The sequence below is a fragment of the Benincasa hispida genome, chromosome 11, assembly GCF_027475165.1.
Source record: "Benincasa hispida cultivar pf3 chromosome 11, pf3_genome.v1.1, whole genome shotgun sequence".
NCBI lineage: Eukaryota > Viridiplantae > Streptophyta > Magnoliopsida > Cucurbitales > Cucurbitaceae > Benincasa > Benincasa hispida.
The window spans coordinates 5,247,358-5,311,138 of NC_143488.1; the positions used below are offsets into that span (position 1 = coordinate 5,247,358).

The 63,781-nt window shown below is 31.6% G+C and overlaps 2 protein-coding genes across 5 annotated transcripts; one reads left to right on the forward strand and one right to left on the reverse strand.

Moving 5' to 3' along the window:
* Positions 1-40,583: 40,583 nt before the first annotated feature.
* RGF6 (root meristem growth factor) lies at positions 40,584-42,004 on the forward strand. Its single transcript, XM_039050069.2, has 2 exons — positions 40,584-40,872; positions 41,482-42,004. Exons 1-2 carry the CDS (start codon positions 40,651-40,653, stop codon positions 41,632-41,634), a joined length of 375 nt encoding a protein of 124 aa, XP_038905997.1. The 5' UTR covers positions 40,584-40,650; the 3' UTR covers positions 41,635-42,004.
* An 8,705-nt stretch (positions 42,005-50,709) lies between these two features.
* LOC120090048 (YbaK/aminoacyl-tRNA synthetase-associated domain-containing protein) lies at positions 50,710-57,075 on the reverse strand. 4 transcript variants are annotated; one of them, XR_005485379.2, is made up of 6 exons: positions 56,743-57,075; positions 55,501-55,578; positions 55,331-55,415; positions 54,440-54,528; positions 51,239-51,452; positions 50,710-51,006 (listed from the first exon to the last, which is right to left on the reverse strand). XR_005485379.2 is itself a non-coding variant. In XM_090306485.1 (6 exons), exons 1-6 carry the CDS (start codon positions 57,067-57,069, stop codon positions 51,439-51,441), a joined length of 648 nt encoding a protein of 215 aa, XP_090162611.1. In that variant the 5' UTR covers positions 57,070-57,075; the 3' UTR covers positions 51,075-51,438. The 4 variants fall into 4 exon arrangements, 3 of the variants coding, with proteins under 3 accessions (XP_090162611.1, XP_038903466.1, XP_090162610.1); XM_090306485.1 differs by lacking the exon at positions 50,710-51,006 and adding an exon at positions 53,380-53,434 and having other exon boundaries at positions 51,075-51,452; XM_090306484.1 differs by lacking the exons at positions 50,710-51,006; positions 51,239-51,452 and adding exons at positions 53,097-53,241; positions 53,380-53,434.
* Positions 57,076-63,781: the final 6,706 nt, after the last annotated feature.

The following is a 63,781-nucleotide window of genomic DNA, read 5'->3' on the forward strand; positions in this document are numbered from 1 at the left end:
TAACTGTCGGCACTTCACTAAAGACCGATAGCTGCACTCTTCGCACTACAGATATATTTCTGTGCCCATTGGATATAACCAATCAACAGTACGATGACCTTTCACAAATTGCTCGTAAGTACAGCTGGACCAAATTACTATTTTGCCTCTGTAGTTACATCTAACTCCTTAAGTACCATTGATTTCTCTAATGAACAATAGATCATAGTCCCACTATGACTAAACCTCTCTCAAGCCAAGAGAAGGTGTGACGTCACATTGTTCAAGACCCAGAATCAGTCCTTAAGGGAGCAATTTATCTACATACCCTTGTGTTAGGGAAGGAGTGAATTTCATCTTGTGTAGCTAAGTTCCCAGCTCCTCAATCAGACAAATCCCCAAAATGGTAGGCTTGTTGAGTCGATGATCTGGCCACTCTCACCCGTACAAATCAAAGGACCGCTTTCATAGACACGAGTTCACAATACACTCAGGGATTTAGGTTATCTATTATGAACGATGTTATATAACATTTGGTCAAATCAAATTACTCTCTATTATGAACGATGTTATATAATGAGACTAAACTATCGTTAATAGCTCAAAGACTCGTACAAATCAAATGCGAATGTTATATATTATGGTCATCCTAGTGAAATGAAAGTATCTATTATGAACGATGTTATATAATGAGACTAAACATTTCGTGGTCCGATCTTATACAAACTCCTTTGTATAAAATATCCCCATTCGCATGTCTAATATATGAATGATCAGGATCAGATCATTTGTAGCACTTTATAACATTTGTAACACCTACAAAGCGTGTTATACTCGTAATGTCACCAGGATAAGATATCCAGCCTTATCCATGTACTACAGACCATTTAGGTTATCACTTAAACATGATCCACCTATATGTCTCCACATACATGTTTAAGTTACAACGATAACCTTGGATGTTAGTCTATTGATTTGTGGTTAATGCAACTAAAATATATTATTAATCACATAAATATTTGCTCATACAAGGTTTACAAACTATAGGACCCTACGAGATTTAGGGCATCAATCCCAACAATATATATATTACTTTTTATAGTAAGAAAATAGCAATATATATTAGTTGAAATCTCATTTTTCATAAATTTTAGCTCCAAACTTTCAATGATCAGCAAAGGTTGAGGTGCATTGATTCGACTACAAAATCTATATCTCCACATGTCGTTTTCGATGAGGCATCATCATGGTAGTCCTCATAGTATTGTCGGATTCCGGGATGCTAGACTTCCATATGCGAGCACAAGCACCTGAGCAACAAGTGCCTGATATTGTGAATAACTCTGGTAATCTCCTTTATTCCATCCAATCTAGTGGAAAGTGTCGTTGGTCGTAATAGATCGACTTTCATGCTAGTTCTTGCTCTGGCCATTTTCATTTTCAAGTAGTATTCGATCGATTACGTAATAATCAATATTCGATTGATTGGTTTAAGGTTATCGATAAAAAAGATTTATCTAAGTCACTTCATTTCTTTTTATCCTATTTTTTGTCCAAGTTTCTTCTCTTTTTGTCTAACTCACTTCCTTTTTTCTTAGTGAGTTTCAGATAGGGTAGTGGCATATTAAGTAACTTCATCACATTACTTAAATGAGAATTCCAGCCTATGTCATTCTCTTATAGTATGTCTTTGTGTATTCTTTTGTTGATATATTCCACGTTTCGGACAAAGACCTCTCATGGTAGGAGTTAGTATAAACTTGATTACACTCATAAATAGAAAGGAGCAATTTCATTGTATATAATCGCATATCATGTTCCCTTTCCTAGGTAAATTACATAAAATCTCATATTTCAGTCAGCAGTGGTATTCTCACTTCAATTCTGTCTTTTCTTTGGATGCTAATCACTTATACTAGGGTAGTGGCACACTAAGTAACTCCACAACATTACTAATGAAAATCCCAACATATGTCATTCGTGATGGAACGAACACATGCACAGTGGAAGAAAAATAGATCTAAAGTACTCTATGAAGGAAATTGGACATGAGGATTATCATGAGCAACGGAATGATCGTTCCAAATTTCAATCATATATGAACAATACAATTACAATAAAAAAACATAAACAACAGGCCATGCATAAAATGAAAATACAACATGCTTTCTATACGATCAAGGGATGAAATTCACATACCTGTAAAGACTCATCTTCAACACCCATTATCACGAATGCTCGAACAACCAACAAGACTGTCACACGAACGTTCGAACACTTCGACTGCTACACTACACGATCACAATGAACTCGAACACAATGATCACCCAGATAACGAACACAGCGAATGCAACGAACAGCCACCACAGCTCCTCGACTAGTGTCGAGTTGAGTATGACACCACCATAAAGGTTATCTTGGTATTCCTGGTGTGAGACTCTAGAGTGTAGGTTCTGTGTGGACTTGGTTAGAGGATGAGACTAGAGAAGAACAATCGTGTAAATGATTGAGCAAGTGGGAAATAACAGTTTCTATCGTATAGATGGTCAAGAACACGAAGTCAGAACATCGGCTTACCAATCGCCTACCATGTCTCCTCTGTTTTTGGATTTCATTTTCCCTTGCTTCGACATCGTGTTTTGCGATGCAATCGTTTAGCTAAAGCTACAAAATCATTTAGATCAGTCAGCTGAGTGTCTATCGTGTAGAAACACTCCATGATTGTCTAGTCTTTCCAAGCCGTCGTTAGTAAATCTCATTTATTTGACAACCTTTTCGTGAGTAATTTCCAAGAATAGAATTCTCAAAACAACAACTTTTGCATATCTTATTAAATTTAGGAAAACATTTTTCCTTTTATATCATGGTTACCAAGAAACCACTAATAACCTCCCACTCAATTGGTTATTAGAGAAAAAGAGATAATTATCTAATAATTAATATTATTATAAACATAAATGATAACCAACTCACCATACTATATTTATAACCTATAGTTTTAATATTTCATCTCATGAAACATATAAACCATAACTCTTTTTCAGTTCCATGGCACTTAATATAAATCTCATTTACATTAATCCTCTAATTGATGTATCTCATACACCATACTGATCGTATCATATATAATCGAATTACCTCTTGTCAATTTGAACATTTCAAATCAACACCAAGAACTGATTCTCAACTTGAATCCATTAAGCTACCAAGGGGACCTTATGAACTTGTAGCTCGAAGCTCCAACGGTACGTGAATAACTGACTGAACTCTTTAGTTACGGGATCCATAATCCGTTAACTGCCATGCACTCTATTAAAGACCGACAGTTGCACTTTCCTTACTACAGATATATTATGTGTATATCTTAACCAATCAATAGTGTGACAACCCTTCACAGATCACTCGTAAATATAGCTCGGCCAATAATCATTATACCCTTGTAGTTACATCTAACTCCTTAAGTACCACTGATTCCTCTAATGAACATAAGTCATAATCCTACTATGACTGAGTCCTCTCTTCTAAAGAGAAGTTGTGGCTACTATATTCAAGCCCCGGAATCAGCCCTTAAGGGATCAATCTATCTATTTACCCCTGTTTCGGGAAATGAGTGAATTCCATCTTGTGTAACTGAGTTCCTAGCCCCCAAATATGATAAGTCTCCAAAAAGGTAGACATGTTGAGTTGGCAATCTGGCCACTCTCACACATACTAATCAAAGAACCGCATTCAAAGGGAGGAATTTCCAAAACACTCAAGATTAAGGTCATGTCACCTATGGTCGTTTAGGTGAGATGTAAGTCTCTAGTATCAACGGCGTTATATATACAGAGACGAATCATCTCGTGGTCCAGTCTTATACAAATTCTTTGTATAGGACACCCTCGCTTGCATGTCTCCACATGAATGGTCAGGATTTACCATCTATATTAGTTTACAACACTTACAAACCTCAACAAAGCGGGCCATATTCGTAGTATCACCAAAATCAGGTATCCCACCTTAATCCTTATACTACAGACCTATTTAGGTTATCACTTAAGGCATAATTCACTTGTATATCTCATATACATGCTTAAGTTTACATACCATAACCATGAAGCTTTGTTTATTAGATATGAGTAAATGCTAGAATGAAATAACTCTTATTTTATTCAAAAAAAATGTATATAAATTACAAACAACGAGACTCCAGGAGAATTAGGATACTAATCTCAACACTCTAATTAGGTTAATTTAAAAAAAAATAAGCATGCAATTCAAAACAAATCAAAAGGATTTAAGAAGTATAGCCTTTGTAGTCTCCAAAGATTCTCTAAATCTGCTTCAATCTCATCACGAATAGTTCGTATACCACCATGAGAGTCTTCCCGACTATTCTTCGCTTAGAACGAGATGGTGAAATCCGGTTAGTGATTAATTAGGAGAGGAAAAGGTTAAGACTTTGAGAGAAAATTGCAATGAGATTATCACATAATCTCATCCAATTCCACTATGGCCAAGAGTTTTTGAAATTCAATAAACACTCCCTTTTAAAGACCATTACATTCAAAACATGCAACTTTGAATTTGATGAGAAATCGACACTAAAAAATCCACTAACTCAAAGTGGGATTTATTGGGACAAGTGTCTTCAAATGAAGACAACAGTTAGCAATTCTCCCACTCACAAATGTTGGATCTTTCCATTAACTTGGTCAAAGTTTGACTCTCAAAGTCCAAAGTCAAAAAATTTGACTTTTTGACTTTCAAAAATAAAAAATCAACAATTTGACTTCCATTGCATTTTTTACCTAGTCAACAATTTAACTTTTATTGCAATTTTGAACAATTCAATTTAATTTCAAAATTAATTATAATAATAAATTTTAAAATTAAATTAATATTAAATAATTAAATGAACAATTTAATTAATTTAATTTAATATTAAATCCAACACTAATCCCAATTTATATGAATCCCTATTCATAATCTTGATATTTAAATCTTATTTAAATATCGTATTTTCGATCTCTTTATGTTTAATTCACAATTAAACATTAGGTTAAATATATCGTATATATATATCGCTTTGCTCCAAAAATCGAATTTGAACACTTTATATTCGTTCATCACACTTTTCTAAGGTTTAGTCTGATATGAGCTAGTAGGGAGACCTCATAGACCTACAGATCATGGGCTCAAACGATCCACGATTAACCAGCTAAACTCTTTAACCTAATTAACCACCATTTGTTAACTACTGGATCACTCCACTAAAACTCACTCACTGTAGATATATTATGTCCACTCGATATAACCATGATTAGTAAGTTAACCCTTCACAGGTTGTTCATAATAATGGTTGGGTCAAAAGTTGTTTTACCCTTAAGATTACATCTTGCTTCTTAAGTCTCATTGATCCTCTAATGAACAATTGGTTTGTGATTTAATCACTAAATCAAGTCCCTTTTGGGCCAAGAGAGGGTGGGGGGCCCTTATTCAAGACCCGGAGTCAGCACTTAAGGGAACAACCTCTCTACTATCCCTAAAAGCGGGTAGGAGTGAATTTCGTCTTGAATCTTATGTCCCCAGCTATCTACCTGAACTTACCCATGAAATGGAAGACTTATTGAGGCGGTGCTATTGAGCTAACCCCCTCCCCCCATGGAAATCTAAGGATAATCCTGAATAAACAGGAGTTCATAATTAGCTCAGGATAAAGGTCAAATTACCTAGGTCATTGCTTTGAAATAGTTAGTCTTAAACAGTAAACATTATAAAGTAAGAGTGACTTAATTCTTATCCGATTTTATGCAAAATCATTGTATAGGACGCCCCCTCCCCATGTCAATACATGAACAAATTAGGATCACTTCGTTTGTAGCACTTTACAACAAATCATAACATCTACAGAGTGGGTCGCATCCAATAGTGTTACCATAATAAGGCATCCAACCTTATTCGTATACTATAGATCATTTTGACTATTTACTCGAACCTGATCCACTCTTATGTCTCCACATAAAATTAAGTACTCATGTAATAGTCATGGATCTTTTAGTTTAATGGATTTATTTCTATAAACGAAATAAGTAATTCATATATTCAATAAAAACTTTATCAATCTACAGAATAATTTTATTGTTTACAAACCAAAAGTTTTAGGACATAAAACCCAACAATTCTCTTGCAGTATGTCTTTGTGTATTCTTTGTTGATACATTCCACCTTTTGGACAAAGACCTCTAATGGTAGGAATTAGTATAAACCTTATTGCATTCATAAACAGAAAGGAGTAGTTTCAATGTATATAATCGCATATCACGTTCCTATTCCTAGGTAAATTAAATAAAATCTCATATTTCAGTCAACAACGGTATTCTCCCTTTCTTTTCTGTACAAGGGATCCCCCTCCTTTCGAAGATCAAGAAGTCAGTTTGTTGGAATGCCCTAGATACCCTCGTGGCTACACCTACCATATACTACCTCTTTAGACTATATATAATATGGCTCGATACAATTTTTCTTTCCATAATATCTACTACACTTACGCACCTTCAACTTTTTACATATAAGATTATCTCTTATATTAAGACAGAGATAAGAGATAATCTTATTTGCTTTCTCATAGTTGTTTTCTTTTATTTTTATCTCAAATGAGAAGATAGAGGATCAAATGATGGATAAGTTTGATTCTCCATCCTCCTGGATTATTGACACTAGAGCAACTCGTCATGTCACTAACAATCTTAAATTTTTGTCTCGTGTATGCTCTATTATTTCAAGTCCTGTAAGCTTGCCAAATGGAAAGGACTTGCTACAATGGAGGGATGTGTTTCTATAGATTGCGGTTTTATTAGGGGTGAGCATAAAAGAACTGAAAATTAATCCGATCAATCGAAATCGACCGAATGAAGGTCGGTCGGTTTTTGGTTTTCATATAAAAAATTTTGGAAAGCCAATCGACCGATATATATAAATATTTTTAAAATTTTTCTAAAAAAAAAAGCATAAAAGTATGCCCACTACCACCACCCAAACTCAAACCTATTGCCTTAATATTGAATTATTATTTTATTTTTTATGTTTCCTAAATTCCAAGCTACTAAATGATTGATTTAATTTTTTTCATAAAAAAAGATTCATTTAAACTTAAAAATTTTGCAAATTATGTTAACCTAAAAATAACACTCATCAATTTCTCTTTCATTTTCTTTCACTTTGGCTTTGCTTGTAAAAAAAAAAAAAGGACAAAATCGACAAACCTGACTGACCGACGGTTGGATTTCATGCATTTTTTGCATTTTTTACAAAATCGACAAACCTGACAAACCTGACTAAAATCCCTGATTGTCATTATGTAACTGAAGCATGTATGTGGAGACATACAAGTGGATCATGTCTTAAGTGATAACCAAAATGGTTTGTAGTATATTGATATAGGAGGAAAACCTTATCCTGGTAACGCTACGGATGCGACCAGCTTTGTAGAATACTTACAAGTGTTGTGATTTACTACAGATGGTCTAATCCTGATCATTCATGGGCGGACATGGAAGTAGGGGCGTCCTATACAAAGAGTTTGTATAAGACATGACCATGAAGTGTTAACATCTCGTTATATAACGGCCTTCATGATAGAGATTTCACTTCATTAGGATGCCATAGGTAACATGACCTCAATCTTGAGTGGGACTTCTACCTTTGAGGGCGGTCATTTGATTTGCATGGGTGCGAGTGACCATGTTGCTGACTCAAACCTACCACTTTGGGGATTCGTCTGATTTGGGAGTTGGGAACTCAGCTATATAAGATGGAATTCACTCATTCCCTGAAGTCGGGGTAAGTAGATAGATTACTCCCTTAAGGGCTGATCCCAAGGCTTGAACGATGTGGTGCCACACATCTTCTCATGGCCTGAGAGGTGTCCACACATAGTAGAACTATGTTGTATTATTCATTAGAGGTATCAGTGATACTTAAGGAGTTAGATGTAACTACAGGGGCAAAACATTAAATCAGCCCAGCTGTTTTTATGAGCATTTGTGAAGGATTATCGTACTATTGATTGGTTATATCCATTGGACATAAAAATATATCTATGGTAAGAAGAGTTCAACTGTCAGTCTTTAGTGGAAAGCCTGGCAGTTAACGGATATTGAATCTCGTGGCTAAAGAATTTAGTCAATTATTCACGTACCGTTAGAGCTTCGAGCCATAGGTCCATAGGGTCCCCTTGGTAGCTTAATGGATTCAAGATGAGAATCAGCTTTTGAGTCAGCTTGAAATGTTCAAATTGACAAAAGGGAGTTTGATTATATATGATATGATTGAATTGGTTAATTATATTTGATATGATTGACTTCAATATATGAGATACATTAATTGGAGGACGGATATAAATATGATTTATATCTAGTGGAGGAGAAAACACTATGGTTTATATGTGATATTAAACTATAGGTTAATGAATATAATATGATTATATTTATTATATTTAATTTGACAATTATGGGATAATTGAGCCGGAATTTTCTCCGTAACCGTGTGTTAGTGGGAGGTTTCATTCAATTTTTGTAACTGAAGAATAAAATGAAGATTGTTTTCATTTTGCAAAAGAGATCGGTTATTCGTTCAAGAAAAGTGTATACTTCCTATCGCTTAACAAATTGAGAGACTACACGATAGCTCATCCTTGCTACACAATCGTATACACGCACGCCTCTTTCTAAACAATCACCTAAGTTTTTCTAAACGATCGTTTAGTGTCGAGTGTTTACTAAACAATCATCTATAGAATCGCAACCTATTTACTACATGATTGTGTACCTTCTTCGAAACGATCAAGTATTGTCTATGTGATAGACTCTGCCTTTCTTTCACTTGCTTGGTCATTGTATACAATCTTCTATCCTCCTCCCCTCTACCAAATTCCAATAGATCCCACTCTTTGGATTCTCACACCGAGAATACTCAGGGTTCTATAAGTGGTGGTGTCATCCCCATTTTTCTTGTTTGTGTGGAGGCCGTTCGTGAGTAGACGATCGGTGGTTTTGGTGAACGATTGCGTGGACAGTCCAAAGAGAGCGACAAGAGCAGTCCCTTTGGAGAGAACGAGATTTCGGTGAAGAAAGGTTCTTCAACTAGTATGTATTTTTTGTTCTCTTGTTTTTTAGTTTGAAAGCATGCTGATAATTTGTTGTTTATTGCATAACTTTTCTGTTAGATAGTAAATGTGGAAAATCTGTCACAATGTATTTGGAACGACCCGCTTTCGCTCAGAGGTACTCTTGTATAAGAGTTCATTCAGTTTTGTCTAGTTTACACATTTTCTATATGCTATACAGGACCAACATTCTCGGGATTTGATTGATGTTGGTGAACGGAAGGATGGACTCTATTATTTTTGAGGAATTCCAGCACTGCACTTAGTGAAAGTTCCAAAATTATCAGAATTTGAGCTATTTGTTCGCAGTCAGGTTTTATAGATTCGTTGTCACCTACGATTTTCTAACTAAACAAATGAAATATGTTCACCGAGCCTATAAAAGAGCAGTACAAGAAATAAGTATAGGGTTGAATCCACAGGGACAATGAATTAGGTAGGACGATAAAAGAATTCCATGCAACAGGGGGTTTGGTTTGGTTTATAATAAATTGAATTAAAAGTAAACATGTGAACGAAATCAGAGCATGCAATTGAGTTGAAATGAATAGATAAAATGATCTTAGGAATAGTTCGTTTTGTTCAATTTCAATCATTGGATGTTAAGAAACAATGTCAATCCCATGAACTTCACAACCTATTAGTAAAAACTAATAGCCCATTTAGTCAATTGTGAGATCAAATTAACCCTAAATTAGTTTTAAACTTTTCGTTCTCAGTGAAATCCAAGTAAAATCTAATTCGCATTAGGACTAGGGTTCATGCGTTGTGACATCCTTCAAGTTGGAAAGCCTGGACTCATAGCATGATTCATTGAGTGAGATTAAATTAGGACAAACAAATGTGAGTTTAGAAAATGTCTTAGCCAAGACAAGAATTCCTAATTCATGCAATCTAATCTACAATTATGCAAAGCTGCCATGTAGAAATTGTATATAATAACCCAATAAAATGATATGTCCTATCAAATTCTATTAAAAATAAACTCAAATCAAACTCAAGAGTTCATAGGATTCCGTACAATTAATTAAACATCCATCCTCAAGAAATTGAACAAAACTACTAAACCCAAGAAGAAAGGGTTACTTAGGCTTGTATTTTCTTTAAATCAGCAACAATAATTGAGAAATTGAAAGTAATAATGAAAGAAATTGAAAGATGGAAGAAAGAATAATAACTCCTAAAAAATCGTCCTTAATGTGGCTTCCATTCGTTCTGCCCCCCCCCCCCCTGCTGGAATGTAAAAGATGTTTTTTATAACCAGGTCATAGCATCGCAATGCTGACAAGAGTGTTGTGACGTTCATTTGCGTGCACGTAGAGTGAAGATTTCTGTCGAAGTCCGTAGCGTTACAATGCTGCCCTGTTCAGTAGCTACTGTCTTCTAGCGTTGAGGTCCTTCATGCCACAGCGTTGCGATGCTCTGAACATGGGCAATGCGCGAATTCCAGCGTTGAGGCAGCGTTAAGGGAAGGTTGCAATGCTGCCATTAAGGGCAGTTTGGTAATTTGTTGTCTTCTTTCAACATGATGCATCCAACTCCCATTTTTTCTTTTTTGTTTTTTTGGCTCGGTTTTCATCCAAATGACATATTTGCTCCTTGAGATCGATTTACCTGCAAACTAGACAATTTAAGCATAAGAATTATTCAATATGGCAGAATTAAGGACATAATATTAGCTCTTTTTTAGAGCAAATATTATGACGTAGGAAACTGGGACACCCAAATTAGTAAAGCTAATTCCTACCATTCATTCTAGTTTTATAAAAAAGAAATTGAGTAATCCATGAGTCATGTGTCCTTGGGCTAAGAAAACCTGTGGTAATTTTCCTATTAGCGACATTAAAGCTAGTCGTATATTTGAACTTATTCATTATGATTTATGGGGACCATATAACCAAACATCATCTTCATCTGGTGCTTATTATTTTTTAACATTAGTTGATGATTTATCAAGATTTATTTGGGTGTATTTGTTACAAGTTAAAAATGAAATTTATAAAACTTTTCTTTCATTCTTTGCCATGGTCGGGCATCAATTTAAGACCAATATTAAATTAGTGAGAAGTGACAATATGGTAGAATTTAAATGATTGCTTAATTATTTTGATACAAATGACATTATTTTTCAAACCTCATGTGTTGGAACTCCACAAACCAAATGGAAGAATGGAGCATAAGCATCAACATATACTAAATGTAGCTCGTGCTTTAATGTTTTAAAGGAAAGCTCCCTACTACTTTTTGGGGTGAATGCATATTGGGTGTAGTTTATTTGCTAATTCGTAATCCATCAGGTCTTTTGCAAAATAAAATATCATTTGAGGTCTTATTTGGTATAGCTTCTGATTTTGAGATATTGTGAATATTGGGGTGTTTGTGTTTTCCCATAATTAACAAATAAAAGGAGATAAGTTTGCTCTATGTAGTTGGAAGTGTTTGTTTATGGGTTACCCACATGATAAGAAAGGGTGGAAGGTATATGATCTTGAGACTGGAGAAATATTTGTGTCTCACGATGTAAAGTTCCATGAAAATGAGTTTCCATATGCTGATGTTAATGTGAATATTGGTAATAATTTTCCTTCTATTGAAAATATGGTGGTTGATAATCATTTCTTGAATGATGTAGAAAGTGACTTTAAGGAAGAATTATCCAATAGTGTTGTTGGAAAAAAAGTTGTATGGCATACTAATGTCACTAATGATACAAAGGAGGTTGAAGATGTAAGGGATACAACACCAATTGTACCCACTATGCCAACATCCACGAGTACAGTAACTAGTCCCATGACCACTACTGTTGTTTTACCTACAGAGATGCACAAGGAAAAAAATTCGATAAATGAAGTGGTTGGTTTAGGTTGAGGTTTGAGAACAAAGTGCCCATCAGTTCTCCTTCGTGATTTTTTTTTTTTTTTTTGTAGAATCTATACGAACAAAGAGTCCATCCCCAGTTCATCAGCCTCCATGAGCTCCTCAGGTACTTCTCACTTTATAGAAAATTTTGTGAACTATGGTAAATTTTCTACAAGACATCGTACATTTCTCGCAGTAGTAATTGTAGGGCATGAACCCGTAATTTTAATGAGGCTATGAAAGATGGTGGTTAGAGAGAAGCCATGCAAAAGGATATAAGGGCTTTTGAAGTTAATTAGACTTAGGTTGCATCCAGAAAAGAAAGCACTTGGATGAAAATGGGTTTATAAAATTAAATATCATGCCAATGGAAAAGTTGAACGACTTAAGGCTAATTTTTTTCAACCACCAGGTTGAGGGTATTGACTATAACAAAACCTTTGCCCCGGTGGCAAAAATGGTAACTGTACAAGCATTTTTGGCAGTTTTCACTGTAAAGAATTTAGGACTACAACAGATGGATGTTCATAATGCTTTTCTCCATGGAGATCTCGATGAGGAAGTGTATATGAAACTACTGTTGGAGTTTGTGCCCTAAAGTCTCGTGTCTAGTAGTTTGTATACAACTTTGTACGAACACTTGTGATGTATAATATAAATGATATTTACTTTACTACTTGACTTTGCAAATTTAGATGTTTTTTCATTTTACCACAAACCAATAAACTTAATATCCTTGGTTATCTGTATGTAATTTAAGCATGTATATGCTGACATACAAGTGGATCATGACTTGAGTGATAACCAAAATGGTTTGTAGTATATGGATATAGGAGGGAAACCTTATCCTGATAACGCTACAGATGCGGCTCGCTTTGTGGAATGGTCACAAGTGTTGTGACTTGTCACAGATGGTCTATCTTGATCATTCGTGTAGGGGACATGCGAGCGGGGGTGTCCTATATAAAGAGTTTATATAAGACTTGACCATGAAATGTTAACGTCTCGTTATATAACACCGTTCATAACTGAGACTTCACTTCACTAGGATGACCATAGGTAACATGACCTCAATCCTGAGTGAATTGGGAACTTCTGCCATTGAGGGCGGTACTTTGATTTTCATGGGTGTGAGTGGCCAGAACGCCGACTCAAACCTATCATTTTGGGGATCTGTCTGATTTGGGAGATGAGAACTCAGCTACACAAGATGGAATTCACTCCTTCCCCGAGGCAGAGGTAAGTAGATAGATAGCTCCCTTAAGGGCTGATTCTAGGGCTTGAACGATATGGCGCCACGCACCTTCTCATGGCCCGAGAGGTGTTCACACATAGTAGACTATGTTGTATTTTTCATTAGAGGGATCAGTTGTACTTAAGGAGGAAGATGTAATTACAGGGGAAAACGGTAAATTGGCCTGCTGTAATTATGAGCATCTGTGAATGGTCATCGTACTGATGATTGGTTATATCCAATGGACATAGAAATATATCTATGGTAAGAAGAGTTCAATTATCGGTCTTTAGTGAAATGCTTGGCAGTTAACGGATGGTGGATATTGTGACTAAAGAGTTTAGTCAGCTATTCATATATCGTTGGTGCTTCGAGCCATAGGTCCAGAAGGTCCCCTTGGTAGTTTGGATACAAGTTGAGAGTCAGTTTTTAGGTCAATTTGAAATGTTCAAATTGACAAGAGGAAGTTCGATTATATATGATATAATTGAACGAGTTAATTAAATATGATATAATTAACTTTATTTATGGGATATATTAATTTAGAGAAAATTGGATATAAATATGATTTATATCTAATAGAGGAAAAATATTATATTAATATATGATATTAATTTATAAGTTATGAATGTGATAAGATCATATTCATTGGATGGTTATAAAGGAAATGGGAAGGCATCTCTTCGTTCTAAATAACGGATGAGTGCATTATAAATAGTAGACGGTGCGTTGATCTCAGTGTGCACAGATTTTGTTAAAATGATAGTGTCATCGTTTAAAAAATCAGTGCCTATACGATAGCGATTGCACGATCGCTTACATATACGACATTGCTAAGCAATCGCATACCGATTACATTGTCGCGTGCTATTATCTAAATGGTTGTTTACCTTTTTCCTAAGCGATCGTTTAGCTCTCGATATTTACTAAACGACTGTATAGACGATCACTTAGTTTTTCCTACGCGATCGTTTGGACGATCGCTCACCCTTTTCCTACACGATTGTTTAGACGATTGCTTACGTTTACTACACGATCGTATACTTTACTTAAACGATCAAACATATTGTCTATTAGGGGTGTTCAAAAAATCCGGTAACCCGACCAATCCGGACTACCTAACCCAAACCGCAAGGGTTGGGTTGGGTTAGATTTTATTTTAGGTGGCGTTGGGTTAAAAATGTTAAAAAATATTAAATTCGGGTTGCGTCTCGGGTTACCCCATTTCAGGGTCGAGTCAACCCGACCTGACCCGAATATATATATATATATATATATATATATATATAAGTTAAAAAAAAGTCAAATTAAAAAAAAAAAACAGATCCGGTGACCCAGCCTGAAAATTTTGGGTTGGGTTGACCCTAAAAAAAAAAACTAATAAGGTTCATTATTAGCCAACCCGAATTTTTGGGTTGCTCCATAAAAATATTCCAACCTGGCCTAACCCGGACTATGTATACCCCTATTGTCTATGTGATAGACGACCGCATCTCCCACTTACTTGATCGTTGTGTACGATCTATTTTCCTCCTTCCCTCTACCAAATCCGAACAAAGCCCACATTTTGGATCCTCACTCTAAGAATACTGAGGGCTCTGAATGGTGTTTTCTTCTCCATTTCCTTCTGTCTTAGTGGTGATTGTTTGAGTTAGACAGTTGGACTTCAGACTCGTTGTAAAGAAGAAATCTTCATCTGGTATGATTTCTTGATCCCTTTAGCATTATGAAAGTATGTTTGAATGTATATGCGATAATTATGTCACAATGAATTGGAAAGACCCGCTTCCGCTCGTAGGTACTCTTGAATAAGAGTTCCTTCAATTACCACCTGATTTTGTTGGACATAGGCCAGGTATAGTGTGTTACATCAAGAAATCTCTATATGGTTTACGTCAAGCTCTAAGATGTTGGTTTGCTAAATTGGCTACTTCACTAAAGAAATAGGGATTTACTTAGTCTTATTCAAACTACTCGCTCGCACCAAGGTCAAGTTCAACTTAATGCTCTAATGTAAAATGATTGGTAATAACTCTTCCGTTGTTGCTTCATTTAAGACATATTTGGGTGAATGTTTTCATATGTAGGATTTGGGCATTTTGAACTATTTTTTTGGCATCGGAGTTGCTCGGAATCCAAAGGGTATTTTTCTTTGTCAATGAAAGTATGCTCTTGTTTTTTCAGAAATAGGGCTCTTGGTGTTGCGATTGTGGAGATAAAACTCTACGGAAGTACACATGATGGAATGGAATTACACACACACACCATTTTGAACTATTTTTTTTGGCATCGAAGTTACTCGGAATCCAAAGGGTATTTTTCTTTGTCAATGAAAGTATGCTCTTGTTTTTTCAGAAATGGGGCTCTTGGTGTTGGGATTGTGGAGACAAAACTCTATGGAAGTACACATGATGGAATGGAGACACACACACATACACGCACGCACCCAGTACCATGTCACGGTCATGCTTGTCCAGGGCATGTTGCCCATGGCCGCATGACCCCTCCACCTCTTTTTACTATGCTGTCATCCTATGTATTTCCTTTTGCTAGGTAGTTAGGTTTATATGTACTTTTCTTTATGAGTGATCGCCCGCCCATTATCATATACAAGGGTAGTGGATGTGTTTTTGTTCAGAATGCACTATATGGGCATAAGACTAACCATCACTAATCCATACCCGGAGTAGTATGTTATAAAGCTATTGTTGTTACTTGTTGCTTTCTAATCTACTAGAATTTTTCTCTTCTCTATTCTTACAATCAAACTGTTTGCGAAAACCTTTTCTCCAAACCCGTTTTCTAAAACCGTTTTCTCTAAAATGGGGGTGGAGGTTAGGTGGAGGTTATCGAAGGCCTGAAACCGTGGGTAAAAACAAAACTGTATGAGTAGAGAATACAGGATCTCCCAGTCGCATAAGCAGCGGTCGAACGGTTATTTGACTTGATTGATGAATATTAAGAGATTAGACAACACTCGAGATCCCCTAATAGGGGGAGAAATAGCAACGGTTCGAGTATATTGAGAAACAGTGGGAGAAATAAAGACAACAATGGGAATAGTAGACCTCTTCAACAGACGACTGGAAATACGTGGTGGGGGAAGAATCTGAATAACTTTTATCGGCCCTTGTCCTGTTATATATGCAAGGATTTGCACAAGGCGAGCGAATATTCGGAACGAGCCGCCTTTAATGCTTTCCAAGCCTCAATAGCTTCGGACTGGAAAGGCAAAGTTGTTCAGGTTGAAGATTAGAATGTGCAAGTAGAAGAAGATAGAACCCCACGGGTTGGGGCCTTGAGATATTTAGCTACCCTCCAAAAGAATGTAGGAGAAGAAAAGGGATCCCACGGAGGTGGACTGATGTATGTTGAAGGTTGGGTCAACCATAGATCGACCAAAAGTACCATGGTCGATTCGGAGGCCACCCATAATTTTATATCTGAAACAGAAGCCAGACGACTGAATCTCCATTGTGAAGAAGGTGCAGGAAAAATGAAAGCAGTGAACTCTGAGGCCTTGCTAATTACAGGAATGGCAAAAAGAACAATCGTAAAGTTGGGGGAATGGAGTGGCCTCGTCGATTTCATGATCGTTAAGATGGATGAATTTGATGTGGTGTTGGGAATGGAGTTCTTGCTTGAGCACAAGGTAATACCAATACCGCTCACCAAGCGTTTAGTGATCACCGGGTCTACACCCACCATTGTGCATGCTGAGATCAGACGGCCGAAGGGGATAAGAATGATCTCGACCTTCTAGTTGGAGAAGGACTTTACCCACGAGTCAGTCAAAACCGCGGAAGAGAAGGTCCCCCAAGACATTCTACATGTCTTTGAGCAGTGTCGTGTTGTTGAATCGGACAGTTTACACAAGTACCCGAATCCAAAGAGGAGGAGAAGAAGAAGAAAGAAGCCTAGACACCGAAAGTTCCTACTAGGAGACTAGGTTCGAGTAAATTTGTGCCTGGGACAGTTTTGAAGTCGAGGGCAAAGAGAACATTACCTCGTGAGCAACTTTAAGGGACTAGTTGAAGTCATCGAAAGGGTTGCTCTTATCAGGTGCAATTACCATCGTGGATGGAGATTCATCCATTCATCCACGTAAGTAGACTGAAAACCTATCATCCCAACCATGCCGAGGAGAGATGCAGGGTGGTGACTCGTCCGCAGGCCACAACGAAGAGAATGGTAGGAGAAGAAGCCAACGAGAGATTTGTAGGAAAGAGCGACAGAATGGAAGGACCAGGACCAAGCTGGGAAGAGTTCCTGGAGAAGTGAACAAGCCTCCAAGACAGAGAAGTTCATTGGGAGCACATGAAAGGCCTCATAGGTAGCTGCTCAACAGTATGTTGAGTTCGAGCAGGGTTGATTGACGAGGACGTCAACCAATTGAGTGGGGGAGAATGTCACGGTCATGCTTGTCCAGGGCATGTTACCCATGGCCGCAAGACCACCTCCACCTCTTTTTACTATGTTTTCATCCTATGTATTTTCTTTCGCTAGTTAGTTAGGTTTATATGTACTTTTCTTAGTGAGTGACTGCTCGCCCATTTCCATATGCAAGGGTAGCGAATGTGTTTTTTTTTCAGAGTGCACTATATGGGGATAAGACTAACCATCAGTTCCCTATACCCGAAGTAGTATGTTATAAAATTGTTGTTTTGCTTGTTGCTTTCTAGTCTACTACAATCTTTCTCTTCTCTATTCTTACAATCAAATTGTTTGCGAAAACCTTTTCTCCAAACCCATTTTCTAAAACCGTTTTCTCTAAAACGGGGGTGGAGATTGCAAGAGGCAGTTAGTGTGCTAATGCGTTGTAAATATGATGCGATTATGATGTAAAGTTGTGGTGATGTGTTATGCATTACACATGCAAGTTTTCCTAATAAGACCCAAGTATAAATCACACTAGGTTTCCTGGTAGGTCCAGGGTTGAACACAGGGACTACTGAGTTACTATGCGATAGTAAATTTGATTTCTTTGCGGTGGCAAAAACAAATAAGTTGGATGGTGTTTTGTTTAAGTGTATTCTCTATGCGCTGGATTCGAGTAAAGAGTTGATGAAATAGAGAATTACAATGAGTATGCGATGAACGGGTTGAGAAGTGGTTTAGCTAACACTTCCTAAGATTGTGTTCAAGTTATGCGATCATGCTACACACAAACAACAGCATGTCATCTTCCAATGCAAATGCCGTAATTCCTATTTCTAAGATGCATGCGATTTATATGAAAAAGTTGATAGGACTTATGTCTAAGCGTCTATTCTTGTCTACGCGATGATGAATGATGCACACATACACAAGGTGACCGAATACTATCATATCCTATCTCTAGGGTGCATGCGATGCGTAATAGCAAACAAAACTTATCCCTAAGTTTCTATCTCTTGCTTATGCGGTTCTAATCTGACTCTCCCAAGCCTAGATTCTATCTTTAGACCACTCTCCCGAGCATCTCTAAAGGGTGAATGACGCATACATAAGACAAGATGATTACATAAAGTGAAGATCTTATGTCATGCTAGCTAAGTACTTCTCAATCTATTCGGAAATTTAGCTACTCATGCGAAGTATAGAGAGATTGAACATAAGTTGAAATGAGATTTCCATTGTCTATAGATTAAATGCAGAATATAAAATAACAATAGAAAGTAGAGATAAGAAGCCCGGTAGCAATGTCTTGCTTCCCGTGGCCTTTTACGTTTCCTTTTCACTCCAACATCTGCCCAGAAGAATATCCTTACTCTCGCAAGTGTTGGCCCTCTTTCCTTTTGTAACGCTTCCTGGCAGTCTTCTGAGCTGTCCGCGAATGATCTCTTGCCGTCTTCTTCTCACGTTTTCGTCTTCAAAGTATAAGAATGACTATGAATAGACTAACGGCTATCTATCTTGTATCTGATCAACTTTTTCTATGTATGGCAAACTCCTTTAACGATGGTAGCCTCCAGTATTTATAGAGCTCAAGGTGAAGAAGCTTTTCTCTTTATTGATTGCGATGATGGGCGGTCATTAAATCTTCTGCTCTGATGCGCCAATTAATGGTCATTGAAAAGTTGAGTGTACTTGCTACAGTGTGTCGTTAACGGCTTGTCAACTAAATTCGGATTCGACCGTCATCAGCTTTCCGTCCCATCATGATTTGTTAGGCTTTCACCTTGATGCGCCGTCTTTATGCGGCCACCTTCTTGAGCACCTTCTCGCGATCACATACGATCGCATGACTTTGCGATTGCAATCTTTCAATGCGCGCGGATGCCTAATTCCTTGGATCGCAATTTAACTTGTGCCAACACATTTTTCTTGCAAAAATGAGTAAATTAGCTACTTCTATACGATTGGTGCATGTGATCGCAATTTTTTCGGTTTAGCGCTTTTGGACGTGATTTTGTATATTTTTACCGTCGCATTCTCTCATTGTTTTACTTATTTGTGCCGTAATAACATGTATTTCTACTCGTTATCATGTGCCATTGGATGTCCGTATTCGAATTGGCTGACTTGTTCTGAGCAGGAACAAGTGCCGCATAATCGCTAAGTGAAGCCTCGGAAAGTGCGATTGTGACACACTACACGCACACACGCACGCCCACAACCATACCCACACACACAAAGACATCCCTTCCCTCCCCACCCCCCCTTTGCAATCCTCACTATAGTAGAATTTGCAATTAGAGAAGACTAGACGTAATCCCAAGTTTGGGATGAATCAGTATATTTTTCGGTGTCTATTTTCTTTTTCTTCTCTTTATTATTTGATAATTTTATGATTGTTAATCTTTGTTGCTCTAACCTGTGGAAGTGGAAATTTTAGATATAATTCATTTTTCGCATCTTATTTATATCTTATTATAAATTCCCAACAAGTGGTATAAGAGCATTTAGATTTAGGAGTCATGGGATTATTTGAGCCAAGAGGTTTTGAAGGAATCATAAAATTTTATGGAAACAATTTTGGTTATTAAAAGATGCAAGTTAAAGATTACTTGACTTTCAAGAAATTGCATAAAGCATTAAAGGAAAGACTGAAAGGGATTTCAAATGAAGATTGGGAGAACCTGAATGAAAAAGAAATTGCAATCATCAGAATGTGTTTTTCAATTAATGGAAGCACTTACAAACAGGTATGAGAAACCATCTGCCAATAGTAAGGCTTATCTTCTTAAGAAGTATTTCAATATGCAAATGGTTGATGATGCTTCTGTTATTTCCTATATTAATCATGTTACCACTTTAATTAATCAATTAAAATCTATTAAGATAGAATTTATTAATGAGGTGTATGCTATTAAGTTATTGATGTCTTTACCCAATAATTGGGAGAACATGAAAACTGAAGTGCCTAATTCAATAGAGGATAACACATTAAGGTTTTTAGAGATTTGTGATTTAACTATATCTGAAGAAATTCGTAGGAAAGACAGTAGTAAAGAATTTACTGTAGGTTTTGCTGTAGTGGTGACTAAAGGTAAATGCAATGTGGACTCTGAAAATGATGGGTCGAGTGGTAGTAATAAAAAGTGGAGAAATAGAAATAAGTCGATAGTGTGCTTTTACTGTCACAAAAAGGGTCACTTTAAAAATCAATATAGGAAATTAGAAGAGGACCAAAAAAAGAAACAGGAGGTAAATGTAGTTGAAATTAAAGATGTAACGATAAATCTGGTTGAAACTGATGAAGAAATAATTAGTGATGTCTATACTTGTGTTGAGAGTTACACACAAAGTAGTAGCCACTCATTTGAATGACCAATTGATAGTGCAGCATCTGTACATATACCTTTAGATAGGAGTCTATTCATGTATTTCACATTAGGACATTGTGGTCCACTGAGAATGGGGAATGGAAGAGTTTCCAAGATTGCTGGAATTGGAAACATTTATCTAAAGACTGAGTTTGGAGAAAAGTTAGTACTACGAGATGTCAGGTTTGTGCCTAGGATGAAAATAAATCTCATCTCTATTGGCAAATTGGATGATGAGGGTTACAGGTGTGAGTTTGGTAGTCGCCAGTGTAAACTCATGTTGGGATCCTAGGTAGTGGCAGTTGGCCACAGAAATTCCACACTGAACAAGTGCCAGTTTAGTGTTGTTAAAGGATCGGAAAGACAATGAATGCCAGTTAAAACTGTAGATGGCAGATGTAGAGGTACAGTTGAACCAATAGTAATGATAACTAGTGTTGATAAGTCAGATCAAGGTCCATCAGTTCAGAAGAAATTGGTGTTGGGAATGTCCTAAAACTCGTAGTTCATAATCATTGAAATATATTGTATTTATCAATAAAAATATTGTTGAAGAATTTATTCAATAAAAGTGTTATTGAAATTGAATTTTGTTATAAAATCTAATAAACGCACCCAGGGCTATAGTATGGATACTTTAACTTTAGATGATCAAGTTATAGTATATAACCTAAAAGGTCTATAAGTATATGGATGAGATTAGGTACCTCATCTTGGGGACACTATGGATGTGGCCCGCTTTGTATACTGATACAAACGATGTGATCCCGAAATTGGTCATGTGGAGAAATGCGAGTGCATGCATCCTATGCAAAATACTTTTGCATAAGACCGGACCACGAAATAGTCACTTTTCTTTATAACAACAGTTTACTGTTAAAACTGACTATTTCAATTCGATGACATAGGGTAACTCAATCTTAATACTGAGCTTACTATGAACTTCTATTTATTCAGGAGTATATTTGATCTGCATAGGTGAGAGTAATTCAACAGTATTGCTCAACAAGCCTCCCATTCTGGAGATAAGACCGGATAGATAGCTGGGGACATAATCTTGCAAGATGGAACTCACTCTTACCCATTTAAAATTAGCAGATAGGTTATTCCCTTAAGTAGTGATTCTTGTTCTTGAACAAAGGAAATCCACCCTCTCATAGTCGAGGGTCATCCAAGGTCTATAATGATGAGAAGAATTATTGAAAATTCAAGTGGACACCCATTAAAGCTAAAAGATTCTACAATCTAATGAAATATCATGTGATGTTGGCTCTCAATGCAAATTAATAAATAGACCATCAATAATTAAAGTGGGAACTAAATTACTTGTATTTTTAGAACTAATTCATGGTGATATATGTGGATCTACCAAGTGAGTCATTTAGATATTTTTATGGTATTAATAGATGCTTCCAGCAGATGGTCACACGAGTACTTATTATCAAGTCAAAATCTTGTATTTGCAAGATTACTTGCTCAAATAATTAAGTTAAGAGCACAATTTCCTTATTATACAATTAAAACCATTCGTTTTGATAATGCTAGTGAATTTACATCCCAAACTTTTGATAATATTGTATGTCAATTGGGATAAGTGTTGAACATCCTGCAGCTCATGCTTATACATAAAATGGTTTAGCAGAATTATTTATAAAACGTTTGCAATTAATTGCAAGACCATTACTTATGAGAGCTAAGTTTCCTTCATCTGTATGGGGACATGCTATTTTATATTAACAAAGCACATCCATTAAATATTCCAATGGAATTCCTTTCATTGGATATAAAGGAAGGTATATTTCAACCTTGAGACGATAATTAAGAACTTCTTGGTCCTGAAGTACCATATCTTAGTGCAATTGGTGCACTTATGTATCTTGCTAATAATACAAGACCAGATATTGCATTTTCAGTAAATTTATTAGCTAAATATAGTTCTTCTCCTACGAAAAGATATTGGAACGAAAAGTAAGCATATATTTCGTTATCTTTGAGGAACAATCAATATGAGTTTATTTTATTCAAATAAATCAAATTTTGACCTAGTTGGCTATGCAGATTCTAGATATTTATTTTATCCACACAAAGCTAGATCTCAAACAGGTTATTTGTTCACATGTGGAGGAACTACTATATCATGGCGATTGGTGAAACAGACCATAATGACCACTTTCTCAAATCATGTTGAAATTCTTACAATTCATGAGGCTACTCGAGAATGTGTATGGCTAAGATCAATGACTTAGCACATTCATAAAACATGTGGCTTGTCTTCGAATGAAGAACTTTAAACAATATTATACGAAGACAACACAGTTTGCTTAGCCCAAATCAACGGAGGATATATTAAAGGAGATAGAACAAATCATATTTTATCAAAGTTTTTCTACACTTATAATCTTGAAGAAAATGGCGACATCACTATACAACAAATTTTTTCGAAGGATAATCTAACAGACTTATTTACAAAGGTATTATCAACTGTAACTTTTGAAAAATTGGTGCACAACATTAGAATGCGACGACTCAGAGATCTTAAGTGATGTTTTCATGAGGAGGAGTAAATATATTGTATTCTTTTAGGAGTGTATATTATATGAAATATGTAATCTTTTTCCTTCACTAGGATTTTTTCCCATTGGATTTTTCCTAGTAAGGTTTTAATGAGATATATTTCATATATATATGGGCATCTAAAGAGGAAGTATTATAAATACTATAAAAAAAAAAAAAATAGATGTCCATTGCTTAGTGTCCTAAAAGCCACGTGTCAATCTTCATGTTGTCAATGTGCTTTGTAGTTATTCATGCTTGTCGTCCACATTACATTCTACTTGTCATTTTGCCTATAAATAATGACATTTGGTGGATCTTAAAATTATACACATTTGTGAGAAATCCATTTAAAATTACCACTAATTTTTCATATTATTAAAATTTCATAATTTTAGTTATTTTATTTTATTTTATTATTATACTTATTATTATATTTAAATAAAATTTTAGTTTTGGTTTCTATACTTTCATTTGTCTAATTTTAGTCCTTGCAATTAGTTTCTTATTGATTTTTTCAAACTAAAAAAATTAGTCTCTTTGTGCATCTCTTTATAAATTATGAACATAGTATTTTTTTTTTTTTCTTGCATGAAAAATATAATTATTATTTGACTATTTCAATAAAAATTAATTTTAAGACATTAAATTTAAGATTTATCGAAAATATAAAGACTAAACTAGATAAATGAAAATACAAAGACTAAAATGAAAGTAAGAATCAAAATGATAATTTTACGTAAATTATATATTTGATATAAGTCATCAAGTTTCAGTTAAAAGCTTAGGATAAAATTTTCCTTTTACTCATGCAAATCAATTTAAATTTTATTACCTTTAATATATTTAATAATTATCCACAGAACTATATTTAATAATAGAATCTAAAATATTTGCAACTTTCTTTATTTCCTCCGACCATTATAAAAATGTCCCTATGAAAAGAAAGAGGGAAAATAACATTTCAATTTGAAATAGAGAATTAAAAAAATAAATTTCAATTTCGAATGGTCGTTTTAAATGGTAAAACTATTAGAAATATTTTTAAATATATAAAAAATCACTATTTATCAACAATGAACACTAATAGACACTTATAAACATCTATCATTAACACTTATAGACATCTATCACTGATATTGTAGATGTCTATCAATATGTATCAATGACATTTTACTATACTTGAAAATATTTTAAATAATTTTATTATTTAAAATAATTATTAAAAAAACTCCCTAAGATTAATAAATTTCAAAAACTAAACTTTTAATTTTGCCTTTAAAATTATTATTTAAAGTATTTTTAATAACTTATGTTTGTATCTCTCTCTTTCTACGTAAAAATATTTCTAATAGTTATCTAAATTTATGTTTGAGCTATGTTTAAATATTTGCAAGTTTAATAGATAATATTATACTGACTTTAAAATTGTCCAACTACGTATTTACTTTGATAAAGTCACAAATTCACAAATTCACTCATCAAACATATTAAATAAATATAGAGTTTTTCTTTATTTCTAATGTAATGTTACAAATATACTTCAATGGCGATTTAAATTATGTTTATGTTGGTAAAATATATAAATATAAATACAAAATCTTGATACTATTGACTAGTAAGAACTTAAGATGATAGTTAAATAATTAAGACATCTACTACCGTCGAGGTAACAAATTTCCATTGTACTAAGAAAATAGTAAAAAATAAGCATAATCAGCTTAAAGTTTGTACTTTCAACTTTGAGGTTAGAAAGTTCGATTCTCTAACTCTCATTTAAAAAAAAATATATATATATATATATAATATTGAAATGCTATGTCACACAAATAAAAAGTTGCAACCTAAGCTTTACAAACTGTAAATCAATCTGTCTTTAAAGTTTTTACCGATTTCGACAAAGCTTGTTAAGATTGATTGTTAATTAATATAATCTTTAATGACGCGTTTTCCCTTTTTCTAAACAAATCTCCCTCCAAATACTCGAAAAGCCAATTATTATATAATTAAATTATGGTTTAATCAGTTTAGTTGCCTTTTATTATTATATTAATGAAGAAAAAAGACAAAATAGAGAAAGCCCATTAATTTTGTTTAATTATTAATTAAGGCTTTAAAGTCAGAAGCTTTATCCCTTACTCTCTCTCTCTCTTTCTCTCTCAAGGTTGAAATATAAAAAGAAGCGAATGCAACGGCATGACCATGTGGGTCTTCTTCTTTTATTTTTCTTTTTATTTATCCTCTTTATTTTAAAAATGAGATTTTCTTTAATATTTGACATTTTTTATGTGTTTTTTTTTTTTTTTGAATTTTTGGGAGGAGAGTGTTTATATACGTCTCCTTTTTTTACACATAAAGAAAAAATATTAAATAAAATATATTTAAAAAAAATATTATTTACCATGTGTTAAAATTTTATTGGACAATCATTTGGGATACATCAAGATAAATGTCACTAGGGAGCATCCAATTTTTTTCCCTTTATATATAAACTTTCCAATAAGTGATTGGATTTGAACTTTTATAGTTTATAGTTTTTTTTTCCCAAGACTTTGGGTCTAGCATCCATTTGGTTAGTTGGTTTCGAAATATTATGCTTTTACGAGTTTAATTTTCATTCGGCTTTTAGGTTTCAAAAGGTTAGATTTCTATCTTGTAATTTTGAGGTTTATTTTTATTTAGTGTCTTCATTTCAATATTTTACACTTTTACCCATGACTTTTTGGGAATGTCTATTTTGGTCTTTAGCATTAATTGAAAATTTTGATGTTAATTTCTATTAATTAAGTTAAAAGAATTAAAATAGTTATAATTGATTGGTTTTTACTAATTTTATATCACTATCAAAGTTAATTTCAAAGTTAATTTCAAAATTAACGCCAAAGACTAAAGTGAGAGTATGGGTGAAAAATTCAAGGTAAAATATTGAGGATATCCTATATTGGAAGGATGATTAGTAGACCTCACATTTTTTATAAGATATATAGATAATCAATTACTCATTTCATTGTTAATTAGTTATGAGATGAAATCCTATAAAGCTCAAACGGATATTCAATTAAAAAAATATTGATTTCACCGAATAATGTTGAACCCAAAGAGACACCATCTTGATGGAGTATATTGAAGATATTGGAAAGATGGAGAGACCTCCTACTCTTTAAATAATACATGTGTTACTCCTTTCGTAACAGACAATTGGTTGTGAGATAGAATAATTTAAAACTGAAGAGTAAAAATATAAAATTTTGAAACGAAAAGTTATATAAATATAGATTAAGGTTTATAATATAGTAGGAATTTTTTGGATGAGTGATTGGCCATCACAAGGGGTGAATGAATATAATGAGACATGACAAGCATGAGAATCATGTTTCAAATCTAGGATGCAAATACACATCAGCATTAACTATTTGATTTTCATCCCAACAATCACACTCTTTTCTCATCTTTTAAAAAAACTACTCAAGACATCCACAACCATTATCACTTTGATTTTTCTTTTTATTCAATTTCTAGATAAAAACAATTTATTAAATAGTGGTTGATGATAATAAATATCGTCAAATAATTTAGATCTCGTTTGATGATTATTTCGTTTTTACTTCTTTAATGTATTATATTCTTTGTTTCACTCTAATAAATAATTGAATCGTCATCTAAATTCCAAACATTACAATAAGTTCTTAAAAATTATTATTTTTTAATTTGAAAAACTTAGTTTTAGATTTTGAAAGTACTTGTATGAAAATTAGACAAATAAAATAAATAAATTATAAGTAGAAGTAGTGTTTATAAATTTAATCTTTTTTTTTTTTTTAACAAAACCAATTTGTTATGATACGAAGCGTTAATTACCATAAAATTTTGCTTTTCAAATGAAGAAAAACTAGAAGGAAAAAAAACCCGGGTAACATAAATAACGCTAATTCATAAATATGTTTTCTAAAAATTGTGTGTGTTGGTATATTTAGACATGATTTGAGCATAGTTCATTTGATTAAGATATATTATATTACATAAGTGTTGTTAAAGTAATAGTTTTTAATTAAAATTTGATTAGTCGACATTTTCATATGTCCATGGGACTGTTCAACATCAATATGAGTGGTAATAATCAATATTTCCATTATATCATATAAGAACCAACAAAATATCACTAATGTGGATCGTCGTAAAAAAAATATATAACATTTAAAAATGAATTCTTTTGGAGAAATTTTCAAAAATAGAACAATAAGGGAAACTATTTACACAAAATAGAAAAATTTTAATCTTCTTTGATAGAGGTTGATAGAGGCTGATACAAGTTTATCAATGTTCATCAGTGATAGAAACTAATAGAAGACTATGACTGATAGACACTGATATACTTCTATTTGTATTGTTTTTGCTATTTTTGTAAATAGTTTGACATTTTTTATATTTATGAAAAATTTCCAATTTTTTTTACTAATATAAAAATTTAAAATAAATTTATATTTATTGTAATACTAAGTTTATGAGGATGAATGAACCGAGATCATATGTATGAGAGAGATTTTAATGATATGAAAATATGGTTAAGAAGCACTTAAAAGAATTGATAGCTACTATCCATATCAACGAGGTGTATCTTTATTTCCCGTGGCCCAATCATATATAAACTTCAAAATTAGGCATGCTTGAATGAAGCCACCGATATCATCATTTTATTGATATTTTCATAAACTTGAGACATCAACCTAAATTACAATAAGATGAAATATATTTTAGGAAACTTAATTTAGGGTTTGTGGGAGGCTAGGGATGATGGTTGGTTGTGTATGGGACAAAACTTGTTACCTAAAAATCCGATGAGTGTATCAATGTCAAGAGTTTCAGATAAGACAACAAATTTCGACACCCAATTATGCTTTTAAATGACAACAATGGTCTGCCTAAATTAAGCTACCATTGGAATCAAAATACTTCTTTTCTTTTTTTCTTTTTTCTTTTTTTTTTTTTCATTGTTCATTTAGGGGTGTTTTTCTTTTCATCTTTGGATGTATATATATTTATATATATTGGTTTTTTTTTTTTCTTGTCAATTTGTTTCATCAAAGTTTTTCTATGGCATTATCCAAGTTGGGAAGGACACTCAAATATGTGTATTTGAGCAAAATTCTTTTCATATTCCTCTAAATGTAAATACAAATTTGGAAATAGTTCTATCTATATATGTGTATGTACAAGATGGGATTTTTCTTTTTCCTTCTTTGAAAAGGGAAATGAATTTTCAACAAACTAAATCAAATCAACACCATATTTGTATATTTGAAAAAAAAAAAAAAATCATATTTTGTACTATTCATCCCAATAAAATAGAAAAAAAAATGCACTTTTGCTTAGACCAATAAAGGTCTAAAGATTTTTTTTTTTTAATTTTTATATTTAGTTTGGCTTCCTAAACTTTCAATTTTATAGAATTTAACTTCAATAAAATTAAATTACAAAATTAATTTCCCACGAATTAACCAGCATAATACCTAGTCAAAGTGAATATAGGTCAACTAACATATACTATGTGTTAGCAACCAAGAGGTGAGTTAACCTTCTTCGAATTTTATAGAATTTAACTTCAATAAAATTAAATAAAAAATTTAATTTCTCATGAAATAGCCAGCATAATACCTAGACAAAGTGAGTATAGCTCAACTGACCTATACTATGTGTTAGTAACAAAGAAGTATGTGATTTGAATCTTCTTGTCCTTATTATACTTAAAAAAACCAACATAATACCTAAAATTCAGTCATAAAATCAACAGAAAAAAATTGTTGCTCTTGATACCATAGTGTTTAAACTTAAACTCAACCAAAAAAAAAACAAAGAAAGAAAGGAAGAAAGAAAGAAAAAAAAAAGAAAAGAAAAGAAAAGTCCAACATGATTAGCTAGAAGAACAAATAGTCAAATGAAAACCCATCAAATGAATGGGATGGATAATCTTATCATCATGTTGTTATTCAATTCCCACATGTATTAATTGATAAACTTGAGTAAGACATTGATAAATCAAAAGTTAAGTTAAAACTTTTTGAAAATTGAAGAATTAGAAAAAGGATAGTCCAAAACCAAATGATTTAAGTTTCAAAAAGAAAAAAAAAACAAATGATTAAAAAAATTGGAAAAATATGTCATTGCTAATTAACTACTCCATTGAAACTAATTTGAACACAAATGCCACAAAATAAAACTAAAAAAAGAAAAAAGAAAAAGAAAAAACCATTCAAGTGGACTATAGAAGTTGGAGAGCTACAATTCATGTCACATATCTTGGGCTTATTTAGAAGGTTGAATTCTTGTGGGATATTGGGCTGAAGATTTATGTGGTTTGCCTTGGTAAGCCCAAGCCTGCAAAATAGTACATAATCTAATTTTTATTCTTTTTTTTTTAGTAGAATAAGGGTAGAATAGGAATTTGAATCAAAGAGTACGTACCAATTACTACTGAGCTATGTTACTTTGGTAATTGAATGATAACTTTCATACTTTGATTTGTGTGTGGCATTCTTTTTTTGGACAAATATCAATTTATACTCATGAACTTTGGAGGTTATATCTATTTAAACTCTAAACTAATAATTATATTAATTTAAACCCTAAGCTATTAATTGTACAAATTTAAACATTGAACTTTCATAAGCGCATTAATTTAAATCATGAATTTTCATAGATATATCATTTTTTTGTATTTTAAATGGATACACTTATATGAAAATTTAGGGTTTAAATTGATACAATTATTAGTTTGAGATTTAAATTGTTACAACTTCCAAATTTTAGAGTTTAAATTGATACAACATCAATGCTCAGGTTGATACAATTATTAATTTAGGGTTTAAATTAATTCAATCTAAAAATTTAAGAATATAAATTATTTTTTTAAGAGTAGAGATGTTTTCTTTAAGGAAAAAAGAACTAATAGTGTTGGATTAAAAAAGAACCAATTTAAAATTTTAAACCATCAAAAGTAGTTAGAAAAATTCTAAAAATGAAATGCTTTTCAAATTAACCATTTAATTTATTCTTTCAAAAAATGCTTACAACTTTTTCCCCTTACAAAGTGTATATAAATATAACATTTTTTTAAAAGTAATTATACCTTCTTTTCAGAAAAAACAATTCTTTCCATTTTTGTTACGGATGATTTTAGAACGAATGGTATAATTGACATAAAATAAAAAGAAAAGTAATATGGTCGAAAAATAATAAGATTTATGTCAAAATATTATTCTTTTGAGCTTAGGAAGAGGGTTAATTCGTCTCAAAGCTCGAATTAACATGCTCGCCCTTGATCAGGCCAAAGAGAGACTAACAAAATTTGTAATGAGGCACTTCCCAGTCATGCCTGGTCCAAAGCATCACCTAGAACTAAAATGGGCTTAGAGAAAGATGTCCCGTCTCGGCCTTGGTCGAGGTCAATCCTAGCCAAACGCGAAACATGGTTTTCCCCTCGGCCCAATGAGTTGTAGGATTATCCTAAAGCAACTCGAAAATTCTATTGAAACAACCTAGATCCTACCTTTACTATAGCTTCGAGGTAACTTGAATCTTACTCTCAAACTCCCTAGCTTCCATATTCTTTCACTCTTTGACTTTTAAGCACAGCACCACATTGGTGTGCATGTTTTCTATTTTGCAGATACATCTTCTCTCCTTCAATCAAATACATTCTTATTTTTTGCCCAAATTATTACATACTAATTTTAACACTAGAGTGTCAAAATAAGCATAATGTGACTCATTTATAGATTGCTCTATTGATCTTGATGTCAAAAGTTTGATTCTCTCGTATATTGTCAACAAAAAAAAAAAAAAATAATAATAATAATAATAATAATAATACTATTGTAATATGTGCTCCTATGATTCGCTCTTAGATGTGTTTTCTCGATTTCACACTTTTTTTTAATATGTGCATCAATTTTGTCCCGTCAAATATAAAGATGTATATCATCCATTGAAACAAATTTGATATCAATTTTTTCAATGTATGAAAACTCTGGTCATATTTTTAGCTTGATGTTATCATACTTAACGTTAAAATTCACTTACTTGAATAAAATAGAGTTAGTGCATTGCAATTTTGAAATTGGCAGCCAATTCTTTCTCTGGTTAGTTTTAGACATTTCTCTTGTTGCACCTAATTTTTTTTTATTAGAAACCAACAATCACCAGTTAGAGTTAATTGGGTTACACAAAATTTTCCTAGCCTCTAAATGTAGAGTAGGAAACCAAATTTTTAGAAAGGGTTAATTGTTTTATTTGGAGTAGAGTTGTTTGTCAAGTTGGAGCCATGAAAATATATATTAACAAGTTTTAGGTCCTAGTAAATGTTTTGTGAAGTCTGGATATATATTCATATATGAAAGTGGGCTACTTATTAAGGGAGGTATTTGGGCCGTTAAGTTGATAATTATAGTAGTATGTACTTATTAATAGTATATTGGTTATGATAGTTTGTAGATTATAATAGTTTTTGTTTCGAGTACAGACTATTTAAATCACGGTTACAAGAATTTGTATTTGTAGAACAAATTATTTTAGTATGTGTTAAGGGTTTTTTTCTATTGGTTTTTTTTTAGTTTTTTTGTAATTACATTTTTCATACTTGAATTTAAGAAAGATATTTGATTACATTTTTTATAACTATTTTAAAACTAAGAAAAGGTCAAAGTTGAAACTTCTTCAATTTTTCTTTTCTTTTCTTTTCTTTTCTTTTCTTTTTTTTATTTTACATAATTTTTTTAAAAAAGAAATTTGGTTACATTTTTTTTACGCTTCATTTATTATAACTATATTAAAACTAATATATATACACACTAAAGTGGATTTTTTTTTCAATTGTCATTACATTTTTTTTTAATACTTTAATTTAAGAAAGGGATTTGAATACATTTCTTTTATACTTCATTTTTTTATTACTATACTACCACTACAAAAAAAAAATGTCAAAGTTGAAACTTCTTTAATTTTTTTGTAATCAAATTTTTTAACTTTAATTTAAGAGATATGTATATATATATATATATATTAAATTAAAGTTAGTTAAAAAAATTTGATTAAAGTTAAAAAAATAAATAAATTAAAGTTAAAAAATTTTGATTACAAAAGAAATTAAAGAAGTTTCAACTTTGACATTTTTTTAGTGGTTCTATATTATTTTATATTTATGTGAAAACTAAAAAAAAAATTCAAAGTTAACGTGAACATATTTCTATATACTTGGACATACAAAAATTATGTAAATAATACATCATGTGTTGACTGTAGTCGATATTGTAGGTTCACTATAACTAAAGAGAATCTCCAAATAGTGTTCATTGTAGTTAAAGAGGGTATTCAAATCGTTTTCATTTGTAGTTAATTGTGGGTTAAAACAATTGTAATCTTCGATTATAATAATAGAGATCCAAACACTGAGTGGGCACTACAATAAGTCCACCCAACTCAAAACGTGCCCAAATGCCCTCTTTCATAAAATTTATATTATGAAAATTTATATTTATGTATTGCCTAATCTCAAGGTTTCTGAAATTTTTAGCTTGTTATGTAGGTCTAGGAAATTTTAAGTTCATCAATATTTGTATTCGAGTGTCACATGTCTATCAACTTTTTTTACTTGATTCATCTCAAACCATATCGTTCTAGGAGATATTCTGCTTTGATACCATATATAATTTAAAAATCCTTATACGTGAAAATAAATTTTAATGACAAAAATCATATTTTTTTTATGGGAAAAAAAAACAAATCCTCTCATTGGTGGATCCATCTTGTGGGGACAACTATGTTGTGACCGAATTGACTCTCAAGAAAAACCACAAGACAAACATAGACAAGAAGAAACCCTAAAAGCCCACAAAAACCAGCATGAAATCCGACGTGGCAAGCCGTAATAGGCCGAAAGCACATGGAAGGAATGCCACGTGGCAAACAGGGTCAATGGGGGGCTGGAAGGAGTTGGAGGGGTTCATGTCCCTAATTTTAGGGTACAAAGTTACTATTAGGCCATGCTTCTCTGTTCAACTCTCCCATCTCCTTTTTCTCTTGCTCCCATTATTTCCCTCTCAAACTATCTTCCAAAAAGGTCAATAAATTTTGGAACTTTGGAAGAAATATCCAACCATTTAGAACCGTTTAGTAATTATTTTGCTTTTAATTTTTTAATTTTGAAAGTTAAGTTTATACACACTATTTTTCTACCTCCAAATTTCTCTCTTTGTTACTTACTATTTACTAATGGTTTAAAAAACCAAACCAAATTTTGAAAAAAAATAACTTTGAAAAACTTATTTTTTATTTTGGAATTTGACTAAGAATTCAATCATTCTACTTAACAAAAATGCAAATCATAGTAAGAAATGAGGACGAAATAATCTTAATTTTTAAAAATAAAAAATAAAAAATGAAATGGTTACTTAATGGGGTCTAATTATTGTTTTTTCTATCATATAATAAAATTATAACAAATATACAATCAATGCTACCAGCATTTGTAATGAGAGTAGAATTTATTATTAATGTTTGGCAAGTTCTTTGTTTATGCTTGGTTTTCATTAATAATTGAAGTCATTATTTTCTCAACTTATCATTTTAATCATTATCATATTATATTTATCGATTTTAAATGAATAATCATGTGATCCTCAATTATTTTACTTTAACGCATTTATAATTCATTTGAAAATAATATACCACTAAATATATGTTATTTTTGTTGATTTTATTTGTGATCGCGCTGAATTTATTAGTGGCTTTTTTTTTTACTCAATCACAAGAATAATTTTGTTGTTCATGATTTAGTTTACCATGTTCGAAGATTTCATTTTTCAACTATTTTGTTCAAAGACCACTTTTCATGGGTAAATTCTACTTGATTGGTTGTTTTACCAATTTTTAAAAGTTTTTTTCTTTTTTTAATTATTTGTCTCTATTGTTGTACTAAGAAAACAATCATCTTCTAAAGAAATATTAGAAAGATAAATCGAAATTTTAATAAATAAATGCGCAAGGCATATTATTATTTCAATCATTTAAGTGAAAGAACAAAAATGTGTGAATTGCAATTAAATGCGAAGAAATGTGTGGTGGGTATATTGGCTCACATTTACATTCTCATTTTATGTTTTTAAAAAAAAACTATTTCAATTCAACAAAAAACATGAAGTGGAAATTTCAACTATGACCTTTTGATCGATACACTACAATAAAATTGTGATTCCATGACATTTAAAAATTGTTAAAATTCGTGGGAGTTATTTTCTGTTATTGTATCCCTCGTAAAGGTATGAACATCGGTGATACTTTTTAAAAAATGTCATAATTGGACTTTTAATGATAATAAATGTCATAATTGGACTTTTAATGATAATAAATGTCATAACTGACTTTGAAGTTTACTATGATATGTTATCATTGTCATTAATTGACTTAAAATTAGCTTATTGCTATATATATATTTTAACCAATTGAACTATGTTTAGTTTGAATCATTTTAACTTGCTACAATTTTTGCTAGTATTATTTTGAAATTTCTATCCTTCGAAAGAACGATATTCTATTTTATGTTTTTAGATTCATTGAGTTCAACAAATATATGTTTAGCAGATAATCCAGATTCTGTTTCCGAAAACTGTTTTCGGGTTTTGTGATCTAAACGGTGCAAATTCTAAGAACAACATTCTCATATTTTCGTTGTATCTAGATTTTGAATTTAAAATTTTAAAATGCATAATTATATTAATAAAGATAAAAACATTTAGAAATACAATATTTCATTTATAAACTCAATTCATTTTTAAAAAAATATATTATGTATTATGTAATGTTTTAAAAATTATATAATATTACAAAATAATAATTACATAAATTTTATAATATAAAACATATTCATAAATGAATTAATAATAGTTTATTGTCAACTTAATATTAATGGTCAACTACAACTAGTTTTATAATTTATAAAAATTACTATATTAAATACATTTTAACAATTGTTTAAATTAAATCTCATTTTATGAATCTGCTACCATATATTATTTGAAAATAGTAAATACAACTTTGTTTTTATTAAATCTCTTGTTTTTAAATTTTTGTTTTCAAGTTCTCTACCAAACCGACCCTAAAGTTTTGTTTTGATATCTATTTTATTTTTAGTTTTTCATTTTCTAAAATTATACTTCTTTCCTCCCAAATTTTTGACAAGTTTTTTACCAGTTTAAAATACACATTTGAATCTTAAAAACAAGATTAAGTTTTTTAAAAACTACTTTAAAAAAAAAAAAAAAATCAGTATTTTAAGCATTTTTAATAAAAATTAAGAAAATTATAAGTCGTAGTAGTGTTTGTTTGAATATTTTTGAAAGTCTGTCAAAATAAACTTACCATTCAATTTCAAGAGGAGATTTTTTTTTTTTTTAATCAAGACTTAACCTATAATCGAGACTTAACCATCACTTTGGCACTAATTGATGCACCAAATCTAAGTTCCTTTATAATTATGATACAATTCAATAATTTCTCTATATAAATCAAGTGATTTTGATGTTTCATTTTCAAAAAAAGGAAAAAAAAAGAGATTTTTATCAAATAATAATTTAACCTAGGGTTTGGTTCAAGGGACGACTTCAAAATCTGAAGTGTATAAAAATTCTAAACTGAAACAATTTTAAATTTTAAATGGAGATATTAGAATTAAAATAAGATATTACATTTAGTTTGGTATTTGGGATGGGATTATTTGATAAAATAAGGATTTTTGCCTACAATTCACTAAGAATTGGAACTACGTGACAAGATATGTATACAAATTAACTATATGATCTAATATTTTGAATCCTTTTGTTTATTTAATTATTTTATGATATGTAGTTAGCTTTAATTTCAATATTATTTGAATAAAATTTAGAGCTAATTAATCAAATGTATTAGTTATTCGAGCTAAGAATAGTACATTGTCATTTTATAACATGACAATTTAAAAGTACTTGCAAAAGCTATATATGTATGTATGTAGGTATGTTCTTTCTTATTTCATACAATTATTGCTATCCATTTCAAGGGATATCCATATGTACTAGATCAATGTTTGACAATAGAAGTCTTAAGAGGATCATAGAAAATTCTTAATTATTGATGTCTTTATTAAGAGAAGTCTTAATATGTTGTTACTTATAGAGGAGATTTTTGAAGGTGAGGAGGAATCAAGCAAAGTTGAACTCTCTCTTTTCTCACCTTGACCATATATGAGAAAAAAAATATTCGAGGAGGCTAGTAAAATGTGACTACAAATTGTATACTTGGCCGTGAGTAAAAAAGAACATGATTTTATAATGGTGTAAGATTAGATTAAATAATAAATGTTCTTTTGAATAAGATTTGTTTTAGATTAAGTGTTTGAATTAAATTTATTATAAAATATGGTAGGAGATTCTTAGTTAAGTAGATCATGTGAGTATTTTAATTATATTTTTTTAGTACAATTGAAAGTATGAGGATTTAAATCACAGACTTCATGATTTCTAGCACATCGGATGCCAATTAACGTATGCTCGATTTGACTTAGTTATATTTTATTGATATAAATAGCTAGGTTTTATTAATCTTTGTATCCTATCAAGGAACTTTTATTGAATAAAATGCTAGCCATCTTTCCTTCGTTCTGCACTCTCCCAATTCTCTCTCCCCAATATTTCATGGGAATTTAATAAATATTACATAGTTATATATATATATATATATATATCTAGGTTTAGATATGATCAAATCCACCTCGGATGTCTATCACATTTAATTATTTTTCGATATTATAGTTTTTCAAGCCTAAGACACTTGAGTTCATATTTATGTTTAATGTTATTAGGGTTGGGAAATAACTCCCATTTTTATCGTAGAAATAAGCAGAAAAGTATTAGAGAAATTAAAAGATAACAATAAAATTGGAAACACAAAAATTTACGTGGAAAACTTCCAACTCGGAGATAAACCATGACCTATTGGAAAGAAATTCATTATGTGAAAATGGTTACAATCACATAGAATAACTCTCTCCCGATCCCAATTACAAGAGCTCTCCCTCAAAGCTTTTGACTACTCACACCATTTTCCCACTTTCAAACTAGAGAATAGAATTTAACTAGAGCTAGCACACCCAAACTTAAAGTGTTTTTAACTAGGACGACTAAAAAACAAAGGCATGGAGCCCATGACTTTCCTAAATTTTTTTGATGTAGGACAAGCCCATGACCTTTTCAATTTTGGACAAGCTTATGACTTTCCTAAATCTTTTTTATATATGACAACTGCACTTCTAATATTTTTCCAAAAACCCAACATATTTCCCTTGGCAAGATATTTGAAGATTCCACCTTGGCAAGATAAATAGCAGGAATAAGTAGAAAAATAATAGATAAATTAAAAGAAAACAATAAAACTGGAAACATAAGAATTTATGTGGAAAACTCCCAACTCGGAGAAAAGCCACGGCTCACCAGAAAGAAATCCACTATTGAAAAATTTGTATAATCACATAGAACAATTCTCTCCTCAATCCCAATTACAAGAGCACTCTCTTAAAGCTTTTGACTACTCACACCCTTTTCCCACTCTCAAACTAGAGAATACATCAAGGAAATTTAAATAGAGTTAGTACACCCAAACTTAGAGTGTTTCTAACTACAATGACTCAAAAACAAAGGCATGGACTTCTTTTATAGGCTTGGAGTCCATGACTTTTCTAAATTTTTTTAATGTAAGATAAGCCCATGACTTTCCTAAATCTTTTTAATATAAGATAACTACACTTCTAATATTTTGCCAAAAATCCAAAATTCCACAAAATTCCTAAATCAAAATCAGATATAAGATAACTTTGTTAAAATATTTAATATAAGATAACTTTGTTAAAATATTTAAGTCCTAAATCAAAATCACACAAAATTCCAAAACCAAAATCTTCCCTTAACTATTAATGTACAACTTTGTTAAAATATTTAAGTAAAATTCCTTGTGTTTCTTTTATTCTCTTTATTCTTATTACCATATATCTTAATTGAAGTGTGCACTTTTATTTATTTTTTATATATATAAAATAAATGTCAAATTGTTAATAAAAGGGTATTGAAGAAGTGAGAGGAGAAAAAGAAAAGGAGAAAATAGATAAATAAGACGATATTACCTGTTTATGTTTGTATAATAGTAAGGGTATTTAATTTTTTTTTTTTTTTAATTTAAGGATATTTTTCAAACTTTTGAAAGTTGTGTATTTTTTACATAAAATATTAATAGTTTTCATCCAAAACTAATCGTAAGATTTTTTTTTTTAACTAATTTTGGAAGTTTATGAGTACTTTTGAAACTTTCGAAAGATCAAGGATAATTTTTATATTAAATACAAAGTTTAAGATATTTGGTATAATTTAGCTTTCTTTCTCAAATAATATTAATTTTTACTTATTAAATTTTCTATAAATTTTAAAGTATTATTAAATTTACCATAACGTACCAATTTGCTTAGCTTTTGGATTGATGCATTATTTAACAAACGAAATTGCAAAGTTGGTACTTTTTTTTTTAATCAAATCCAAATGAACGTATATATATATATAAGTAGATAGTTTGTGAACCAAGGGAACCTAAAATGAGGAGGAAAAAAACCAAACAAAACAAAGAATAAATATACTATTTTGACAAAAACCTCAAACCTAAGCCAAATATTTAACTTACCTAATTCGATTCAATTAACAAAAGCCCAAAAATATCAATTCCATTTCATCTAAATGAAAACGAACAAACTAAATTGACCGACAAAACACCACTATAACTACACATTCGGGGAACCAACCAACCAACCAAACAATTGAACGTCAATAATTACATTAAAAAAAAAAACAAATAAATAAAGCTCAAGCTAGGTGTTTATTGGTTTTTTTTTATATATATAAATTCAACAATTTTGAGATATTTAGATGCACCTATGAATCTCTCTAATAATTTTTTTTTTAAGAAAAACACATGGGATTTAAATATTTGAACTTCTTATCTCCTAAACTAAGCTATATGTCTAAAATGTAAATTATCTATGGAATAATGCAACTTTTCATTTGCACTCATGAGAAATCTTTTCATTTATGTGATTGCTATTGAAGTATACCCTTTCTTCATTTCACATGGAATAATTCTATAACTTCACGAATTTAGGATAGGGATATGAGTGAACTGAATCTACATCCGAATTAGACGGTTCTTGAGGATATAAAAATATAGTTAAGAAATGATTAAAAGAATTGAAAGTCACTACCACATCAATAAGGTGCACCTTCCTTTTTGGTGGCCTAATCAGATTAACTTTTCGTGCTTAATTTAGAACAATTCTATGTTGGGTGACCTCTTAGAAATTTTCCTAGGAAGTATGTGGGTGAGAACAAAGCATGTGAAAGGACCCATATTGGGTGACCTTTTTCGATGGATCAATCATAGAAACTTTTCATAGTTAAGCTTGTTTAGCTTAGAACAATTCTATGTTTGGTGACCTCTAGGAGTTTTCCTAGAAAGCATGTGAGTGATAAAACATGTTGAAAGGACCTGTGTTGGTTTGTGGGGATAGTCTTCACTCTTGGAAGTGATTTAAGATAAGTAAGGATGGCATGGCAAGGTCGAAGCGAATGTAAGGGAATGCCAAAAAAATTAGGTGTCCAATCTAAATTCCAAATCCTGATCTGAATCCTAGGCTTAGGGCATTACAACTTCCCTCGTAAATTTCATCAACTTCCATGCATTGGTTAAGTAACTATAAACATAGCTCTCTTCTCTCTCTCTTTTGGGACTCCCATTTATTAAAAGAAAAAGTTAGATATTGAGGAGACAAAGAAGAGCCCACCATATATATAAGAGTTGGCTTTGAAGGTTCATAGCCCGAACAACTCCATGTTCTCTTTAACAAACATTTTTCCATCCTCATTTAATGCTCTCTCTTTTTCTTTCCCCTTCTATTACATATACTTCCTATAACCCTAATTCCAACTCTCATTATTCCAAACAAAACCCTCCTCTCTCTCTCTCTCTCTCTCTCTCTCTCTCTCTCTCCTCTCTTTTCCTTTCCCATAGCCATGCCTTATTTGTTTCTCATTCTCTTAATCTTCTCGTCTACTTTGCATGCATGTGAAGCTCGTTGTCTTCGATTCTTTGAGAGTTCGAGTTTTGTTTCGAGGATTGAACCGCATTCGATCTCTCAAGGGATTTGGGCAGATCAACCAGAGAGAAGTTTTGAAGAAAGCAATAGTGACAAGCTTTCTTATAAAGAGATTATTGTTGGGATTGAAATGTTAAAGGTATATTACATATATTTCATGTCTACCATCTTGTGCTTACTGAAGATAAGCTTGTAATTTAGCTTTTAATTACTAGCTAGCCATATGGGGGGAGAGTTTTTGGATACGTAGACATTTTCATTAACATATTTATATGTTGGAAAAAAACTCAACATCAAAATATATGAGGTGTTAAAATATATTTCCCCCCAAAATAATCTATAAACACGTCAACAAAAAATAATATATATAAAAATAAAATATAATTGTATAATGATATAAAAAAAAACTTATCTTATTTAAAATTTTCAATCATTTCCATGGTTTTTGGACGATATATTTATCGATATGAATATATTTTTTTCTAGAAGAAATCAACGTAATATCATTTTATCGTTATTTCCATTTACATTTATATAAACTTGAAATCTTATAATGTCCATCAACATCAACATCTAATTTTTTGGGTCTAAAGACGAATCATGAATATAGACATTTAATTTCTTGGGTCAAGACAATTTCATTAATATAGACAGAGGCATATGCATGATATATTATGATAAATGAGTGAAAAAAATGGATTTTGGAAATATAGTGAGTGACATTAATGAATATTTGGTATTTTAGCAGGGAATGAAGAAGCATGGAAGCAGATTGGTAATGGAGTTTCCAATGAAAGAAAAAGTGTTGAATTCTAAGGAAAATGAGGTTGGAGAAGACATGGTAGTGATGGATTATGCACAACCCCACAGAAAGCCTCCTATTCACAATGAAAAACCCTAGATATATATAACAATGTAATGTTTCTTAAATTCCCATGAAATATTTTAATATGTTCCAAAAGTTAAAGTCCTTTTTTTTTCTTCTTATTTATATTGGAATAAAGAAAAATAGAGTATAGAAAGGGAAATTTTAGCCGATAGAAAAAAATGTTAAACTATTTACAAAAATAGCAAAAAAAAATATCAATAGACACTGATAAAACTATCAGCATCTCTCAAAGAATATTAAAATTTTGCTATTTTATGTAAGTAATTTCCCTTATTTTTCTATTTTTCAAAATCCTCCTAAAAAATTATGTGAGGATTTCTCTTTGGCAAAAAGGGAAAAAAAAAAATGCAAACGGCTTTGTATTGTATCCAATTAGGGTTTACTATTTATAAAATTTGAGTGAAAAAAAAAATGAGTTGTACGAGTTGACATAAATAGTGAAGTTCCAAAGATGTGGGATCTTGTGTATACTATACAACTTTCCTTTTTATTTTCTTTTATATGAGTTTATTAAGATTTGAACTTTTGACCTTTTAATCGAGAATATATATATTTTCATGAAATAAATTATATTCTTTTTTAAGTTCAGGATTTTAACCTCCTATTTTATTATTATTATTATTATTTGGTGAAAATAATATATATTAACCAGCTTAACAATATATTGGTTGTCTACAAACTAGTTTGCACTTGTTTACATAGGTTTACATTTTGTATAAGAAGTTTAGGGTTTTCTATAGATGTGAATTTAATGTGCAATGAAATTAGTTTGAAATATTCATATAACTTGGTATAGAAGTTGTGCATATTCTTATTGATCAGCTAATTTAGATTGGACTTAAACGATTTAACAAATCGTGTTGTGTGAATCGTTAGCTAATGAACAAGTTTAGAGTAAAAATTAATTGATATCCTAAATATAATGAATAAATCAACAATTTTTTCAATTAAAAATCTTAAACACTTATAAATAAATCAATTTAGACTCTTTATTACGTATTTAAGGCTTCTACAAATAACATACTAATGTGATATAATATTATGGGTTTGTATCGGCATTTCACTAATATGAATGGTTTTCATCTTCTCATTTTTCTTTTTTCTTTTTTCTTTTTTCTTTTAAGATTATTTTGGGAACAATTATAACATATCTTTTTAGCTACTTTAGTTGGATTTTGAGTGAAGAATACTTTTATTAGTGATTTTAAGTTGGATTTAAATGAAAAGTAAAAATAGTTATGAATAACCAATGGGGTATAAATTAATTAAAGATTAGGGTTAAAATTAGTATAATTATTAATTCAAGGTTTTAATCAATATAACTTCAAAAGTTTAGGGTATTCTTGATAAATTATTCAAAGTTGCCATAATATATGTAGCCTACCTCATGATAACCATTCAATGTGAATTCTTTTTTTTATTTTTTTTTATTTTTTGTCTCTTAATAACAACTATATACAAATTATCCAAATACTTTAACAGTTGTGCATCTTGAACTATCAGCTACATTGTGGTGACTTTCTTTCATAATTTCTCGCATTCTTAGATGATTTGATAAATGCATGGTTTATAATATTGCACAATATAAATAAATAGGCTAAGTACTTCACTAATAGACCATTTGGTTCATGAAAATAAGAGGTGTGAATGAGAAATGATATTTTATCACCATGTTTGATACAAGTTTTTAAAATTAGTAATGAGAATATCTTATTCGAAGGCATTTCATATTTTCATCCATAGAGGTTTTTCATAACTACCCAAATAGATGAGTTTTCTCCATTTTCAATGGTTTTTCTCCCTCTTACTTTTTATCTTTTCATTTTATTTGTTTTTCTTCTTTGTTGATATTAGCTAATTTATTTTATTTTTATAAATATGTTTAAATTAAACTTATAATTGACATATAGAATTAATTTTATTAATAATAATGCTAATATAATAATTTATTCTATTATTATGAATTAATATGAAAAACCATAATCTTTTAAAAAAAAAAATATGAATAATCATAATTATATTTGTTTAAATCCCTTTTTATTGGTAATATATAATAACATCATAAATTATTTATAAAATTATTAGTTAATTTTTTAAAAAAATAATTAATTAACTAATAATAAAATAAGTTAATTTTTTTCAATTAAAAAATCTTGTACACTTATACTTCTATTTTAATCTATAATCATAATTATTTTTAAAAAATTAAAAACATTGTTTGATGATTTAAAATCAATTAGTTTATATCAACTTCTTTTGTATATATATAAGACTTATAATTGACATTAAACAATTAGTTAATTAACTATTCAATTAACAAAACTAAAAAAAAATAGATATTTAAATTAATTGCCAATTTTTTTTTATAAAAATTGATCATATAAATGTGCAATAAGAAATTAATTGATAATAAATATATTAAACTGGGGATGAATGGGTAAATATAGTTAAATTTTAATGGCTTAAAATTGATTTAATAACTTAATGTAATAAAATAAATTAATATTAGATTTTATTAATTTTATACTTTATAATGGCATAAAAAAGTATAACATATTCTCAAACACTCTATTCCCATTCCCATACACCGTGGCGAACCTAGGAATTCTATGTAGGGGCACTATATATACAAATCTAACAAAAAAAAACTATAAATGAATGTAAAAAAAATGTTCACAACTTCATAAATTAACTAACTTAATACATAATAATTGTCATCTACGAGTTTTCATGTTTTGAAATCGATCCATGATAACTTTAGTATCTAACTTATCAAATATATCCTTTTCAATATAAGTTAGAAGACGATCATTCATCCCTTGACCTCCAATTCTATTATGCAATCAAGTCTTCACAATATGCATAGTAGAAAAAGTTCTCTCTACAATAGTTGTGGCAACAAGTAAAATCCACGTCAAGGTAAGTAATTGATAAACTAATGGATAGATTTTGTCTTTATTCATCATGATCATCTTTACTGCAAGATCACATATATGTTTTTTAGCTCAACAAACTTAATATTTGAATGTCTATCAATAATATAATTTTGAAGTTGATCCTCAAGTATAGAGAGTTCAATAGTTGAAAAGTCTTTTGGGTAAAATTGAGCAAGTTAACGAAGTTTTTTTACTATCAAAAGAAACAAATGAATTACCTGGATTTAGACATGTATGATTTTCCAGCTCTTGAAATTGCATATCAATGATGACATAGAAAACTTCAACACAATGATGATGTAATTTGTAATTGGTTAAGAATTTTGTCTTTTCGTCCTAGAATTAGAAATAGGTCATCCATTTTAAGGACTTCAATATCATGATTATGATAGAAATTAGAAACCATACTCAACAACGAATCCCAACAAGATTCTCTTGTTTTTTGTAGTATTTCTTTACAAAATTTGACTAAATTCATTGCATCCACAATATCTTAGACCAAGATCTGCAGGTAGATCTTCTAGATTTATTTTTGTATAAGATTAATCAGAATCCAAAAACATTTTTGTTCTTTGAAGATGATACCTCTACAGTCTCTATTGTTATTTTTCTTTTATAATATCTCTCCATATTAATTTTGAATTAACTCTACAAAAGTATTAATAATAAGAATGTTACATTCTATTATATAGAATTAAAAGCATTAAAACATAAAGTCTAAGAATATTTTAAAACTTACTTGTTGAGCTCGTATATCCAAACGAGTAATAACAAATAATCATTTAGCTTGAACTTTGAAATTAATTTTAAAAACCTATATGAGTAATGTTAATGTAAAAATAACATGAAACAAACAAAAATATATATAGCGTAATGTGAATATAAAAATTATGTAAAAAAATGAACGAAACCTTTTTAATAGAATGTTCTTGAGAATTGATATTGAAAAGTGAATTTTGAAAAGAAGAAAACAATTTATAAACTGACTAGTTCTGTTGCTGATAAAAAAATTATTGTTTGACTATTTATTTATTAAAAAAAAAAAGACATTATATTTTACAAGGCGCTTTGTCTCACCAACTTTTCTTTTATTAGGATTTAAATGAGTTGGGCTTTAAAAACACATTAGAGATGAAAACTATGGGAAAGAAGTCATTTAAAATTCAAAATAAAATGATAGTAAGTTGGATTCAAACCCTTATACTTCACCAAATTGATAGCACTTTACACCAACAAGCTAGCATCAATATTATTATTTAGGTTGAACTTTTATATATATATATATATATACACACACATCATTTTATAATTTATATTAAAACTACAAAACACTAATAAAATTGGGGAGGGGGGACATGTGCCCCCTAACCCCTACGTGACTCCATCCATACACATACATAACTAAACACAGTCATTTTTTATTCCCATATATCTTATTTTTCGATATTTTTTATTTTCATGCATCTACAAAATCTTAATCCAAATGGCTCCTAAAGGATGAATTGACTATATGCAAGTTTGAGTGGCCTATTTGACCTAGTTTTGGATTTTTGACGATCTTTTGTTGGATGAGGAATCTAGATAATAATAGGATAGAGTGAATGAGTTTTGAATATATAATTTATCCCAAATTCAGATATATGAAGTTACATTATTTGTAGTTTCTATACTTTCAACACAATTAGACCAAATTTGAACCTATGTTTTAAAGGTTTCATGACTAAAGTCCTAGTGGATGATATATAAGTGATAAAAACCAAACATGACAAGTAATTTTAATGAATAAAGGGAGATTAACTCCATGCTGCAATTTTGTTTTAATGATGTGGGGTCAAAAAAATTACATTTGGTTGCGTGAATTTGCCCAAGTTTTAAGCATTATTTTGGTTATAAAGAACAAAGATAGGGCTAGGACTCGTGTTTTTTCTTTAGAGTACACGAATTGACAACATCCATTTGAATATGACTTCTTTTAGAGTACCACTACAAATAATAACCTCAATTCGAACATTAATTCTATAATATACTTCACATTAGAATGAGAAATGAATGATAAGTGTCACGAAATTGACAAACAGAGAATACAAAAAACGTAAAATATAGAAGATCGACACACAGATTTACGTAGTTTACTAATAGTGTATTAACTATGACCACGGAAAGAAGAAGAATTTTATTAGAGTGAATGTTAGAGAATGCAAAATGAACAGTTTCTCTAAAATTAGAGAATTTATATAATGCACTTTTTTAAATCTTAGGGTTATAATTGTAAATAACCATAAATAATTAAATATGCCAAATAAGAATTCAGTGAGACCCATACTTGATCGTTCGAAGCGCTAGGTAGCAACCCTAATTTTACAATTTTAGTCATAATAATAATAATAATAATAATAATAATAATAATAATGGATATGGGCAAGTTGATGAGAGAACAAATACAACTATATTTTGATGGCATAATATTAATGGGGTGTTTTTGTTCATTTCTAGAATATTTTTTTAGTGTTTATAGTAATAAATGATTTTGTAATAGAAAGAAGGAACATTTAAATGGATGTATGACAAGGATGTGCAAATTGTGGTTGTTGGTCATTTGGTCTGTTTTATGTATAAATGAAAAGAGAAGTAGTTGGCTGTCAGTTTTTTTTTTTTTTTATTTCAATATGTATTTTCCATTATATTTTTCCTCTCACTTGTTAATATATATTTAAATATATTTTTTTGTTTCTTTGAAGGAGTTTCAAATTTTCAAATTTTCTGCTTCCATTGAACTTTTGAAACAAAAACTTGAATTTTTGTTGTAATTGTTTCTTGTATTCATTGAACGAATATTAAATATAATGGGTTATTGTTAAGTTCTTTGATGAACTAAAATTTTTGTTAAATAATTGTCATAAAATTAAGGGACAATAAGTTCAAAGTATTAGCAGATGACATTATGTAAAAAAGTTTACAAATATGATAAAGTTTAGATAGTCTATCAGTGATAGACCATATCGCTGGTAAGAGTCTATCAACGATAGATTTTGCTATATTTACAATTTCTTTTAAATGTTGTTATACGCTACTTGGTTATCTTCCCTAAAAATGTCACCCATTTTAATTACCCTAAAATTTAACGATAAAAACTAAACTAGTTTTATACCAAAATTAAAGTCTGAGACATGACATTTGCAAGAACTGAAGTGGAATATTTTAAAATTTTGAAGACTAAAATAAATTAAGTGCTAAATTATATAAAATAATTCTGAATTTTGTACTTTGTGTCAAAAGTATCTAACTTTTAAGGAGACATTTGGGGCAAGGAGTTGATTACTATAGTTCTAGATTATTATAGTTAGGTTATAATAATTTGTATTTGGGTGTAGATTATTTTAATTTGGATTATTATAGTATATGTTTGAGGTGTAAATTATTTTAGTTTGAAAAGAAAATAATAAACATTATAGAAAAGAAAAAAATGATGAATATAAAATATTAAAAACTGTAGCAAATAGTTAATACTGTAGCAAATTAGAGTTTTGAAATAGTATTGACTATTGCTAATTAAGGGTTTCAAAATAATATTTACTATAGCAAGAGGTGGTTATTATAGTATTAGGATAGTCTTTGCCACAAACGTCCCCTAAAAGTTTTAACCCTTAAACTTATATTAAAAAAATAAAAAATAAAAAAGACTCTCTTCTTCTATATTTTTATAGAAAGAGAATTAGTATATGATCTATTCGAAGTAGCCACTGATATGAGAATGATACAATTTTTTTCGTATCGAGGGAGTCGCGGCTAATCTACCTCATGGATGGATAGATAAATGTTTGGATTTCTGCGATTATTTTTTTACCGTGATTGTTGAATATCGAAAACTTATTACACAAAATCCTATTTTTTTAGAACGAGTTGAGGGAGTGAACATTATTTTTGGAGAAGAGGTCACAAATTGGGGATTATCAGGACCAATGCTGCGAGCTTCCAGAATACTTCTGTATAGCGCCCTAGTTTGTTAGTACAAGTAGCTAAGAGGGTTGGAAAGTACGACTTGCATCAAACTTGTGAAGGAATACTTGCAGCGCACCTGCTGAACAAGGCTCCTTGAAAGTCTTTTGGGGATTACCAGTTCCAAAGGGCCCCACTACTGTACTTCTAGGGGAAGATCTAACATAGCAGAAGGCCATGGCTTTTGTGAGTGTTTTGCATAATACAGTCGGTTTGTCAGCATAAATGAGGCACACAAGAGACACGAGCGCGATTTGAGTCTCTCTTTTTTTTTCGCTTTGAAAGTATCGACCGATACGATCGCGAAAGAGATGGTCTGAATCAATTTTTTGAAGCAATTCAGAATCAGAAAGAAATGAAATTGTTTGAAATATCGGAAAGATCCATTTCAACATTTATATGAATAAATTAGTCTAACTCTAATTAGTAAGAGTTCAACGGGACCTACCCCCTCTTTTTTTCTGATTCGAGGGGGATGCTATTGAGTTCTTAGACTTTCGTGGCTCAACTCAGTTCATCCGATTATTAGAGAGATAAACCTAAGCCAGAATATGAACCATAAAAGAAAAGACCGACTAAACCGATCATAGAAATACCAGTTATAGTACCTATTATCCAAAGTTTTAAAGTACTCTTACCGTTAGTTCTAGATGGAAATCATTTGTGTTTTGTTGCAAAATAACTTTAAACTTTCAAAAGTTTTAAAATTACCCTTAAACTTAAAAAAAAAAAACCCTTACTATTAGTTTATGGGTGCCGTTAATACTTGTTTAAAAAATATCATTAAACTTTTAAAAGTTGCATTAATACTCTTAGCTCTATATAAAATTAAAAAAAATGTTTAAAAATGTTTCACCATTAATAAAGTAATCAATATGTTAGGAGTTTTTCTAGAGTTTGAAAAGAATCAATTTTAAAACAAATAAAAATGATATCATCTTTTTTCATATATATTCTCTCATTTTTCTCATATTTATCCAATTCTTACACTAATTTTCTCACATCAAAACATAAACCAAAATTTAAGTTAAAACATGAAATCCCACAAAATGTCACAAAATTCCAAAATCAATATTTTTCAACTTACTAAAACGATAAATAGCCAAATACAAAAATGATATATTTAGCTATTAATGCACCCTCAACTATTAACATACCACCTTTTTAAAAAAATTTAAGTCCTAAGGTTCCTTTGGTGCTTCCATTATTTTCTTTTGTGTATATATATATACACACACACATATATTTATATATGTATGTATGTATCTTAATTTAAGCAAGATTTTTTTTAACGACAAACAAAAATCAAATAATTAACAAGAAGAGAGTAAGAATGAAAAAATAGAGAAAATAGAATAATATCCTCATAGATTGAAGTAGAGGACAAAGAGGAAATAGAATATGAAAGTGATAGAATGTGGATAAATGATAAGAGCATTTTTAACTTTTCTTTTTTAAGATAAAAGATAGTTTTGTAACTTTTGAAAAGTTTAGAAATATTTTTGCTCGAAGTATTATGAGTTTCTATTCATATATTAATAATATGGGTATTTTTTTCAATAAAGTATTAATGATTTATGTTTATATATCAACAATAAGAGTATGTTTAATCAAATTTCTAGTACTACTAACTCCATTCATTACTTGCCACAAAAATAACATTTAAAAATTATTTAGGATCCACAAAATAAATGAATAATAATTTAATAAATCATTTAGTGATGTGTCAAATAATGAATAAGAGTAGTAGGAAAGTACTAAAAACTTTTCCTAAAATCAAAGACAGATATTTATTAATTATCCCACATATATAAATACACAGACATTAATTACTACATACATTTAAAATTTAAATATTTAATATTTATAGTCATGAAGTATTATGTGCAATCTAAACTGATACTAAACCGAAATCAAACTCAAATCATAAAGACTCAATGAGCTCACTAATTTTTATTACTTAATTTGTAATCCCAACTAAGAAATAAAATTTTTTCCATAATAAATATTAGCAAACTCAATTCCCAAATCTTAAAATCAAACAACTCGGATTATTCAGAAACATATAGAAACCAATCCTCAAGAAAAAGTTTCAACGTTCACTTTCCACACAGTTTCAATAAGAGTCGCATTTTGCTAATCAAGAGAAAAGAAGTAAGCAAATGGTCTAATTCTTCCTTATTTTATATAAATTCAATACAAAAAGGATTGGATCTGAATATCCAAATCCTATACCTCGGAATCATAATTGATTCAAAATAAAATTTCACTTTCAAATGGTTGAGAAAACCAAACCAAACCTTAGTAATTTGCCAAGAAGCAGCCATGTTAAGGAGCAGCCCTCATAAATGTACACAAAAAGCTACCGGCAAATTTGCTTTGATATGGCCACTGCTTGTTCTTGATTCTACGTACATGAATTCCACAGTTGTTCCATTTTGAACAACAAATTCTGCAAATGTTTGCTACTAACTTTTATCACTCACATATCATAATCAGCTCAAAATTAAAAGTGGTCCATTAATCAAAATCATTAATGTCCATTTAATGGTTAGATTGTAACAATTTCAGCCATTCTAAGAACTCGTCAATTCTGTTTTTGGTTTCGTCCTCATTTGGAACATACAAAAAACAATTGATACTCAGAAGTAGAAAGAATTTAAATAGCACCAAATACTGAAAACCTGGATTCTTGTAGTATTGGTCGTGTTGATTTGTTGTTAAGCTTGGGTGGTGCGAACCAGCTGAAAACGGATCCTTCTAACTACACTTGATAATGAAGGGTTTGACAAAGTTTATGAATTCGGATGTTCTGATCCCCAACTTCAGGTCGATTTCCCCCCCGCCCAACCAAAAATAATCAGGATTTAGTTTCACAATTGCTTCATCCAAAATCACCTGAAAGAGAATGTAACTAATAGATTAAAGCACGATCGACGAGATAGAAAGTTTACATATAAATATAGTCAATGATGTATCAGAAATAGTACATTTTTCTATTTATATTTGTAGATTGATCTTCCATGGCTTTTAGTTAATAATGCCCCATATACTATAGTAGTAGATCATAATCTCATAAATCTACCCACCTAGTGTTAGATTATCTGCTTAATGCTTAGGAAAATATCAGAACCATAACGAACCAGCTTTTAGTTCAAACTTTCAATCGAGACATATTTCAGTTATGGCAGACTGGCAGAGAATCATTGGTCTATGCAAAAGCTATAGTGGACCACAACATACTGTCCAACAGAAATGTTGACAGACACGGAAATTGAAACACCGGTCCAACACGGTAGCTGGAGGCTGGGCAAAAATCAGATGGCTAAGAATCAAGTAAGATCTAGGGATATTAAACATAGGGAAATACCCATTTCTCCCAGATCAGAATAAGTTAAAATATCTATCATTGTAACAATAACAGTGTTAACGGGGAATTCCATTTCCAGGAAAATTGGACATCAGAACCTATATATGTTGAGTATTTGATTTATTAACTATTTGCTTCTTACCCATAATCAATGATAATATCGCCCAGCTAAATTAGATTTTTTTTCATCGTCTGATATCTGCTCTTTTTAAGTTTGTTTCCTATCCTAGTTAGTTGTGTATAAAGCCTTACCTGGAAAGAGGTAGATTTGTACCTAGTTTGTAATATATGCTGACAGCGGAATGTGAAAAAGACCTACCGGGATTCCATGCCAGTTTACTTGTATTGGCTAAACAACAATTCCAGTTCCATACTTTTTCATGATTTCTGTAATAGCCATAAAGTAATGAGAGGTGATCTTTTGGAATAATCAATCATTTAATACTGATTCTCCAAGCTGTGAGACCTTTTGTGTCTTTTGATGAGGTGCCCGCTTTGGATTCCTAAACTTGAGATTGAAATCAAGACCATAGGGGCTGAAATGCTATGCTAGCTGTAGTTGTAATACATCTTGTAAAATAATATCTAACAAGAAGCATCATGCATATTCTTGAAGTGCTTCACCTAGTTGTATTTTTAACTACAATGCTGATATTATTGATTCCAATTGAGGGAGCCCATATGAAAATTCTATAAGACCATTTAAGTTCTACGTTGTATCTCTATCTTTCCATCATATGAATGAAATTAGGCCAACGGACAAGAAACAGAAATTCGTTGCTTGTTTTCAGAAAAAGTAATGTATAACACGATGTCGAAGGAAAACACAAAGGCTCTTGCTAAGCATTTGAGAAAATACAAAGGCTCTTGCTAAGCATTTGAGAAACCTGTCGTCTTTCAAAACTATTTCCAAAATTTGCCTACCCTAAAATGACAAAGCCTTCTCTATTCGTAATAATCCGATTGCCTCTGATAAACTTACCTCACACTCGAACAAACTAACTAGTGACCGAAAATATTCCTCCAATAATTACCCATCACTATGCTGCCCCCAAAACAAAACTTGGCCTCGAGATGTGGGTAAAATGACTAGTACCAACTTTTATCCCATTTAAAGCAACACCCACTACAGTCACAAAAAGCATGCCAAGTTCTTGACTAGTCAATAACCATTCCAATAATCATATTGGATTCCAAGTAATTTATTAGTATATTTCTCAGCTTGAATAAGAATCGTCTCATCTTAGCTTCTACATCAGCACGGACAGACATGTTCCAAATCCAATGATCTCTTGATTCTCCTCAATGCTCCTTTGTCTTGCAGAACAGATTCATAAAAAATAGTCTCATGCTATACATATACTATGTGAATATCCATCAAGAAAAAAAATGAACTTAGAAGATTAAGAACCCGTTGATATCCAGGAGACACATCAACACGATAGAAATATTTACCCATTACTGATTCATTTTCACTTTTTATTGCAATTTCTTCATGTTTATTGATCTCCTGCGCACCATAAATTTCAAGGTTTCATCAAGATTCCAAATTCCATTTCTAGAAAGGGAAAGGCAGAAGAGCAATAAATGGTCACTCAATAGATACCAAAAACAAGTTATTCGAAGTATTTGGACACTCCCCTCTTAAGCACACTCAACACAATTACACGAAGCCTACCTCTCTCAAAACCCGACCTTTCTATTTATGAAAAATAGCATCTACTCTCTAATAATTCTTAACAAAACTACCTTACTTATTACTTTATAGCCCCTAACCATTAAGTATTAAACCTTTTTAGAAAATCAAGCTTGAAGCAAGAAAGCAATGAGTTGATAATGCCCAAAAATGAGGAAGCTGAACTCTAGTCTCAGTAGAGATAGCATCTCTGCCCTTGAAGATGTTTCATAAACCAAGTCATGGTCAAAAAGAATATTTCCAGCAATAATCTCCCACTTTGTTTGGCTATTCCTATTACCAAAAAAATGAAAACAGTTTATCCTGGGAGTTTGAACCTGCATCTCTTGGTTGGCCCAAAGTCCATCCGTTATTTTCTTTTATTTTCTATTATTGAATATTATCCAAGTCAGGTCTCCTCTCCTCTTAGTGATGACACTTTAATCATTCTCCTATTCCCATTCTTTAGATTTTATAACTTATCCCAGTTAGTTATAACAATCTCCTGATGAAAGGTAGATTTATTCCCACTTTGTTACAGAGTTTAACGATGAAACTATGCAACACAAAAGGTATGGTAGAATTTATAATCGAGTTAGCCTTGCTTCCAACAAGAGTAGACAAGAAGAACCGTACAACAAAAATTAGCCATCATCACTTTTGCAAATTAAAAAAACCATGCACTCCTTTGAAAATTGAGTGACATATTTGAGAGATTACAGGATTTTTAAAGCGCATATGTAAGAAAAATAGATTAAACATTTAAATATGGCCAAATGGGTTGATCGAGCCAGAATAATTTTGATAAATTAAGTCAAAGTCAAACATTGAGGTCCTTACTGGAATATCCGTTCTCATGCCAATGCACGTCACTCCATTATGCTCATATCCAGTTAGTTTCGCAGAGGTTTCCTCTGGAGCAAGTCTCACTGTAAAATAGAAACCATGACAGCTGTTTCTGTTAATTAGGAAAAAGGAAACAAAATCATTTATAGCTATTGTGGCATTTGAAACATCAGTGCATCCCCTTTGTGTTTCTAATATGGATTGTTTAGTGATTTTCCCATTTTTCTCATTTTCTTTTTTTGTTACTGCCAACAACGGCAATGATATTTCAATAATTTTATTCTCATTTTCAGTAGCCGTTTTTGGTTGGTTTGGACATGGTTTTGCGTCATTTCCCCTTGTTCTTTCATCTATCTAAATCAAAATATGAACAAACTAATGATGCTTAAATTGCATAATCTCCTTCTCACTTAACTAGATAAAGCAGTTGAAAATATAACAATCAGATCCAAAATATTAATAGATATAATACAATGCAAAATAATTTGCAGATGTAGCAAAATTTAGATCCATATCAATTAAAGGAGTCTATTAGCAATGGAGTCTATCACTAATAGGATTCTAAAAGTCAATACGCACATTAGAAGGGGTACAAATGGGAATTCACCTCCTGAATGTAGCACATGTGAGGGAAGGTGTACAATGTGTTTTGTATTTAGGGAATTTAGTGTGTCAGAAGTCTTTGTGCTGAATGTTTATATTTTGGGAATAAGATGTCTGCGTCCTTGTGAAGGTGAGATTACCACCCTCTCTAATAGGTGGAGAAGGATTGTAAGAACATGGACTTTGTATATGTCTCTTATAATACTATATTGCTAGGGGATACCTTGCAGTAACGCATTTAAAATCATTTAGGAATCTTCAACGAGATATTAGAAAACTTACAGTTGAATTTCTTTTTTGCTATCTTGCCATCGTTGAGTGAATACAGGAAGCTTTTAACAGTTTCAGCATTAAATTTGGCAGTATACTGCATTCAGAAATGTGATATTTTAAAAGAGAATACAGATTATTAAACCAGACTGTTTTACAGAAAATGAGAGATGAAGTCATACCTGAACAACAACAATATAGTATTTTGAATTGTTGCGATCACTGCAATCAACAACATGGGATGGGGCTTGAGTATTTACCTGAACAGAAAAAACAAAAGTAACCCAGTGCCAGTCAATTTTGAGCATCCACAGAAACTGGCCTAAGAACAAGAGATCCTGATCGAATTCCTAGTCCTAGATATGAATTGATATATAATATATTTTACAGTAGTACACAATAAATGCTGAGTTCTTGTAAACCAAAATTTAAATTATAAATGGCTGACACAAGTCATCAGTATTTGACAATGAATTTTGTCTATCTTAAAACTGACATAATACATCTAAAAATTGTCGACAAATCAGTAGTAGTATTTCCATTTTAACTAAACTTTTATTGATTATCAACAGCACATTTGCAAAAGTAATAAAAAAAAATGAAAAGGCTTTTTCCTCCATGTCCTATCTCTTTCTAATTCTGTTGGGCAAATTTAATTTATTAGAAGTAAAATCATAAGACTTCTACGCCAAGAACTATTTGGAAGGTGAAAATAGTTATATATTATAAGATTTCATTTGTTTTTCTATATGGAACTTGCCCAAAACAATTCATTTACACATGGAGAAATAGAAAATTTTCGGGAACTCACTCTCAAATTAGCACTGATAAAGAAAAGTTCTAAAAATCTTAGAGTGTCTGAACTAGAAACTACAATATACACAAGCTCCGAGAAAATCATACAAATCTAGTTCAATCCCATCTAAAATTCTCCTACTTGTTGACGCCAAAACTTTCCAACAAAGGTCCCGTGATGGTATTGCCACAAAATCCTGAACTTTCTACCAAAGGGATAGTCTCAAGCAATCTAGCATGAAATGTCTTAAGAAATTTTTGGGAGCATATATACTCACAAATTAATGATTTATCATTGGCTAACCAAATAAAAAGTAAAAAAAAGAAAACCCCTCGACTAAGGACTTAAATAAAGCACTACAAAAATGCTTGGTTCAATACATTTATAACTAGCAGGAAAATGCATATCCCTCTCCAACAGAGCTACAATTCAGTAAGAGAAACATTTCAACAACAATGGTAATTCGATCGAAAGCATTTCCACTAAATATTCTACGCAGTACGCACCACTTCAAATCCAAATAGAGAAAATAGAATATGAAAAGGGTTAAATGCAGTCAACATACGCACTCGAAATCGTCAATAAAAAGGAGGGAAAAAAAAAAAAGGAATCCGATTCCAAAACGCACCAGAACGATGCTCTTGCAGAGATGGTCGACGGAGGCGGCATCAAGAACATCCCGTCGCGCTTCGAGAGGCCAATCGTAGTAATCGGAAGGCACTCTCTTGAAGGAGAAGTCGTTGACAGAATTGGTTCTGAGAATGGCAGAGAGTCGAGCCACGGTGTCGCCATCTTCACCATCAGAGGGAACAGAGGAAGTTGCAGAGTCGAGATTTGGAAGGTATGCGAGCTCAAGCTTTGAAATTCGATGGAGGATTAGGGTCTGCCGGTGTTCGAGCTTCGCTAGTGCTTCCATGTAGTTTTGCTCTGCCATTGCTTCACTCTCAGTCCCCATTCGCTCATTCGGCTGAATGCTCTCTTTTTTTTTTTTTAATTGCAAGTTTGGTCCTCTAAATTTTCATATTCATATTCGTGTCTAACAAATTTTGTAAAATAAAATTTTCATTCTAATAAATTTTGGTTAAATTATAAAAAACATGTCCATAAAGTTTGTATAAAAAATGACTCTTAACTTTCAAAATTTTCAAAAATATCCTTAAATTTAAAAAAAAATTCAAAAAATACCTTTGTCATAGAAACCGTTAAAGTTTTATTTCAAAAATACCTTTAGCTTAATAAAAGTTCAAAAATACTTCCACCGTTAATATTTGAACAAAAACCATTAATTCCTCGTGACAAAAATGACTTAAAAATTATTAAAAAAAATATATTAAAAAATCCTCTTACTAATCAATTTGTTTGAAGTTTTTTAAATTCGAAAAGAATCAATTTTAAAATAAATTATATATATATAGAATTTTAAAATAAATATACCAAAACGATAAATAATCAAATAAAAAAAAGTATCAACCTAAATCAAGTTGGTTCTAAGGAATTTAATATTTATTTTAGTTCTTAGATAGGTTATTGAGCAAAAAAAGTCGTTGGGATGTTTCAAATGCAATTCCAGCTTAAATGGAGCAATTAGCAAGCAACGGGAGGCAAGACGGTAAAATCGAGCAAGGGGAGGCACGACGTTACGCAAGTGCTACGACACTTATGTCCCGCACTATTCATAGAGATAGTCTGCTAGGCAAGCGTTCCAGTCATGTCCTGCGACACCGCATTACTCTCCATTTAATATGCATGCACGAAGAGGCACTCCTTCCAATTTGCTCTCCAAGGCGTTTCGTGAGGGGGTCTTCAGCATCACAACATTTTGGTATGTTTTGGTTGTTTGAGAAAATTGGTGTAAGCTAAGAATTGGAAGATTAATATGAGTACCTATATGTACGATAAATAGTCAAATTCTTTTTTTATTTGACTATTTATCATTTTGGTATGTTTCAAGAGGAAATTTTTTATTTTGGAATTTTGTGAAATTTTTTGGTATTTTATGTTTTAACTTAAAATTTTTGTTTGTATTGTGGTTGTTGAGAACATTGGTGTAAGCTAAAATTGAAAAATTAAGAGAAATATGAGAGTACTTATATGAAAAAAGTGAGGATATCTATATAAGGTTAAATTATAAAAAAAAAAAATGTCTCTGAACTTTACACTTCATGTAAAAAATGCCACTATGTTCAAGACCCGGAATCAACCCTTAAGGGAGCAATCTATCTACCTACCCCTACTTCGGGGAAGGAGTGAATTCCATCTTGTGTAGCTGAGTTCCCAGCTCCCAAATCAAACAAATCCCCTAGGTTTGTTGAGTTGGCAATCTGGTCCTCACCCATACTAATCAAAGGACCGCCCTCAGAGGCAGGAATTTCCAAAACACTCAGGATTAAGGTCATATCACCTATGGTCGTTTAGGTGAGATGTAAGTCTCAACTATCAACGGCATTATATAAAGAGACGAATCATCTCGTGGTCCAGTCTTATACAAACTCTTTGTGTAGGACACCCCACTCGCATGTCTCCACATGAATGGTCAGGATCAACCGTCTGTAGCAGTTCACAATACTTATAAACCTCTACAAAGCGGGTCGTATCTGTAGTCTCACCAAGATCAGGTATCCCTTCTTAATCCTTATACTACAGACCTTTTAGATTATCACTTAAGGCATAATCCACTTGTATGTCTCATATACATGCTTAAGTTTTCATACAATAACCATGGAGCTTTGTTTATTGGATGAGTAAATGCAAAATAAAATAACTCTTATTTTTATTCATAACAATGTGTACAGTATTTACAAACTACGAGACTCCGGGAGAATTAGAACACCGATCTCAACAATATATATATATATATAACTATATGTTATATCAAATATAACACATAGTTTTCATATTGTCAAATACAATATAATCTATATTTTAAATTCTCTCAATAATATACGGTATGTAAATAAATCAATTTTATATTAAATTTAATTATATGAATCAAATTCACATAATTAATATTTGAATCATATTCAAATATATATTTCCTCTCAAATAAACTTATATTATAATGTATCAAATACATTGTATTAATTATATCATATATAATTAACTCCCTTCATTAATTTGAAGGATTCAAATTAATTCAAAATTAATTCTCAATAATCCCAGTTGAGCTATAGAGGGAACTATATGGACCTTTAGATCGAAGCTTTAATGGTACTTGAATAATTAATTAAACTTCTTTAATTAAATTACTCAACATCCATTAACTGTCGGTCACTCTGAAGGAAATCGGACTCGATATTTCCATGAGCAGCGGAAATAAGATTATTCCAAATCATAATCATGAATGAACATTACATATACAATCTACTTCCAAACAAGCGGTTATGCAATTAATATAGAAATTACAGCATGAAAACTCAAATGAACAAAGAGCAATACTCTACGAACATTTGAAGATGCGTCTCCACGCTCCTTTGGGCACGATCACTCGAACAACAACAACCTCGAACGCTCGATCTACACGACCGCAACACAGCACGAACACTTTACGCTCTTCCTCAACGATCGCTTCGGCCACGAACTCCTCCGCAACAGCACGAACGGCCTCCAAAGCACCTCAACGGTGTCAAGTTGAGTATGACACCACCAACAAGGCTACCTTGGTATTCTCGGTGTGAGAATCCAGAGGGTGGGCTCTGTTCAGACTTGGAATGAGGCAGACGAAGGAAACACCAATCGTGTACACGACTGGGCAAGTGGGAGATGGCAAAGACCTATCGTAAGGTCAATGTCAATCGTTTAACTAAAGCTATGCGATCATTTAGCTCATCGTTTAGCTCGGTCTGTCACCTACAGACACTACACGATCGTTTACTTTGGACAAGCGATCGTCTAGCAAAAGCTATGCGATCGTTTGATAAATACTGTACGATCGTTTAGCTTATCATTGCACGATCGTTTAGATCACCCAAGCTATCGTTTAGTAAATTTATATTTACTTAACAACTCCGTGAGTTTATTTTTGCCGAAAGAAATCTCAAAAACTTTTTATGAAAAACTTTTCAAGAGTTTGTATATCTTACTAAAATTAGGAAAACCATTTTCCTTTTATCTCACGGTAACCATGAAAATCCAATAACCACCCACTCAACTGATTATTAAAGAAAAAGAATTAATTATCCAATAACTAATATTATTATAAATATAAATAATAACCAACTTATCATACTATATTTATAACCTATAGTTTTAATATTTCATCTCATGAAACATATAAACCATAGTTCTTTTTCTATTCCATGGTACTTAATGTAAATCTCATTTACATCAATCCTCCACTAGATGTATCTCGCACATCATACCGATTATATCATATATAATTAAAATACCTCTTGTCAATTTGAACATTTCAAATCAACACCAAGAACCGATCCTCAACTGAATCCATTGAGCTACCAAAGGGACCTTATGAACCTGTAGCTCGAAGCTCCAACAGTATGTGAATAACTGACTAAACTCTTTAGTCACGGGATCCACCATCCGTTAACCGCCAGGCAATCCACTAAAGCGACAGCTGAACTCTCATTACTACAGATTTATTGTGTGTCCATCTTAACCAATCAGCAGTGCAACAACCATTCACAGATCGCTCGTAAGTACAGTTGGGTCAATAACCGTTATGCCCTTATAATTACATCTGTCTCCTTAAGTACCACTGATTCTGGTGACATTACGGATACGATCCGCTTTGGATATAACCAGTCAACAGTGTGATGACCCTTCACAAATTGCTTATAAGTACAGTTTGTTCAAAATTAAATTTTTTCCCTGTAGTTACATCTAACTCCTTAAGTACCACTGATCCCTCTAATGAATAATAAATCATAGTTCAACTATGACCAAAACCTTCTCGAGCTAGGAGAGGGTATGGTGCCACATTGTCCAAGCCCCAAAATCAGCCATTAAGGGAGCAATTTATCTATTTACCCCGACATTGGAGAATGAGTGAATTTTGTCTTATGTAGTTGTGTTCCCAGTTTTTCAATCAGACAAATCCCCGAAATGGTAGGCTTATTGAGTCGACGATCTGGCCACTCTCACCATACAAATCAAATCATTTGTAGCACTTTACAACAATTGTAACATCTACAAAAATGTCAAATTGTAATTTTTCGTTAGTTGCCTTTAATAATTTGACCGTTTTAATTATATGACGTGGAAAGATTCAGTTAAAAATTTTTTCATGGTTAACGACCTCAACATTGTCATGACTGAGGATTGTCCTCGAGTTCTAACCCCTGATGCAACAGAAAATGTTCGTGATGCATACGAAATGTGGACAAATGCTAATTCTAAAGCCAGAGTTCACATTTTGGCAAATATACTTGATGCATTAGCCAAAAGATTTGAGAGCATGGTCACTACACATTAGATCATGCAATTAATGCAAGAATCGTTTAAGCGAAATTTCTCACAATTCAAGCAAAACGGGGGTTGATGACAATAAAACCAGTAATGTCAGCTCCCTAAATAAACTTCAGTCCATATTGAATGTCAAGGGACAAATAGAGAAAGAAATTGTTGCTAAATCTAGTGAAGTTAATCAACGAGGATTGTCCTCTAAGATGCAACTTAGAGTTTATGATATAAGTTATGGAGGATTGTCCAGAAGAGGAAGAACTCCAAAAAAATAAATTTGATTTATTTGTCTTGGAGACGTGCATAGTAGAGAATGATGATTCTGTCAGGATAGTTGATTCAAGAGCTACTAATCACGTATGTTCTTCTCATCAAAGATTTAATTCCTAGAGACAATTGGTAGCTGGAGAGATGACTCTCAGAGTCGGTACTGGTGAGGTCATTTCAGTTGTTGTTGTAGGCAAGGTTAAGTTATTTTTGGACAAGAAATGATATATATTATTTGATGGCGTAAATGTAGTACCTCATATCAAAAGGAACTTAATTTTAGTTTCTTGTTTGAATGAGCAAAAGTATTCCTTATCCTTCTCTAAAAATAAAGTATTTATTTTTAAAAATGGAATGGAGCTGGGCTTTGGTTCAATGGAAAATAACTTATATGTACTAAGGTCGTTAGTTACAAAAATCGTGCTAAATACTGAAATTCTCAAAACGACAACAACTGTTAAAAGACCAAGAGTTTCTCCTAAAGAAAATGCCCATCTTTGGCATCTAAAGTTAGGTCACATTAATATCAATAAGATTGAGAGATTGGTGAAAAATGGACATCTAAATGGTTTAGAAGAAAACTTTTGACCTGTATGTAAGCCATGCCTTGAACGCAAAGTGACAAAACAACCTTTTACTAGAAAAAGTTACAGAGCCAAGGAGACCTTAGAGCTTATACATTCAGACCTTTGTGGTCCGATGAATATAAGAGCAAGAGAAGGGTATGAATATTTAATCTCTTTCATAGATGATTATTCTAGTTATGAGTATCTATACCTAATGATACATAAGTCTGAAGCACTTGAAAAGTTCAAGGAGTATAAGACTGAAGTTGAAAACTTGTTAGGTAAAAAGATAAAAACACTACGATTTGATCGTGGGCAAGAGTATATGGACTTAAGATTCCAAAACTATATGATAGAACATGGAATTACGTCCCAACTCTCAGCCTAGGTACACCTCAACAAAAATGGTGTATTAAAAAGGAGAAACAGAACCCTGTTCGACATGGTTCGGTCTATGATGAGTTATGCTCAACTTCCTAACTCGTTTTAAGGATATGCAGTAGAGATTGTTGTTTATATTTTGAACAATGTTCCCTCAGATATTGTTTCTGAAACACCTTTTAAGTTATGAGAGGTCGTAAAGGTAGTTTACGCCACTTCATAATTTGGGGATGTCCAACCCATGTGCTAACGGAAAACCCTAAAAAGTTGGAACCTTGTTCAAAAGTATGCCCATTTATAGGCTACCCCAAGGAAACGAGAGGTGGATACTTCTTTGATTCAAATGAGAATAATGTGTTTATGTCTACGAATGCTACCTTCTTGGAAGAAGACCACATAAGGGATCATAAACCATGAAGAAAAAATTTTTTAAGTGAAATTTCTAATGAATCTACTGAGACTTCAACAATGGTTATTAAAGGGGTTGATACATCAACAAGAGTTGTTGATGTAGGTTCGTTTAGTCATGCACATCCATCTCAAGAGTTGAGATTGCTTCAACAAAGTGGGAGAGTTATGAACCCACCTGTACGCTACATAGGTTTAACAGAAGTCCAAGACATCATAGATGATGATAGTGTTGAGGATACACTGTTTTATAAACAAGCAATGGAAGATGTTGAAAGGATGTATGGATTAAATCCATGAATCAAGAAATGGAGTCTATATACTTTAATTCTGTTTGGGAGCTTGTAGATCAACCTGGTGGGGTAAAACCTATAGATTATAAATGGATCTACAAGAGAAAAAGAGGTATAGACCTTTAATGCTAGACTCGTGGCAAAAGGTTCCAGGTTGAGGGAGTGGACTATGAAAAAACTTTCTCACCTGTTGTCATGTTAAAGTCTATCAGAATTCTCTTGTCCATAGCCACATGTTATGACTATGAAATATGGCCAATGGACGTTAAGACTGCCTTTTTTAATGGTAATCTTGAAGAGATCATCTACATGAATCAACCAGAAGGATTCATTGAAC

Bases quoted from the DNA above. Each gene is read 5' to 3' on its own strand.
- LOC120090048 (XM_039047538.2), bottom strand. From the start codon at position 57,069: ATGGGGACTGAGAGTGAAGCAATGGCAGAGCAAAACTACATGGAAGCA. The intron at 55,579-56,742 runs GTGCGTTTTGGA...TTTTCTGTTCAG, and splicing joins TCTGCAAGAGCATCGTTCTG to GTAAATACTCAAGCCCCATC. The intron at 54,529-55,330 runs GTAAGTTTTCTA...TCTATTTTACAG, and splicing joins AGCAAAAAAGAAATTCAACT to TGAGACTTGCTCCAGAGGAA.
- RGF6 (XM_039050069.2), top strand. From the start codon at position 40,651: ATGCCTTATTTGTTTCTCATTCTCTTAATCTTCTCGTCTACTTTGCAT. The intron at 40,873-41,481 runs GTATATTACATA...GTATTTTAGCAG, and splicing joins TTGGGATTGAAATGTTAAAG to GGAATGAAGAAGCATGGAAG.